Genomic DNA, 72,089 nt, shown 5'->3' on the forward strand with positions numbered 1-72,089 from the left:
AATTATTTTTACTTCTATTCTATCCTAATTATTTTTACTTCTATAAAGATATTGTTTGTGTTTTATAATTATTTCATCATTATTACAGCCTATACAGTCCACTGCTGGACATAGGCCTCCACAAGTTGACGCCAAAAATAACGTGAACTCATGTGTTTTGCCCATAGTCACCACGCTGGGCAGGCGGGTTGGTGACCGCAGTACTGGCTTTGTCGCACCGAAGACGCTGCTGCCCGTCTTCGGCCTGTGTATTTCAAAGCCAGCAGTTGGATGGTTATCCCGCCATCGGTCGGCTTCTTAAGTTCCAAGGTGGTTGTCGAACCTTGTTATCCCTTAGTCGCCTCTTACGACACCCACGGGAAGAGAGGGGGTGGCTAAATTCTTTAGTGCCGTAGCCACACAGTTTTATAATTATTTACTTAGATGTATGTAGAGAGTGTTCCGGTTGTTAATTTGTGCTTTCAGCTGTTGATGATCGTCTACTGTTGCACTAGGCTGTAGGCATTAGCTACACATGGCCGTGGCGCTTACACATTTTCAAACACGAAGGTACATATACACACACATAGATACGTTTAAGAGATTCATTTTTATTTATAAAGATGTTCATACACATCGAGTCTAGTTTTTTCCGAGTATTTGCGTGAGTTTTAATTTCAGTAACAGTCTTATTTAAGGGACAATACCATTATCATTTAATACTATTAAAAAATTTGTATTAAATATTGTATTATACATTATGTATATAAAGTAATTTTACGACTTGTATAAGTTTTAATCTAAGCCAGTCCCGTCGTAAAAGAAACAATTAGAAAGCAAACTGTTGTAGTTCGCGACGTAAAGTAACCTCAAGAGTGAGCAGGAACGTGACCGAGTCGTAGAACGTAGAGAAATATAATTACCGTTTATTATCTTTCTTAATGTTGCACTTGCAACTTAATAATAGAGTTGTTATGTTCTGGATTACGGTAATGACTTCATGTATGTGCTTACTTAGATGATCTTTAAAACTTTGAAATTTTATCAAAATTTTAATATAAATAATTTGATATGATTTTATATGACATTTTCGATAGTATTATATAAACTCGTTTAATGACACTTTCGGTTTTCCCCTAGACTATGGGGAAATTTTTAATTTTAAATCTTCAACAGATAAAAAAGCACCATAGGTGGAATGTAATGAGTGTCGATGTATATTTTATGGTTATTTTAAATCTATTTGACTGATTAAGACATTTCCAATCCTGATTCAAAATTCCTATCATATTGCTTAACTTTTTTAGTCTTGCTGCGATTAAAAATCTTTATTTACAAGCAATAATTAATTCATCAGACTAGAAATTCCACTACCACCTTGTAACTTAAAAAGTCGACCGATGGCGGGATAGCCGTCCAACTGCTGGCTTTGAAATACATAGGCTGAAGACGGGAAACAGAGTCTGCAGTGCGACAAAGCCAGCCCTGCGGTCACCACATATGAGTTCACGTCATTTTTGGCGCGAACTTGTGGAGGCCTATGTCCAGCAGTGGACTGCGATAGGCTGAAGTGATGATGATTAGTGATGGACTAGAAATATAAAAAAAAAATCTCATGTAGTCATAACAAGATACCTACCTATATGCATTCATTATCATAAGTAAATATATTTATTTGCTGATTAATATTAGACAGTTAAAAATAGTAATGTGGAAATCCGCAGCAAATAAAAAAAAAAAGTGAAAACAAGTTATTTGTTCGATTTTTAAATGACTACCTCAAACATTTTTATTATTATTTAGCTTTAGAATCCACGTGACAGAGTGTTCACGTTGAGAGCCACGGACTTGGTTCTAAGTAGAAAAGCTCTTCGTTAGTAAGTTTCAACCTTGACCCCTTTTAGTTCGCACTTTTATTTAATTCGGACCGTAGAAGACATTCTGAAGAAAAAAAAATTAGGAAATTTACATTTGTGCATTGGAGACATTCTTAAAATATTTGTTCTAGTGGGCCTTTAGTGCGACTTTCTGAGGATAGACTTGTGTCTATTATATACTCTATAGTAGATACACTTTCGCGCAAAAACTATGGGATTGTAATGAAACTTGTTATGTAGGAAACTGGAAATCGAGAATAATATGGGCCCAATTTTTATCCCGATATTCCCACAAAAATAAAAATTACGCGGGTGAAATCGCGATGAGCAGCTCTTCGGTACTAAAGTCCAAACTATTAAGTAGTTTGTCAGTCTATCTGTGTCTAGACGGGGCATTATATACAAGCTTTTGAAGGAGTTTCAATAAATCTTACTGGTTTAAGTTCTAACTACAATGAAAGTGAATTTAACTTAAATGTAATTGGAATGAAATCGCACTCGTATAATGTTCCATTAATCCAGTATTCGTATTTTATTTTTCATAAATTATACCTAATTATATACAAATCATTACACCACACGATTGAAAAATCATCTTACATTTTCTTACATCAGATATTGTATTATATTATTTGTACTCATACATCATATATGTATTCGCTAGGAATAGCTTATACCAATATTCGATTAAAACTATAAAGCTTCCCTAAAATTTTAATAAAGATTGAAGCTTTTCATTTTACCGAACTCAGTATCCTCTCACTTCCGTATTGATCTTTAATTTTCTTCAGCGTTGACGTTTCCAATGATATATAGGTAACTCCACGAAATGGTAGAAATGGCTCTTAGCTTTTTCAAATAACAAGTGAAACCCCATCAATCGTCCCTGTCACTCATTTTCACTGTCCGTTCGGTGAAATATTAGACTTATCTGTCGGGAAAATCACGCCTTCGGAAACTATTTCGACGTCAGAACAATATTTCACTTTGATTATTTTTCTATTGTAAATAATAGAGGACGGTTATGAGATGTTTTTGTTTGCTCCTCGTCGGATCGCGTGGCGAGCCTCGGGGACTTTTGATTTTTTGAAGTGCGCCAATATTATCGTTTGACCGATGACTCAATCACGGATTACAATAGTACAATACTGGGATTTTGTTACGATTCTTTGTATTAAATTTTTTATTATTATTATTTTTTTTAGATTATCTCAAAATTATGAGCAAGGGATATTTCACGCACGGCGTTAGTAATGATAGAGATATTTAACGTTCTTACTACAATATGAAACGTTACTAAAACAGTTTGTTAAATTAAAATACTTAATACATTTATTTGTACATTAAGATTTCGTATTTTAGTTACGAACAATATAATCACAATTAAAAATAAAGATTAATACAAGAACATGAGTGTGGCCATCACGAAATGATTAAAAATTAAAAAACGGATTCCGGATATCTTATGGAGGCGTATAATTGTAACTTTGTTAAGGCTGGAGGGATGTTGTGGATTCAAAGAGATCCCCTATTAAGCGAAGCATGCATGCCTTTGTAAGTGGTATTGATGCGAGCTATACATCGGATTGTACCCTTTAACTAATGTAATAAGATTACAAAGGGCTGCAGCCAGACTAGACAGATACGTATTTGTATCTGGTTAATTTTCTTGCATTTGCTTTATTATTTATGACGTACAAAATATTTTAACATTAGGTATATACTACCACATAAAATGTTTCATCTATTTTAAAACTAAAAAGTAATTTGTAAAATTATTGCAATTGTATGTTACAAAATTTAAAATTTGCAAATAAACATATTTTAAAGATATGACGTCATGATTGTAGAATACACTTTTACATTAAATTATAAAATTTCAAATTAAAATTTTCACGTAATTTTTTAATCGTCTTCAAAAAAGGAGGAGGTTTCTCAATTCGACTGTATACATATTATAAATTTTTTTTTTATCTTTGTTCGCAGATTATGAGCTGATTTTGCTGATCCTTTTTTTTGTTGGAAAGGAGCAACCAGAATTTAATGATAGTATCCTGAAGAAATCGAGGAGAACCTTCGACAATCGTATTGGCGACTAATTATGTTATATTACTTGTTGATGTAGGTAATCTATAGTAATAAATACAAAGGGAGTGTCTGTTTATAATATTAAAATAACCGCATTTTACTAAATGCATACGGATGTAAACACGGTACATATACCAAAATAACGTTTTTTACAATTTTTGTCTGACGGTCTGTCTGTCTGTTTGTTTCGGCTAATCTCTGAAACGGCTGGACCGATTTTGACGGGACTTTCAATGGCAGGTAGATAAGATGATATAAGAAGAAGTAACTTAGGCTACTTTTATTTTAGAACTTTATCTATTTTATAACTCTGCAAACTGAACAATAACTGTTTGTTAAATTTCACGCGGGCACAGCTAGTTAATAATAATAATTATTATTATTTATTTATAATCCATACAAATGCTACTAACATTTAATAACTTATAAACGAATGTTAGTACGACACTTTGATTTAATATAATTATATGCAGAAATAAACTGATTTCATTTGATTCTCGATATTGACATTTAATATCAGACCATACTAAAATTCAATTAAAATAAAAATAACAATAAAAATCCAATCTCTATTAATTGAATTCGGTTTTTTTTTTGTTTGCTCGCAAACACAATTATTAAACAATGTTTTTTTTTATGATTAACGTTTTCTAATAAAAAATGATAAAAATCAGCATCCATAAGTAGTGGTACAGAAGCAGCTTACATACAACTATTTTTTTAAACTACTTCAAGGATTTCCTAGATTTCTTTTTACTATCGGTACTATTGGGCAAAATAATCATTAGGTATACTCGAAATAAGAAAAAAACAAGCATTCTTTACAATACTATATTTTGATCTGCGTTAGTTGTCAGATACATCGCTCGATAAACATATCTATTAAAAATAATAATAAATGTTAAAAGTCAAGTACGTGTCTGTCGCCCATAACGAATCACCATTGACGTATTCGCGAGGCGTTAACTGGCAGCCCCAAAGGGTGGGCTATATGATAGCCATTACGGACAATCGTTTAGTCGCCTAACAAAACATTTCCTGACAAAAGCCATATCATTTTTGATTTAATATATTTCACTTAAACCATATACCTAATGGGCAAGTTTAAATATGAAACTAAAGTAGGCATTTAAAGTTTTTTGGAGTTACTACTGTTATCCCAATTTTAAGAAAAAGTTTGAGTTTTTGAAGTGAAAATTCTTTAAAATCGTTGTGATTTGAAACTCGATGAAACGAAAATGCGTCACGATAAAAAAAAAACAAGCACATAATGTATAGGAGTAATCTGGTTTTGGTTACATCAATGTTTAAAGTAATGAATAATACACGATAAAGAACTAATCTTTATAATTCATTTTAAGTTGTGTGCGAAACATTTACAACGAAAATAAGTAAAAAAATAAATATCTACAACATACGAGAACTGAGGTAGGGCACAGCAGGAATTTCCTGCTCAAAACATGGTGCAGCCCGACTGGGGTAGTACCTCGACCTTACAGAAGATCACAGCAAAATAATTCTGTTTTCAAGCAGTATTGTGTTCCTGTTGGTGAGTAAGGTGACCAGAGCTCCTGGGGGGATTGGGGATTGGGTCGGCAACGCGCTTGCGATGCTTCTGGTGTTGCAGGTGTCTATAAGCTACCGTAATCGCTTACCATCAGGTGAGCCGTACGCTTGTTTGCCGACCTAGTGACATAAAAAAAAAAAAAAACAACAACATACGAACACGATTGTCTGTTCCAAAAGTAATAACAGCCGACTGGTATGTATAGCTACATACCTATATTTTTTCGATAAACACACATATAAATAATACATAAATATATAAATAAAAATATATATTACGCTCAGACTCGGGTCGGGAATCAAACCCACAACCCCAAGAGCAGAACAAACTGCACCAAAGGGCTTCTATGGCTTAATGGCTTTCAGTTGTGCCAGGGGGCACTGTCAATTTCATCAATGTCACGTGGCTTAGAAAAGACACGAAGGAGAATGATCAGTGTTTGAGATTGTAAACTATACAATCATTAATTATTACAGAAAAAAAAAAATAGTCAGGCTTTCGTTGTTAAACCACAACCTAAAACAACAGACCATAACATTAAATAAAAGTATTTTTAAAATTTTTAGCTTTGTTTTTTAAAAATATTCGTATTTTACTTTCTTAGTGCGTGATGTTATATACTACTGTCCTCTATTAATTTTATCCAGAACTTCTAAGAAACACTTGTGCTAAGTACGCCATCTTGTAAAAAACACTAGTAGTATTGTGCATTCAAATATAACAATGACATCTAGCGGTAAATAAATTACTTACATAGTTCAAGACATTATCACTAGATGGTATTTATTAAGTAATTTATTATTATAATGATACACAAAAAGAACTATTTTCATAATTTAATGTTTGTTTATAATATGTATTTACAAGAAAAAAAAATTATATTTCGAAAATAACAAATAAAGATGTTTTGTTTTTTAAAAGTGTTTCGAATTAATTTTTATTAGATACTACTGCCATCTATTAAATCATTTTAAAACTTTAAAAATTCAATGCGCTTAGAACACCATCTTGTGATTAATTGTAGTAGCACGTTGTGCTGTTAACTACAGTTGCGACATCTAGCAGAAAATATAGTATTTACATAATTGTCAGTCTCCTCAGGCATGTACGTAGTACATAGTTTATATAAAATTTCATAGGTGGCGCTAATATTAGAATAAAATAATACTTGTGTTATAACAAACAGGAAAACTTTCCATAGGGGTTTTTTCAGTGATCCCAAACGTACAATAATTATCGTACATGTACGATAATTCAAGCCTACGTACGATATACGATCTGTATACCCTAGGATCATACGCGATTTGTACGATAAATCTGTTTGTCCTACCGAAATACTGAAACGCAACGATTTCTCCAGAAATTATGAATTTGGAGCAACGATTTTTTTTTTTTTTTTAATTTAAAGCAAAGACGACCTATTTTTTTGGGTGTACGATAATTGTTCTGAAAGTACGATAATTTCACAGCACTTTGTCGATCACACGGGCAAAAATTTCTGTTAGCACAGGGTTTTTAATATTTAGTCAGTCAGTCAGTTCAGCTCATTGCAGTCCACAGCTGGACATAGGCTTCCCCAAGTTTATATATGTATTGGATAAAGCCACTGAACAAAATTTAAAATTTTTGTTTTACTGATATAAAGCTACGTTGTCACTGAAAGAATGTGCTATATTTTCATTTAAGAAAGAGGAACAGCCAAAATCATGTGGTCCAAAGCCGGGGGCGAAAAGCTAGATATAATATTATAGATTATAGAGGTATTATTAAGTGAACAATAAAGACAAAACATTACCTTGTGATACATTATAAAGTCGTGGGTAGTGATAAGTTATAAGTAGTAACGTACATTATATTTTTAACCGACTTCAAAAAAGGAGGAGGTTACTCAACTCAACCGTATATAATTTTTAACCGACTTCCAAAAAAGGAGGAGCTTCTCAATTCGACTGTTTTTTTTTTTTTTTTTTTTTTAATGTATGTTACATCAAAACTTTTGACCGGGTGGACCGATTTCGACAAATTTTGTTTTAATCGAAAGGTGGTGTGTGCCAATTGGTCCCATTTAAATTTATTTGAGATCTAACAACTACTTTTCGAGTTATATCTAATAATGCGTTTTTACTTGACGCTTTTTTCGTCGACCTACGTTGTATTATACCGCATAACTTTCTACTGGATGTACCGATTTTGATAATTCTTTTTTTGTTGAAAAGAGGATATCCCTAGTTTGGTACCATGATAAGGAAAACAGTATCTGATGATGGGATCTCAGAGAAATCGAGGGAAACTCGAAAATCCACATAACTTTTTTTGTGGATACACTGATTTTAATCATTTTTAATTTAATCGAAAGCCGATGTTTATTATGTGGACACATTTAAATTTTATCGAGATCTGATTACAACTTTTGGAGTAATCTTTGATAATGCGTATTTACTTGACTATTTTTTCGTCTACCTACGTTGTATTACTTGTCGATATAATTGAAGTCGGATTTTTTTTCGTTTGCCTGAAAATCCTATACGTACGTTTTATACTATAATACATTCACCAAACTTCTAAATCTTTAATCTTATCCCGAACAGTGCTCTAACTTGATGTACCCACAATGTTTATCTTCCCGCAAAACAGTCCCCATTTAATTAACAACAATGTAAACAACATTAGGTCAACCACAAGAGACCCCAGGGTGCTTAAGTATCATCGAATACCAACCAAAGTTTTATGTAGATATTTTGTTTTATTCCATATAAAAACATATGAAAAGGGTATTCACTTTTAGTGATTAGTAGATGTAGGCTCTAATTTAAATATGAAAAATGCTTTATGTTTGTTTGTATTAATTTTGTGTAATACACGACACATAAAATATATACACACGAGGAAATTATAAACATTTTTAATATCATATCAAACCGACACGGTTAGTTGGAGGTGCGGGTTTGTTCCCCGCTGGAACGGTCAGTATTATTGATATGATAATAAAAATGTTTATAAATACTTTACGATTAAATATAAAAGCTATCTATGAATAAATATTGTTCACGGATCTTTGGTTTCGTCAACTATTCAATAGTTTACTATGTTATCCGTATAAAATTTGCAACGACTGTTAACAATCTGTATGTATGTTATCAGATAGTTTTAAATTACACAACTAATAAAATTATATCCAATACACTGGAGGTGGAGATAATCATTGTAAAGTTACTTGCAGGAAAAGAGTTCCTGAGATGCCTCTGCGCAACTCACAGTTTACTTGCGCGGTTTTTGTTACGAGTCTTTTACAGAAGACTCTTCATCGAGAAAATTAAATATTAATTATTGTTTCACAATTTTAACCGATAAAAAACGTAACGCCATCACGATTTAAACATTATTATTAACTACTAGAAAGCCCGCGTTAAACGTATCCTTATTGAGTTGAGTACATTCGTGAGAAGTATTGATACTAAGCCTAAGCGCGCACTGGCGGCCTGGCCGCAGCGGCCGGGCCGCGGCGGCCAGCGAAATGTATGTACATCGTATCATAGAGCGCGCACTTGGCCGCGAGCGGCCAGCGGCCGCCGCGGCCAACGAGATCATTGCGGCGTACCTGCGGCCAGCCGGCCGCCGCGGCCATCGAGATTCAAAGAATTGTACGATCGTGCGCTAGTGTGCGCGCACTGGTCGCCGCGGATAGATGTTTTACTGTTTACGGAGTGTTCAAATTATATCGTGATGGGCTATGGCTTGGGAGCGACGCTTGCGGCTGGTCGCGACACTCGCGGCCTGGCCGCCAGTGCGCGCTTAGCCTAACTGTAATTTAGAGAAAATAGGGTCATCAATAGTTTTTTTTTTTTTTTGGTATTGGTTAGTGCAAGTCAAGCATGCAATAAATAGACTAATACGTATACGCTTATTAATGGTCCTATACATATCTCATCTCTATAGCACTGCAATAATGAAATAATTTTGTAACCGGTTATATACATATATACATTCGAAGATTACCTCAAACAATTGATTAAACCAACCAAGTTCAGCGCTTTGGAAATTCATCACTCATCACTCATCACTTCAGCCTAATACAGTCCACTGCTGGACATAGGCCTCCACAAATTTACGCCAAAAATAACGTGAACTCATGTGTTTTGCCCATAGTCACCACGCTGGGCAGGCGGGTTGGTGACCGCAGTACTGGCTTTGTCGCACCGAAGACGCTGCTGCCCGTCTTCGGCCTGTGTATTTCAAAGCCAGCAGTTGGATGGTTATCCCGCCATCGATCGGCTTTTTAAGTTCCAAGGTGGTAGTGGAACTGTGTTACCCTTAGTCGCCTCTTACGACACCCACGGGAAAAGAGGGGGTAGCTATATTCTTACTGCCGAAGCCACACAACTTTGGAAATTACAAATTGACAAAAAAAAATTTGAATTTTATTATTTAACTGTTTATATGTGTTTAAGTATGGTGTACAACAACGTCAGGAATTCAGGATCAACAAATATAAGCCACATTCCATAATAATTTAGCTTAATATCAATTTTGCTTAGAGATGGGCTGTTACCTAATTATAAATTATCAAGATATTCTCAAGCGTACCATATTACTGAATATGGTTCTATATAGCAATTAGTATATTCATGTAGGTGAATATTACAAAGTTTTGCCTTAGAAACAAGTTACAGAGCGCCTCTTGAGAATCCACTACTTAGAGCGTGTTGTGTTGCTTCTTGTAATGTTTAATTATAGAATATATTGTCAGTAGATAGTCATGATACTGGTGATTTTTAGATAATCTATTGTTAGGTTTCTGATCTATCTAGTCTCATATGTTGCATTCTGTCGCATTTAGCGATAGTGTATCATTAAATAGTATAAAATAAAGTCGCTTTCCTTCCCGTCTGTATGCTTAGATCTTTAAAACTACGAAACGCATTTTGATGCGGTTTTCTTTAGTATATAGACTGATTCTAGAGTAAAGTTTCTATGTATAATACATGCGTAATATAGTAGAGGAAAACTAATAGTTTTAGAGCTTTCTAATGTGAAGTAGTAAATAAACAAATTGTTTTGCGCTTACATTGCAAATATTTATTTTAGGTTTAGGTTTAAAGAACTTTATTTTTCTCAAGAACATTACAGTTCACTTATGAGTATTGTACATATAGATACTTTATTAAATATGTAACAAACAGTTCGACCGTATTTGTTTAAATAGGTAATGACTCAAAAAAGGGAAAGGTAGCAATAAAGAATCATGTTTATTTATTTGTTTACTACGAGTATTATGAATCATATTGTGAACACGGTTTAGTTTGTCTTTTTGTTTGATTGAAGGTAGTTGATAAATTAATGTGAATGTTTATGAGGGATTTTTTTTGTTGTGATTGTATATGTATATATATATTTTTGTTTATTTGTTATATTTATTCATTTGTGTTTTATGTTTATTTATCCATTACATTTTAAGTATAATTTTTTTTTATTATTTTTTATTTTTTTTTATTTTCTATATTTATTCATTTATGCTTTATGTTTATTTATACACATTATGTTTCAAGTATATATTTTTTTAATTTACTTTTGTATGTAGAAAGGTTTTCACATATTTTTATTTCATTTGGTAGTTTATAGTACCTCATGACACCATCATATAAAATGTTTCTTTTACCGTACCCTGTTCTTGGTGTAATGAGTTTCAGTTTGTGTGTATTTCTTAAGTTGTGTGTATACTCGCGTTTGATAAAAGCTGTCTGCATGCGGATGTGTCCAGATAAAATTTTTTTTATTAACATGCATATGTTTACAGTGTAAATTTGCTCAAGGTTAAGTATTTTAGTGGTTTTGTATAGCATAGAAGTAGGTGTTAGCTTGGGATATTGGAATAACACTTTAATAGCTTTATTTTGTGCACGTTGTAATGGCATGATATTCGTTTTAGCGGCGCTGCCCCAGACCTCTATTAAATATGTAAGTTTAGATTTTATAAGCGCATTGTACAGCATATATCGTATTTTGGGTGGTATACAAGAAGACATCCTCCGTAGCGCGCCAATGAATTGTGTAAGTTTACTTTTCAGGTGTTCTATGTGGGGTCGCCATGTCAATTTATCGTCCAAAATTAAGCCAAGGTACTTTTCTTGGTGTGATCTACGAAGAATTTCGTCGTTAATACGTAATGATATATCGTCCGGTATTTTTTTATTTTTTGCACTGAAAATCATGTAAGAACTTTTCTTTTCGTTAACTGTTAGTAGATTACATTGACACCAAATGCTGTATTGGCGTAGATCTTGCTGTGCTTGTTTGACCAATTCTGTTAGGTTCTTTCCGAAGTAAAAAAGACATGTATCGTCAGCATATAGTGTAATATGTCCAGTTAGATTGATATTAGTTACATTATTGACGTAAATTAGAAATAATAATGGTCCTATTACGGATCCCTGGGGAATACCGCAGGTTAAACGTTGGGGATTGCTTGTGTAGCCTGGTGTACCGATTTTAACAACTTGTGTTCGAGTTTCTAAGTATGATTGAAATATGTCGTAAGCAGGTCCGGATAACCCTAAATTTTTTAACTTAGCTAACAGTAAGGAATGACTAACGGTATCGAAAGCTTTCTGAAGGTCGATGAAGATACCCAGACAAAAGTTTTTTTTATCAATCTCTGTATTTATTTTCGTTATTAAATCAATTACTGCTGATACCGTTCCGGATTTTTGACGGAAACCGTATTGTTGCGTAGAAAGGAAACTTAAACTCTCCAAGTGTGCCATCAGGCGCCTATATATGACACTTTCAAAAACTTTTGAAATCACAGGCAGCACAGAAATCGGACGATAGTTACCCGGATCAGTTTTTGGTCCGGATTTGTATATCGGAGTTATTTTTGCTATTTTCAAACTATTAGGAAAAGTTCCTGTAGCCAAACATTTATTTATACAATCTGTTAAATTTTTTACTATAAGGTCACATATGCAGATAAGTGATTTTGTGCTGATGCCGTCGATACCTGTACTACACGATTTGTCTAAACTTTTAATGATATTTTTTACTTCTTTAATGGTGCAAGGTTCAAAATGTGTTATTATATGTTCGGGTTCTTCATTTAGGTAAGTCATAGTGTTAATAAATTCATTTGGATGATATTTTGGTATTTTTTGAGCCAGTTCAGAGCCAATTGATGAAAAAAATATATTAAATTTTTCGCATATATCATTGCCATTGTTAATTGTTTTACCTGATACAATTAAGGTAGGAAGATATGAGTAATTTTTAATTTTATTGTTAGCTAACGTATTAATTAAACTCCAAAGCTTTTTTGAGTCATTATTACAATTTTTAAAGGAATTATAATAAAATTCTTGTTTTGTGTTTCTAATTAATTTGTGTAAGTTATTTCTTTCGGTTAAAAATTGACGTTTTAATGTTTCGTTTGTAGGATTGCCTTTAAGTTTCTTCCATAGATGATTTCTTCTGTATATTCCATTAGTAATATTTCTGTTAATCCAATCCTTCTGGGGTAAATTTAATATTTTTACTTTTTTTATTTTATTTGTTTTTATTTTTTCCAATATATAAGATTCTAAAGTAGTGTAGTTGTGCTCTTCATTATTTAGTATATTTTTCTTCATACTTTCATATAATGATATGTAGTTTATTGCTTCATATGATGTCCGTTGTAAGGGATTGTGTCCATGCTTAAGTAGTTCCACATATATTTGTTTGTGATCAGATAGCGGCGAGTCAATAATTGATAGATGAAATTTCTCATTATGGATATTTGAGCAAATATGATCTAATATAGTTTTGGTTGTTGTTGTCTCTCGAGTACAATATTTGATGTCTATTTTATTCAGTATGTCATAGCCAGTTGTTTGTAACATCTCTTTGTAGTATAAAGTTTCGCTGGTTTCGCTTAATAAATCAATATTAAAATCTCCAAAGACGATACTTCGTTTCTTATTTTCCAATTGCATGGTATATTTATCAAGGAAAGTATACAAATGTTTTCTTCCTGGATTGTAAATAGCACCAATATTAATAGAATATTTTCTCAGGTAAATCCATAGATAATGTACGTCGTCGTCGCAAATATCTTCCAGGATGTCATATTGTAGGCTGTTATGGATAAAAATAGAAACACCTCCACCTCTCTTGTCCAAGCGATAATTGTAAATATGTTTATAATTAGGTAAGCTAAAAGATTTGGCATCTGATTCGTTTCTTATCCATGTTTCTGTTAATATTATTAAATGAATTACATTCTGTACAGCACTCAAAATACATTTCAATTCATCAAACTTTCCAGATTTGCACAAACTGCGTATATTTGTATAATAAAAAGTTAAACTTGACTTCTGTGTGGGTAGGTCTTTATAATCATTACATAGAAAGTGTGTATTTTCTTGAGATTTTATTGGTTGAATATCTACAACTGAGCTCCGTTTTTTGACTGCTTTTTCACAATTTTAGGGACATTTTTAATATATTTTATGGTTAAATCTAAATCTCCGTTTTTTTCACGGCGATCTAATTCCTCTTTAAGATGGTTCATATAATTTCTTTGAGCGGGTGTCTGATCAGAGTATAAACGTATGTTACGCGAATTTTTCGGTTGATTTAGCAGTAGGTATTTAGCAGTTTCCGCTGTTGTGAAGCATACTTTAAGTAAGCGGCTTTTTTCAGGCTTATTTTTGCCTAATCTAAAGATTTTAACTGGATCTGGGCATTCGCTAAAAATAGATTTAATCAATTTTACTACTTCATCACGGTCTTAACTTTGTCTTTGTTCTAAGTTGTTATTTTTTAATTCATGTATACCCGCAATTATAATATTTTTTTGTCGCTCAATTCGTTGTTGTATTTCTAACACAGTGTCTTCATTACATGAGAGTAGCGATTTTTCAGCTGGTTTGTCGGTTTTGCTAGATTTTAATGCGTGTAAATCTGTTTCCAGAAAATTAATTTGTTCTTGCATAGTTTTATGAGAGCTTTTAATTTCAGATAGTTCATTGCGTAGTTTTAAATTTTCTTGAATCAAATTTTCGTTCATAATTTTAATGCATCTAATTTCTTTTTTAATGTCAGCTAGCTCCTCCCGTATCAGCTGTGCAATTTTTATATTTTGGTTTTCGGTAGATTTTTCCAACAAAGAAACCATGTCATAGCGATATTTTTGGAGTTCACTATCTATGTCTACTTCCATATCGGGCAACTTTCGTTTTCTTTGACCGACAAACGCATCATACCGGGACATAGCTGACAAGTCCGGCTCCGAACCGCTTCCGCTACCGCGTATCGGTGATCGTTGTACACTCATCCTTATTAAACATATATTGTAACGTACCTGCACTTTGTTTGCGGCTGGGTACTTCTTTTGTTGAATAATAGTTTGATAATTTATTGCAAATAGATCTTTCACAATATAAACTTAAGTTTGACTTTACGTTGTTTGTATATTTTATTTTATAGAATAAATTTTACACACGTCTGTTCTGATCGACTATTCATTACGAACTTTTACAACATTTTTAACATTTTATATTTAGTATCAGCGTTGCATCCCTGCGAAGCCGGGTCGGGTCGCTAGTTTAATGATAATTAAATAAGACAACAATATGAATACTAGCAAGAAGCGTTATAAGTACTAAACCGCAAACAAAACAAAGTTCAATTGTAAAACCATCGTGTGCTTAATCTACTGCTTTTACTTGACGTGTTCAAAGCTTAGAAACTGTATGAACTCGCAATAGGTAGGTTAGTGTCACTTAATTTTTCTACCTTGTATCCATTCTATATATAATATGTAGGTATTTCTAGAAACAAAATAAATAAAGAAAAATTATGAAGCGGAAGTGATGTTATAATTGATTTTTGAGTGTCTATTCTCATTTATTAATAACCGACTTCAAGAAAGGAGTTCCTCAATTCAACTGTACATACTCGTATTTTTTTTATAAGTATCTCAAAACTTTTTACTGGATGTAACGATTTTGAGTAGTTTGAATGCAAGTTTATTTGCGACTGATTAGATCATCATAGTAGACTGTACAAATGCACGTATAGATAGTTTCTGTTTAAACATGTCTATAGGTGTAAAACACAAAACTTCAATCTGTTTGAATAACTTTTTTTCAACATTTTCATATCAGATTTTTAGAATAAAATAAAAAGCAATTCGCTCAGTAATAAACGAATGCAGATAAATTTCAAAAAGATATTTTCTTAAAAGCCTTTGTTTCGCGTCTACATTTTCAGAAATAAACTGGCGTAAAATTTTCCTTGAAGTGATAAGGCGCGAGGTAATTTTTACGAGCACATTTACTGTAACAATAATAACAACTCGCAACTAATTAAAAGTAGGGCGCGGACTCACGGGAGTTGGGCTCCTTACCTTGATAATGTAGGGACAGAGAAAACATAGTTATTTCATCACAATCTCATCACATGTCTGTTTATTTATTATCTGGTGATCTGCGAAATGTGACCACGATTTTGTTTAAAAAAAATTAAAAAATATTGATGACACATCTTAGCCGCGTTAAAAACTAGTTTTTGAAGTAAAACTTTTTTGCGCACCATTACTTAGGGAGTAAACTGGTAGATGCGTGACGAGAGCGTTACGAAAAGTGTGATAGGGTGAGGTGAACGGATGTTGAGAAGAAGATATAAGTTAGTGAAGATAGAATGAAAGAAAAAAAATATGATGAGTAAGGTCTACTGAATGAAAGACCTTACTCATCATCTGTCCTTATCTGTCCGAAAGATAAACTACTAAAAAAACGTCGTCGTCTATCGGAAACCTATTGAGTTTCGATTGATACGACGTTTTCTAATAACGCCATCGATCGATCGATAGATGGCGTTATTTGATTCGTTCATTTACCATTTGATATGGTATTAATCTTTTTCTTAGACTAGTGAGCCTTTTTTGTGTCTACTTAGACAATGCATCTGAAAGGAGTAAACTCCAGTCGTGCGTTGGAGCAGACAGACACACTTTTTTTATAAATGCATACATTTCAACGATTTATTTTCATTTAAGTATATAAATAATTAAATCCATTTTTAAACAGTTTAAAGAGGGCAGAAAAAGTTGATAGAAACAATCCTATAATATATTTGCTTCATTTTTGTCATCGGAATCGGAATCGCTGTATTGACAGTAAAATAATAGATTTGTATTGGTAATAATATCACCAAAAGACAACTTTTAGTTTGGGAAAACATATAGGTAAATAATAATATGACTATATTACAGTATATAAGTATGTGTGCATAATCCTGTTCCACTGATGAGGAAATGCTACTCTATCTATTGAGGAGAAGAGGCCACGCTTCTCCAATTTGTACAGCCGGATATATTCATCTCATTTTTTTTCTAAAACATGCGGGTTTTCTTTGATCGTGGTATTTAATATAATTTTAATGAAAACGACACTCGGCATTATACGAGTACATATACAGTAAACCTAATTTGCTTTAATCTATACATCTATACAAATAAATAAAATTGGAGTGTCTGTTTAGAATATTAAAATAAACGCTTTTAACTTTCTTAGTCTCGTCGTGACCACGGGCCATGTAACTGGTCCGAAATATCGTCAAAAAACTATATCGTGGTATGTACTCGTTAACCGCTTTTAGTTAAATGTATATGTATGACATACACGGTACATATACCAAAATAACATTTTTTTACAATTTTTGTCTGTCTGTCTGTCTACATGTTTCTCTGAGATGGCTGGACCGATTTTTTACGGGACTTTCACTGGCAGATAGCTGAGGAGTAACTAAGGCTATTTTTATTTTAGAAATTTATTTATTTTATAACTCTGCGAACTGAACAATAACTTTTTTGTAAATTCCACGCGGACTATGGCGCGGGCATAGCTAGTTTTATAATTATTTATTTATTTATTATTTATTTATTTATTTATTTACAAGGGATGGTACACAGCACAGAAAAAATTATAAAACAAACTAGAATGAAATATAATCAAAAAGGCCAATTACGACCATCCATCCGTTTAAAATTTAAAATAACAAACGTGAAAAAATAAAATAAAAGGAAAAACACAAGAAAAAAAAAAACAAACTTTTTTATACTTTTTTTTACTTTTTTTATACAGTATTTACTTATAATTATGTATTTCTCAGAGAGTGAAATATAAATTAATTAAATATATGTCCTAAAATAAAAATTTAATTTTTTGTACGAAAATTCTGTTGACGTTACAAGAAGACGACTTCTAATTAGCAAGTTGAAAGCTAAATATTACATTTATGATATGTAAATTTAGCTCGGAAAGCTAGCACTCTTAATCTGAACTTTATTAGATATATTTAAAGTGTATATTATTCAGAAGCACTAACAGTTTCTTGTAGGACTTACGTTGGAAATTGTTTGTTTATTTTTATTTGAGCAGGCGTTTTCGTATTACACTGAGAGCAGTGTAGAGTACATTTGAATACTTAAGTAGCAGAATACCTTTGCTGAGTATTACAGCAGGTGGAACTAAACTTAAAGTTAGCGATAACAAAAATTTAATCTCGAGGTCGGCGTTGAGAGTACACATAGTGGGGTAAGGGACCATTTATTAATTACGTAAGGATGATTTTGACCATTTTTGACCCCCGCCCACTACTCCCAAGAGATTTTTAAAATTCCTCGCCCCTATTCTTACGTAAGATCTCAATTCTGACGACGCATTGGCGCAACGGTCACAGTACTGACTGTTGTGCTGGCGGTCGCGGTTTCGATCCCCGCTCACGACAGATTTGTATTGGCCATATAGATGTTTGTCTTTGTCTGGGCATTTATGCTTTTGTATTGTGTGTGTTTCCGGACCCCAACACGGGAGAAAGTCCTACTGGGGGCCGTTCAGTGTGAAGTATTTATTTATTTAATTATTTAGTTAATTTTTCAAAATAAAACAATGCTGTTAGAGAAGTTTAGTTACACTTAACATAATCCCAATAGAGTTATTTGTCTAATGTACGAAAATCTTCTCTACCTCACTGGAATCGTTACTATAATTTATTCACTACCAGCTTCCCGCCCCGGCTTCGCATGGTTGCTAAAACTATCAGTGTTCCTCTACTATATTACGCATGTATTATACATATATACCCTCCTCTGGAATCCCCTCTATTTACTAAAGAAAAGTACACAAAAATCCGTTGCGTAGTTTTAAAGATCTAAGCATACAGACAGCGGTAAGAGACTTTGTTTTATACTAAATAATAATTAAGTATAATGAAACATTTTTTTTCGGATTTTATCGCGATTTATCCAGGGCTGTCTTCCTGTGAGCATGGTTTCTGTAAATTATCCAAAACATCGGGAATTTAAAAAACTTAATAAGCCGTGATAAAATCCGAAATAGTTGTTTCATTAGTTTAGTGTTCAAAGTTGAGTGAAATTCGCGTAAATATTAGAAAACAATTAATATTCATCACTCATTACTTCAGCCTATTGCAGTCCACTGCTGGACGTATAGGCCTCCAAAGGTTTGCGTCAAAAATGGCGTGAACTCATGTGTGTTGTCCATAGTCACCACGCTGAGCAGGCGGGTTGGTGACCGCAGGGCTGGCTTTGTCGCACCGACGACGCTGCTGCCCGTCTTCGGCCTGTGTATTTCAAAGCCTCCAGTTGGATGGTTATCCCGCCATCGGTCGGCTTTATAAGTTCCAAGGGGATAGTGGAACTATGTTATCCCTTAGCCGTCTTTTACGACACCCACGGGAAGAGAGGGGTGGCTATATATTTTAATGCCATAGTAACACAGCTCATTTTTTTATTCACTATTATATTATATTACATTATAAATTATTTTTAAAACCGTCTTGTGTAAAGGAATCGCTTCATCGCTTCAGCCTGTAATATCCCACTACTGGGCATAGGCCTCTTTCCCCATGTAGTAGAAGGATCAGAGCTTAATCCACCACACTGCTTCAATACGGGTTGGCGGATATATTCCTATGAGTAACGATCTCTATCAGAAATGCTGATATGTTGATGATAAAATGATCGCTATGTGTAAAGAAATATTTACTGAAAAATTGGAAAATAGACTGAATGTTTTTTCAATTTGTTTTGTGTAAGATGCTATACTTATTAAGAATAAAACATGCCATACATAGTGCGTTTCCTTTATTACACTATTCATTATTTGTAAAACGAGTAATAAACAGCCCATCCTAATACGTTTTTCACGTTCGAGACGGCACCACGCGAGTTCTAAAATAAAATATCAACTTGGAAAATATTACGTAAAAATCAGTTTGAGGCTCGGTAAATCTGAAATTAAAAAAAAAAATCTCTCTCCCCTTACCCCGTTCATCAACCTCAACAAGTCAGCCACTTTTTCTTTTATTATTGAATATTATTAAATATTATTCCACCCTAACAAACAAACCTCCATAGGGACATTATTAAAGCTCTTAAAAATATTTAATATAGTTAGGCAATGCATATTATGATTTTTAACCGACTTCCAAAAAAGGAGGAGGTTCTCAATTCGACTGTTTTTTTTTTTTTTTTTTTTTATGTATGTTACAATATCAGAACTTTTGACCGGGTAGACCGATTTCGACAAATTTTGTTTTAATCGAAAGGTGGTGTGTGCCAATTGGGCCCATTTAAATTTATTTGAGATCTAATAACTACTTTTCGAGTTATATCTAATAATGCGTTTTTACTTGACGTTTTTTTCGTCGACCTACGTTGTATTATACCGCATAACTTTCTACTGGATGTACCGATTTTGATAATTATTTTTTTGTTGAAAAGGAGATATCCCTAGTTTGGTATAGTGATAAGGAAACCAGGATCTGATGATGGGATCCCAGAGAAATCGAGGGAAACTCTCGAAAATCCGTAATAACTTTTTACTGGGTGTACCGATTTTGATAATTTTTAATTTAATCGAAAGCTGATGTTTATCATGTGGTCACATATAAATTTTATCGAGATCTGATAATTACTTGTTGAGTAATCTTTGATAACGCGTAGTTGCTTGACTATATTTTCGTCAATCTACGTTGTATTACTTGTCGATGTAATTGAAGTCGGTTTTTTTTTTCGTTTGCGAGCAAACACAATTATATTTTCATTGCACTGATAGGCACGAGTTTGTATTTTCCAAAATATTATATATCACAATTACCTGAAAATTGTTTAAAATACTCAAAATATTCACACTAAACTTATCAATATATTTTGAATCTTATAGTGACTTCTCACAGATAATATAATAATAATTATACAGACAATGCTCAAAAATCAGTATGGTAATTTACTTTTGACTGACTAATAGATGTTATTCAACACAATACATGGACAATAAATATGGTCTGTTCAGACGTGCAGTATTTATTTTCTAAACCGAGGTAGGTAAGTGGTGTTCATTGATCCTTTAAAACGTGTAATGAGTGCAATCATTTAGAAGCAACTGCATTAATATATTATGCGCAATCAGATCGAATTGAAAGGAACTGCACTTACTGCATATATTTTTAATACAATGAAATATTTAAATAATAAAAAATGATTTATTTATATACTGTCGTAGAATAGCAGTACAAGGTTAATTTTATTTCGAAGAAAAAAAATATTTAAAGTAAATAAAACTTGTTCGGGCACGATAGGTTTATCAAAACTTCTCTTTTAAATTATCTAATATATAAAATTCTCGTGTCGCGCTGTTTGTGGTTAAATTCTTTCGAAACGGCTTCACCGATTCTCATGAAATTTTGTTTTCATATTGGGTAGGTCTGAGAATCGAACAACATCTATTTTTCATCCCCCTAATTTATGAGGGGTGGTGGCGGGGGATAAAGGGGGTTTAATAACATATATGGCAATGGAAATTGTGTTGTCATGGAAACCAAATCTCTACTATAAATGTCTTATTGAGCAATAATTAGATCAAGTAATTCAACCACAAGTAGGGCAACTAGTCGAACTATTCAGTGCCGACGTTAGCGAGTGGGGCGACAGCCCAGGGTGCTGGATATAAAAGGCCGCCACAGTCTATCTGATTTTTTGACCCAATCATTTTTTTATTATAAAAGATTGCACCTTACAAGTAGAACTGTATCCACATGTATGAATTGAGTTGTGAATATTATTAACTATACCTGCAACGGATGCTAGCGGGGTTAAGAGTACTTCTAAGCTTAGGTTTTGTAAAAACCTATTTGCAATCTAACAGTTAATGTAATTAAATCTATTGCTTTTTTTTAAATATGGGATTGAATTGCAATCAGAGAGCGCCCTTGAAATCTTGCCCAGGGCGTTGATAATACTACTACTATAGCACTGGAACTAATAGTAGCCCCTACAAACCAGCAAACTATCGTACCAATTATTTCACTTTATAATAAAAATAGACCAAGAAATGAAATATTCATTATTACAATTTTACTCGTATGCCCAGATGCATATGATAAGGCAGTGAGCTCAGGTGATAAGAGGATATAACAATCGATTGAGCTGTCTGGAAGCCTTCTGAACTTTTGTAATGCAGCGCATTTGGTAAACTTGACTCAAAACTTGGAGTGCTTCTTAACATAAAAATGAATATTTAATTTTTTTTTATGGCTAAAAGCATAGTCTAGCTTTTAAAGCATCTATACATACCTTCGCATGCTTTTCGTTTATTTGTTTTTTATTTCTATGAGTTTTATTTTTTACATCAGAAAGTTTTATACGAGATGAAAAACGTTTAAACTGTAAATTGGAAATGATATTTGATATTTTATGTTTGTAAATAAGTAACACTTTTACGTTTAAATATTATTTCCAATAAAAATACGGTTTGTTCCTAACGGTTTTTAGTGTCAACTAACTTACAAGTACATGTTTGCTATTTATTATTTGTAGGAGCTTTTTATTTATTTTTGTTTACATCCATTATTAAAAAAGAAAAAACCATAGCAAAAGGTGACTTTAATAGCTACAACTAATTATATTTTTAACTGACTTCAAAAAAAAAGGAAGTTCTCAATTCGACTGTACTTTTTTATTTATGTATGTTGCATCAGAACTTTTTACTAGGTAGAGGTATTTAGATTTCGATGATTCTTTTTTTAATCGAAAGGTGATGCTTGTCATGTGGTCCCATTTAAATTTAATTGAGATTTGACTAGTCCTTTTTGAGTCACATCTAATATGGCGTATTTACTTGACGGCTTTTTCGTCACTCTACGTTGTATTATACCTCATAACGTTTTACTGGGTGCGCCGATTTTAACGTTTCTTATATAAATTAAAAGCTACTAATCGTCATGTGGTCCCATTTAAATTTAATTGAGATTTGACTCGTCCTTTTTGAGTTATACCTAATACGAATACGCCATACTTGACTGCTTTTGAAGTTCGCTTTTACGTATAAGGCCCCCCGAATGAAAGAAATGTGAACAGTAAAATCTACTGAACGAATGATCTCGTTACATTGTTAACGTCATCATCGAGATGGCGTTCAGACGTTTTCTAATAACGCCATCCGGTTCCGATAGATGGCGATATTGGATTCATTTATTTACCATTTGATATGGTATTAATTTTTTTTAAACTAGTAAGCATTTTTCTGCCTATTTAGACAGTCGATCTGAGTAAAGTCCAGTCGTCCGTCGGGACCGTCGGAGCTGACACACACACTTCTTTTTCGTCACCTTACGTTGTATTACACTATATAACTTTTTACTGGGTACCGATTATGATCTTTTGTAGTTTACTCCTTAATAATCAATTTTCATAAAAGGTATGTAAAAAATATGAGGAGTAAAATCTATTCAACGAATGACCTCATTATGTTGCTCGTAATGCCGTCTATCGAAATTAAATAGGGATCCGATTGATTGCGTAACGACGTTTTCTAATAATGCCATATTGGATAGATGGCATTATTTCAATAGTTTATTTACTATTTGATATGGTATTCTTTTTCTTAGACTAGTAAGCCTTTTTAACCGACTTCAAAAAAGGAGGAGTCAATTCGACTGTATATGTTTCTTTTTTCTCTTTCTTTTTTTTTAATGTATGTTCGAGGATAACTTCGTCGTTTATGAATCGATTTTGGTAATTATTTTTTTGTTAGAAATGAGATATCCCAAGTGTGGTACCATGATAAGGAAATCAGGCTCAGATGATGGCATCCTAAAGAAATCGAGGAGAACCTTCGAAAATCGTAGTGGCGACTACTTATGTCATATAATATGTAGGTAATTGAAGTCGGTTTTTTTCGTTTGCGAGCAAATACAATTATAACTATAATGAGATATGAGTCTTGAAGAAATGGTTACATAGCCATACATATCTCCACCAATTGTACAACACAGTCAGTTTGTATATCTTTGAATTTTGCTTACAATTTACCACGATATATGAAATCGACTAAATCATATCTTTTTATTCTCATGCTGTGATTTAATTTATGTTTTTTATTACATAGCAAGTTCCTGGTTAACTATGACAACGATTATGTATTATTTTAGACACAGACTTTTATACGTCTTAACTAATTTTGAACTGTATTAAGTCCACTTGAATACGTCCCCGTAACGTAAACAAGCCTCTTTTATGAAGTGGTAGAATCGGACTAACAACTAACTAACGTCTGACAACGTCTGACACGTTGTTTTAATACAGCTTGACGGATATACATGCCGATTATTTTCAGCAAAGTGCAAGGTCTTGTGTTTTTTTTTAATGTATTACTTCAGCGTAATTTTAAAGACAAAATTATTTAAAAACACAGCGATATCTTGATCTGAGTTCCTGAATTCCTCGCCGTATTGTGTCAACTCTCAACTTTGACTACCCATTCTGCCCATTCGATGACGATTTAGATTTTAGTATTTACTTTACTATAAAAATAAAAAAAAAGTAAATGATAGATAAAATAAATATTTAATTCTTAATGGTCGAATTTTTAGTGAGTCAAAAGAGTTGCTAATGGATATCGAAATACCTTTTCAATGATTCGATAAAGAACAATAAATCTATATGATCATTTTTGTTGTAGCCTTTTAAGGATTTTTGTCCAATTAAAAGTTCTGGTGAAGTTGTAGTTATGCAGGCTGCGAATGACTAATTTTTAAATTCCAAAATTTCTGAGAAAATATTGAGTAATTTTAAATAAAGCTTGAAACAGTATTAAAACTAGTAGATTCTATACGAACAACAACTAATCTATAATATAAAAATGAGCCGCTGAATGTGTTGCTAAGCGCAAAACTCGAGAACGGTTGGACCGATTTCGCTAATTCTTTTTTAAAAAAATTCCTTGAAGTACGAGGATGGTTCTTACGGAGAGAAAAATTCAAAAAAAAAAAATTTAAATTTCCTGAAAAAGTCTAAAAACAACACTTTTCTATACTCCCATACCAAAGATTTGTGATAATACTTAAAAGTCAATTTGAACTTTAATACCATACGATAAAGTTTGTGTTAGGCGATACGAAGTTCGCCGGGTCAGCTAGTACTTAATAATTAAAATTTTGATAATATTAAAGAATTCTCTAGTTAAATTTTTTAGATATCACGGGATAATTTATTTATAAAAAAGCAGAAAAAATCTGATTTTTCGTAGCTATGTGGTCTCTTTTTGGTGTTATAATAAAACTGTCAAGTCAACTGTCAACTCTAAGTTCGCGGCGATCTGTGCCGTTAAACTTTTAAGCAAAGAATAGTTTTAGAGAATGTGGTGTATGACATATTTATTGCTTAAAAAGTTTAGAACAAAATACCAAAGTATGACTTTTATCATCATTACCCTGATCATATTATACATAAAGCGACTTTATTAGTAACTTTATGATTTTTGTTTTGCTTAACTCTCATTTAACGTAACGATAACTTTTTTCGAAAAAAAAATCGTATTTTATTAATCTTTAACTACCGTCATGCGGTCACACAGACCGTTGCGGTCTTCAAACCTGGTAGACTACACTGTTCCCCAGATCCCCCCGTACTGACTCTCTCATAATGATCAGTACCTTCGAGTTTAGTAGCACCAATGTTATAATGCAATATTAATACTTGTAATGTAATAAGGACTAGTAGTTTATGTGAGTTGTTTGGGTTCCAAGTCGAACAGTGATCTCTGAGTGTCTCTGTGATCGGACGTCGGAGAATACGTAGCTTTTTTGAAGTGAAATGATGATATGGTATTTTGTTTTATACGTTCGAACACCTTTGAAAATGTCCCACACTGGTCATATTTATATAATAAAAAAAAAAAAAATAGGGAAGTAAATCCGAAGCTTTCACTCAAAAAATATGGATAGTAAAAACAAACATAAATAATGTTGATTCATAATTTTTACTATTTATATGTTCAAAAATAGTTTTTATTTGCAAAAAAAATAATATTAAAATCAATATTATATAAACAATATTATTAATTCTATTAACAAAATAGATTTGATAAGTATAAAAACGAAAGTATGCTATGAGGGACGTTTCGTTATATTATTGAAAGGAAATAAAACATTAGATGTATTTATTGTATTATATAATTTGTTTCATGTTTTATTATAACTGTTCCACATATTTTAAGCGTAGCTACCTTGAAAATGAATGTAAATATTATTTATTTTTCGTTTTTATTTCAAATTATTTTTAAAATAAACTTGGCTTTAATATCGTGACTTTATTAAATGTGTAGGTATGAAAGAAAAACTATACAAATTTGCTGTCGATTAAATTGTCGTTAAACTTACTATATTTTTACTATGATACAGTAGTTACGTCTACAGAGGAGGAAAATCAATATGACGTATTGCAAAACAATTATTAAAAATCGGCCACGATTCACACGTGGCATTTTAACAATATTTCCGCTCGTGTAAAGTATTCAAAGAAACAAACGCAAGCGTTCACACATTATCGTTACTTATACGAAATACCTTCATTAAAATATTTCGTCTATTACGAGGAATTCCACAAAACTACTTTTTACGGCGACTGAATTTTGTTGACTAAAAAAACTTTACCAATCACTTTACATTATCGTCAAGCGATTATCGATCTTATGACACAGCTATAGATTTGATTTTGAAAAAAGAGTCGAAATAAAATTGATGGAACAGAAATAGGTTACACTCATCACACGACGTGGTTTAAAAAACGTACCTTTAAGGATATAATCTTTAGTTGAGATCAAAGTACAAGTAGAGGCATTCGAAACAATTAAAATTACCAAGTCAGGACTGTTCATTAATAATCTTTCGAGAGAAAAAAAGTGGATACTTTGTTTACATTTATTAGTGAAGTGGTGAGGGCTCATAAATTAACTTGGGTAAGATGAATTGCGTTCGTGTTAGAAGTCGACATTTTGCGAGTTGACGTCATTCGTTTCTGAGAATTGGTTTGATTAGAACGAAAGACAAAAAATAATTCTTTCGAATACTTTTTTTAAGATTTACCTAGTTTTTTTTCTCTAGGCTTAACGTTGTAATAGATATTGGTTCATGTCTTTTTTTTAACAAATTAACAATCGAAAAAAAATGAGTGTGCTTTAGACCACACGACTGAAAAACTTACGAAACGTAACTCTCTCTCTTTCTATCTTCACTAACTTATTTTCCTCTCAACTTCCGGTCACCTCGTCCGATCACACTTTTCGTAACGCTCTCGTTACGCATTCGCCAAGCTTATTTACCAAGTCAAGCGTACGTAAAGAAGTTTTACTTCAATATAAATTGTTTTTAATTTTTGGTATCGGAAACCGCCGATTGATCGATTTTATAATAACCGAACATATTAAATAATTAGTCTCTCATGTGGCTTTTTAAAAAAAACAGGGTCAACAAAACAGATTTTCTTATTAAATTCGCACACAGCAGCTGCACAGCTGAATTGCGCTGGCACAATCACTACTTTTACCAATCCTTGACTATGCAGATACGTGTTTTCTGGATCTCAAAGAGGAGCAACTAAATAAGCTTGAGCGTCTTCAAAATCTCTGTATAAGTTTCATATTTGGTCTTCGCAAATATGACCACGTCTCTGATTTTCGAAGTAAGCTCAAGTGGCTCCCAATTCGCCTTCGCAGGAATACCCACGTACTTACTCTACTCTACTGTGTTCTTTTTAATCCTAATGCCCCTCATTACCTTAAAGAACGGTTTACGTTTCTTTGCATTTCCCATGAACGCTCCCTTAGATCTGAATCCAATTTGCTTCTGGAAATTCCTTCCTATTCTACCTCCTTCTACTCCAATTCATTCACTGTTAATGTTGTCCGTCTGTGGAACTTTCTTCCGCTCATTTCATAACTGTCGTGATTTGTAGTTTACTTTATGTGTTATTTGTTGTTATAGTTATATATATGTGTGTGTATATATATGTGCATTATATATGTCGGCATTAGCGCTGTCTTACGCAATTAGAAAGGAATTATTAAACAACAGATGCAACAATCGCGCCACCTAGCACATCGTTCGATAGTCACCTACCCTCATTTATTATATTACTCGAATTGTTCTGACGTGTATAAAACGAACGGCGTTACCTCGGCTAAGGCAGTCTTGGCTCTGGCTTGGCACGATACACTTGTTGTATCCTGCTAGTAGCTTAACCTAGACTCATTCAATAATTAATTTGTGCAAACGAATTAATTGTTATCTATTACGATTAATTTGGCTAGGCGAGGCGTATAACTCGAGCAGTGAAGGTGAGCGTTGATACGTATCCCAAAGGAGATCTCCTTAAACCTACACCTGGGTCGCAAGTCCCAGGCACTGCTCTGAGTTACTCCCTCCGCCACACGATAGACTCGATCGGAACTCTGAAGAGCGTGCACGCATACAGGTGTTCGGTGTACGTTACAATTTTGTTATAATCTTTGTAAGTACTACCTACATAATATTGTAAAGAGTGCGAGTATAACCTACGCCCGCGCCCTGCGAATATAGAAAAGGAGCTTCCAATTCAGTCGAAAGACTACATATATTATATACTAAAATAATAACTTATTTATACGTTTTTTTCTCAATTTTAGTAATTATGTAAGTCTATCATATCGTAGTTTTTATCTATTTATTATTGATTTTTTCCTCCTTAATTTTTGCATACTTCTAACCGCTGCTACTGTATCGTGTCCAGTACCCAACGGTTATCTGGAAGAAATCGCTATTTAGCGATAAGATCGCCTTTGTACATTTTTTATTATAATTATTTCTTTATGTGTGTCTGTATTTCGGTGTACATAAAGAATAAATAAATAACAATAAATAAAATAAAAAAGCTCAATACATACATAATGAGACAAGTTTATTTTTAACTTGTAATCTACAAAACTGAAACTACAGAATCTATTTTTAATAACCTCTTTATCATAAGCTACATTTTCCAGGAGTAAATATTATAGGCTACATAACGTTGATAAATTAATTGTAATTAAATATTATTACTATGTGTAAACGCATGTTGTTGTTGTTTGTGTGAGTAAATTATACTTCATATGACAATATTTGTTATAAAGAACCGTATGGGTAATGATTCAGACTTTACTCATTTTACATTTTCTTATGGGGGTTGCGGGTTCGATTCTCGCATATGACAAACATTTGTATTGGCCATACAGATGTTTGTCGTGGTCTGGATGTTTGTACTTATGTATTGTGTGTTTCCGGACCCCCAACACAGAAGTTAATCACAGGTGTTTATTTATTTATTTATTGATAAGTTATGTGATTTAATTGATTTCATTATACATCAAATTTGATTTTCATCAAATGTGCAATTCGCTTAAACATTACAAAACAATATATCAAATTTCAACAAACTACAATGTTGTTAAAATTATTTTCGTAGTATTTTGGTAGCAAAGACATAAAACAACAAAAACCTAGTTGTCTTTAATTTTTTATTCAAATGAATTTATAATGACTTCATATTTTCTTTTATTAATTATGAAAACAAACACACTAAGTATGAGCTAATCAAAATTTTTGTTAATGATTTATTAATGTTATCGCCGAAATAAAAGGTCATAATTAAAGTTGGAACGCCATTCATACCACCATAATCATTAATCTCCTCAACCTAAAAACTACTTTCCGGAGGGAAGTTTGGTAAGAATTTTTATAATAAATACTCTGTTCCCCAACTTTCAGCTATGCGAATGTTCGTTCTTTGTTTAGTTAATTGCCCATTAAAACGCTCAAGTTAATTTTAGTTCAAGTATAAAGGGTAAGATTTAGTTTAGATTTCAGATGCTTTGAGGTATTTTGAGGTACCAAATGCGCCACAATATGCTCGACTACATACTTATAATGCCTGTAACACATTTTTTATTAAACTATTATCAACATATTCACGTCCATCACTTCTTTTTTGCTGTATTTTTATCAGATGCCCTAATTTCCTTTAAATAAGTATCTTTGTATGTAATATATCACGATAAAAAACTGTTCCCATATCGAGGAACAAGAGTCAAATTTCTGTCGTATCTCACTAACGTTTCATTATAAGGGGCACATGCCTCGGTCGAACTTTAAAAAAAATTTCACTTTTTGTATCAAAAAAGTGCCAAATTAACTTTTTAAAGGAAACGATCTGTTTTTGGTTGTGCCACGTGTGACAGCACCGTTGGCGTCGAATTCTATTTCGGCGGGGTTACCACATGGTGTTCTGTTGATACTTACTTTGTCGTCGATGTCCCACATCATTGGGGATTTATATTTTTAGCGCCAGACGGATTGATGACGCCAAGTTTGTGAGCTTAACTTGACTTTAATAATCTCGTGATATATTGAACGTCGTTACGATCCTGACATACAGAAATGTATCTTTTATGAATTATTCCTTCTTTAACGCTTCTAATATTTCACGTTCAGTTTGATGTTGCAAAGAGAAATACAAAGCAAGCATTTGAATGTGAACATACATATACCCCCCTTGATCGTTTCGTAGCAAAATATATTCAATAGTCAGAATACAAAAAGACAAAACATTATTATTTTGTTTTTATAAGAAGACCTTAAGGAAATAGAGATAATATTATTCCTACAGAAATAGATAAAGACAAAACTTACACAGGGGTGCGTGTATACTTGGATAAAATATAAAAGGAACATCCTTAACTGGTTCCGACATTATATTCGCGTTTGAAAAGATCAAAGAGTCTGTTGTGACATACGGCTGAGAAAAACTTCGGTAGGCACCACGAGGTGAACATCGCTCGAGGGTACTCGAGAAACACCATCCCTGAGGGAGCTAGGCTTTGAAACAAAATGCGTTTGCATACATTAAGCTGTAGGAATGTTGGAGATAGGGAGGGTAATACCGTCGGGTCCCTAGGGTAGTGTGTTTCGGCGATTACGCGAATAGAATTTTCTAACACTGAGTTGCCTTCTTGGAGGAATAGTTTCCACGTAACACTAGCCTCATTGTGTATTTTCGTAGTCGAAGTGCTCTTGAACATTTAATTCTATGTTTCAGAGTATTTGAAAGGCAAATTAGGTCGGAAGTTTCAGAGCTCGATACAGTAATGTAAATAGTTTGAGCAATTAGCCAGCTACATTTAAAATGTGCAACGGTAAAGTTTGTACATGAATTTTATCTACGATACTTTTATTATTCGAATATTTTTGTAACAAGTTTAATATTGCATTGTAATTTGTTTCTTTATGTTCTGTAAGTACACGGATTCAGGATTTAAGACGTTGCTCTATTATATACCTGTTATAAAAAACTTTAAAGTTATTTATCGCGGTTTTATTCTTTGACCATTAAAAGAACACGCTAGATAAAGTTACCTCATATTCCTTCACGGATAAATGAAACTCGTATGGTATTTTCTCGTACGTCTCAAGTCAAAACTTAAACAAATAAAGTTAAAGGTAGACTGAATTAATCCCGTGTACAAACAACAGCATAGGTGCTCGTATAATGTAACAAATAGGAAACTTGGGGAACAATCTCGGAGCAAAATCGAGGCCCACGGGAAAACTGTCTGACGTAATGCACACGTGCGAAATGTTTGCGATTATCCGTTCTGCCAACAGATAATCAAATATTTGGTTACATTAAAACATTGCAATAGTAATTAAGGATATTCAAATATATTTTTTTTATTATAAAAATAGTTTTCGTATTAATTAAACTTGAATATTTTAACTCTATTTTTTTTTTTGTATTTTTTCTTTTTCTACACATCATGTTGTAAGCTAATGTGAATAAAAGTCAAAATTAATAATTAAACAAAAATCGTAAAGAATTTATGATGACGTCATTGAATTTGTGTTTAAAGATTGTTATATCGCGCACGTCTGGACATTTAATTTCTGAGATGACCGTTATTACTAGGGTGACTTTATGTCGCATCTTGCAATACGCAATAACTGCTAAGAGACGCAGCGGTGATAAACTTACCCAGCGCTGTCAGGACAAAGGATTTCTGCTGGCCAATGATGGTTCAGGGTTGTTACTTTTCATTTTATAATTTTACAGAAATGTCAAAAAAAAAAAAAAAACGTAAGAAAAATGTACAAATATATATTTATATTTAAATTTTCGATTTTTACTGCTTTTAAAAAGAATGAGATTTATTATAAAATTAAATTTAAGCATTTATTTTAGATATTAAACTTACAGATATTAATTTGTAAGTTTGTAGTGTGTATCTAAAGTTTTTTTGTATTATTTCGGTGTTTTAAAAATCAAGAAACTGCATTTCTAAAGAAACGGCTAATCTTCTAAAAGTTTACCTACTCGACAGCCCTACTTGAACCAATTTAATGTTGTAAATCCATAGGGTACACTTACCTCCCTACAAACTCATGCGATATTGCGTTTTTTCTAAACCGCAGAGCTCCCCTCGTGTTGCTCGTTTTATGTAGTCACGCCAATATTTTACCGTTAAAAGTATGCAATGAAGTATAAGTCAATTTAAATAAGCTTATTAATTTCTAGACATTACGGACGTTTCTCTTTGAGTAGGTGTTTATTATTGTATAAAAAATAAATAAAATTTATTGTTAATTTTCAGTGCACAAAAAAGGAAAAAAAATGAACGCACGATATCCGACAGTAAATAAATAAAATTTTACTTTTATGCAAAAAGTAAAAAATAATTCATTTGCCCCCAAATTTTATTAATTTTTTTAGGTCTGTCCTTGAGATGAACTTTATAGAAATGAAGCGATTTTTAAAATCAGTTTTATCCATTATATCGTGAAGTTTTTAGTTTATATTTTAATAGCCATCCTTTTGAACAAAGTTTAATAATAATGTGCTGACACGAAAATGTTTTTAAAGTGTCGTGTTACGCGTGCAAGTATTGTTTGCGGGACTATTTGGAATTGTATTCGTCCCATGAGAGTTTCTTCGATTACTATAATTTTTTTCTAAAACCTTAGCAAATTTCTGAATTGAACATAGCAAGGCCCCTATATCTCACTTTTTTTTATTTATGGCACTCAACCCTCGGCTAAGTTATCGAAAATATAATCCCTCCTTACAGAAACTTCCAGAGCTGATTACTAGTTGGCTTGATAAGATCCGACTAGCATTGTATGGACGCGATTGTTGATAAAAGCAAAAAATCTACAAATCTATTTCTTTTAATAAGTATTTATAGATATAAGATAAGTAGTAAGTATTTATAGATATGTGATTGAATATAGGCTTAACATAAAATAATATAAAAAACGTGTTCTGACGAATATCCCACTAAAATACTTTGCGTCTAAATCTTTGCTTTTGTTAAAAAGCTATACGACACAATGTCAGTTTTAATAAATCCACATACACAAATAAGCCTTCAATTTTTAGAAACACAAAAATGAATTTTCACCTTAATTTTTTTTTTATAGGTAACATTTACACACATTTGGTAAAACTTTATTTAAAGTAACAGCAAAAAAACAATCTGGTATAAGCATTTATCCATTAACTGAGTTCGAAAAGGATATACAAAATATAAAGAAACAAGTATTTTTTCGTAAGTTTCCCATTTTCACCTCGTTACCCAACCATCAAACAAGTCCCCGATTGAAGCAAAAATGCGTGATAGGATGGCATTTTATTTCTGCAGACCCTAATGAATGATCGCCGTAAAACAATCGTTACTTTTTTCGCTGGCTTGCTTATCCCGTATCCGTACTATGCTCAACGGAGACAATAATCAAGGGCTCCGCCAATGTACCGAGTTGCGGCAAAGAATAAAATCCCGACCTAATCCCCATGAGATTAATATTATTTTATCGCTAACTATAAATAACCGGAGAATTCAATAGCCAACCGGTAAGCGAAATTACAAGTTTTTTGACAAACTGTTCGCTATTAAACTGGGGTCACTAGCGACTTACCGATCTCCGTTGCAACACGTGAGCTGGCTCGGTCCGGGCAGATCAGCGACTCGGCAGTTCACTAATAGTTCCAATTCATATGGCGAACACCACCATAGGGACACACCAGTTCGGATCTCCAGCGAAAGATATATGTTTTAATCCTCGATCGAGTTAAACGGTAGGTAACAGTATCGTATGCGCTTGCGGCAACGGTTCTCTCGGGACTGTCCATGCGCCCTTACTAGAGGGCGCGCAACACGGTGCGTTCGGATACAGTAATATATCGCTAAGCAACCCATTAACAATTAAAGAAAAAATAATAATATGAAATTGAAATTGTCCAATTTATGTTATCCTGTAAATGTACGTAAATACGAAGATCTTGTTCCGGTACGGAACATGCCGCTCACCTTAAAAGCACGTAGTGTCTTTTAAAGAAAAGAGTAAAGAGTTGAAGAAAATTCTATGTAATTTAAAACTAAGCTTAACTATGAAATATGCAAATTAAAACTAAACCTTACTATTAAATATTGTTTGTAGTTATTTTGACTATTGTAATGGTAGAGGACAAATCTTGACAACAGGACGTTTGAAAAGCGTATTGCCAATTCTTAGTGTTACGACTCGAACAACCTGGTCAGAGCCGGGATGAAGCGCGTGAATGCGTGCGAGCTTCCACTGGAGAGGTGGAAGATTCTCGTCACATACCACAACAACAGTGCCCTCACGGAGAGTGGAGCCGCGGTCTTGGAACCATTTATTAGTCTGTTGGAGTTCGTGAAGATACTCCTTACTCCAACGTTTCCAAAAATGTTGAACCGACTGTTGAATCCAGCGCCAACGAGTTAGGCGATTAGGATTTTCGTCTACCAAGGAGACATCAGGGACCGCCGTCAAGGGTTCTCCTACCAGGAAGTGCGCTGGGGTCAATGGGAGAGGATCCGAAGCATCCGAGCTCAATACGCAAAGAGGTCGTGAATTTAAAATAGCTTCTATCTGACACGTTAGTGTGTGCATCTCATCGTACGTTTGAATTCGTGTCCCTACCACGCGGTAAAGATGATGTTTAAAGCTCTTTACGGAGGCTTCAAACAAGCCGCCGAAATGACTAGCGTAAGGAGGTTGAAAATGCCACGTAAGGCCCTGCTTCAAAGTTTGTTTATTTAAAACATTTAGAACTGGATCGCTACGTAAAAACGCGTATAAATCCTTTAAATAATTATTACAACCGACAAAATTCCTTCCACAATCTGAATAAATGTCTGTACAATAGCCACGCCGAGACGTAAAGCGTCGTAGGGCGGCCAGAAAGGCTTCTGCAGACAACTCGGATACGAGCTCAAGATGTACGGCCTTTACCGCCATACATACAAAAACTGCAACGTAACACTTTATTACTTTAGCATTCCTAACTTTATTAGCGCGAACGTACAAAGGACCCGCAAAATCTACAGACGTCCTTCTGAAGGCACGAGTTGGACGTAGTCTAGATTCAGGGAGCTGTCCCATACGCGGTTGCATACGCACGGGGCGCGCGCGGAAGCACCGTACGCAGCGATGTATGCGCTGGCGCACGATATCGCGACTCGACAAAATCCAATATCGCTGTAAAAGTGAGTAACGCACTAATTGAGATCCCGCGTGTAAATTGACCAGGTGAGCGTCATCGATTATAAGATCCGTTAAGGGATGTCGTTTAGGTAAAATCAATTGATGCTTAGAATTAAATGGTAAAAGAGATTTGTCAATGCGTCCTCCCACGCGTAAATATCCGTCACTATCCAGAAATGGCGTAAGACGTCGTAAGCTCATCGAAACTAATTTATTGTTAGAAATATTTTTTATATCCTCACTAAAAACAGACCGCTGAGTCAAAAGTATAAGGCGATTAAGTGAAAAGTTATATTCAGGGACGGTAATGTAATTAGGAAGCGATTGTTTAATATGTTTCTTTTTACATTTGTTATAAAAACGAAATATGAAAGCAGTTACACACACAAGTTTATTTAACGACGAATATCGTGAAATAAAACTATCCGTATCGCTAAAAGTATACGTCATAGCTGTGTATGAATACCTATCAAGATGTTCTTTATTGTTGCGCTTTTCTTCGCTTGTATTTACGATCGTTTTTTGTATAGGCCAAGAGTCGGAACTTTGTTGGAGCCATGCGGGACCATGGTACCACAAGTCACTCTTAACTAATGCTGCCGGCAATAGACCGCGAGAGGCCGCGTCTGCGGGATTGTCAGCAGACGGAAAGTGACGCCAGCAGCTTGCGGGTACGCGGGTCAAGATCTCACTGACGCGTTTAGAAACAAAAGTCTTCCATTCATGCGGAGAAGAACGAAGCCATGCCAATACGACCGAAGAGTCGGACCAAGCTGTAATGTGGCCGGAACGGATCTTGTCTCCGTATACGTGGTTTACCTTTTCAATTAATTTTGATAGCAAAAGCGCAGCCATCAGTTCAAGGCGAGGGATAGTAAGACATACACGCAACGGTGCGACACGAGTTTTTGCCATTATTAAATGTGTCTCACAATCACCGCTCTTGCCTACATGACGTATATAAACACATGCGGCGTAACCGACTTGAGACGCGTCAGCAAAACCATGTATTTGAATAGAGTCTAAGTCGTCAGTATTAAAAATATAACGGGGAAAAGAAATCGATGCTAAAAGCGGTAGCTCTCTAGTAAAATAAGTCCATGAATTTAATATATCAATAGGTGGGGGCTCGTCCCAACCAATGTTCGCCAACCACATCAACTGAATTAAATGCTTAGCAAATAATGTTATCGGCGACAATAACCCGAGAGGGTCGTATATTTTTGCTATTTCAGATAATATAGCACGCTTAGTGCAATCGCGCGAAGTAACATGAACCTTGAAGCTAAATGAGTCTGCTCGGGGGTTCCACTGCAATCCGAGGACATTCACACCTTTATCACCCTCCATCTCTGAAAAAAGAACACTCTCACACCGCTCACCATGAAACTCTGAGGGCTGGACTGCGGCGAGAACCGCTTGCGAGTTGCTATGCCATTTGCGTAGCTCGAACCCAGCCGTTGCGCAAATAGCAATCAGCTCCTGCTGAAGTAGAAGAGCCTGGGCTTCGCTGTCGGCGCCCGTAATGACGTCATCAACAAAGACATTATTTAGTAAAACAGCTGCAGCCAGTTTGAAACGCTCGCCTTCATCGCAAGCTAGTTGTCGGATGGTACGAAGTGCGAGATAGGGAGAACAATTGACGCCGAAGGTGACTGTACGAAGTCTATAGTCACGTAAAGGTTCCTCTGGTGATCGACGCCAGAGAATACGCTGAAAATCTCTATCACTTTCACGTAACAATATATTACGAAACATCTGTTTTATATCTGAACAGAAACCAACACGATAAACACGAAATTTTAAAAGAACGTCAACGATATCTAGGTGAAGTTTAGGTCCAGAGAACAGCACATCATTTAATGAGTACCCACTGGTCGTACGACAGCCGGCATCAAAAACAACTCGGGTGCGTGTTGTCTGGCTTGAGGGCTTAATCACACAATGGTGTGGGATATAGTAACTCGCACCAACTGAAGGCTTATCATCAACGAGCTCCATATGATTGAGGTCAATGTACTCCTGAAGGCAAGCGTGATAGTCAATCTTCAGCTGGGGATTACGTTCTAACCTATATTCCAATTTATGAAAACGTGCTACTGCGATTTGTCTAGATTCGCCGAGGGGCGGGGCGTTGACCTTGAAGGGCAGAGCGACCACGTATCGCCCTGTGAGGTCTCGATTATGCGTTCTTCGAAAAAAGGATTCGCATAATTCCTCATCGGGAGTGTAACTCCGCTTTTCTGGTACTGACTCCAGCTCCCAAAATCTTTGTAGGTTGTCGTTGTCAAACGAGCTATAACAAACTTGGAGTGGAGTCGAAATGTTTGTATTGAAAGTAAGTTTCCCTAACAGTAAATAACCGAACACACTATTCATAGCGATAGGTGTACCCGGTGGACCCGTAATAGTGTTATTTAATAAAATGTGGGATAGTATATCCGCTCCTAATAACATTTCAACCGGTTGGGGTGTATGAAAATGAGGATCAGCCAAGGTAAGTCCCTTTAAGTGAGGCCACTTAGTATAAGGCAAAGACAAATTAGGCATTTTTGACATTAACTTAGGCAAGATTAATGCGTCAACCGGAATAACGGGATGATGTTTATTTTTAGGCGTAATCGCGCACGTAACCATACCCCTGGGCATCAATGGTTCCGTATCTCCTATGCCTAATACTGGAATGTGAACGTTAGTGCGCGGCAAACCAAGACGCTGTACGCATGCTTCACTTATAAACGAAGCCTGACTTCCACTGTCAACTATACACCGAACGGATGAAATCTTATTATTTCCTAAATATAAATCAATTAAAGCCGTAGATAATAATACCGTAACCATGGAATGCGACGAATGCATTTTTGTTGCGTAATTATTATGTACGCGATCGTCCTGTTTATCCTCCGTAAGAGGAAGCGAAACGGCGCTAGCCGTGGCAGTTTTGTTTACAACTGCTAAAGACTGCGGTGAAATTAAATGAATAAAGCTATGATGTTTCTTTTGACACGTACGACACACAAATTTCGACTTACAATTTTTAACATCGTGTCCTACGTTTAAACAATTGTAACAAATATTTTTGTTTTTAATAAAATTGTACCTATCCTGCGGAGAAAGATTTAAAAACTCTGTACATTTAGATATTAAATGCTGACCGGAGCACTTCAAGCAAGATCGATCCCTATTACTATTGACATAAGGTCCAGTTTGTTCTGTGATTGAAGCGACACCTGCATTGAATGAGTTTCGATGTATCGCGTTTGACTTCCCACCAATCTTCGTACGGTGATTATTTATATGTTGTGGGTAGTTTTTAGTGGACTGTGTATAAGAAGCTATAGCGATTTCGTCAGCTGATATTTCACGTTCTAGAAATTCAATTAAAGTATTAACATCTGGTATGTCGGACGGTCTTGACAATGAACGTTCGTAATTTTTTCTTAAACTTATAGGTATTTTACGCAGTAATATGTTAAGTAATATAAAACTCCATTGGTCTACAGGAAAATCCATGACTTCAAGCGCCCTGATGTTTTCTTGGTAGACATTTAATAAATTACGTACACTATGATATGATCGCTCGGAACATGTTTCAAGGTCAAGTATACGATCTAAATGTTTCGATGCAATAATTCGCCTATTTTCATATCTATATTTTAAAATTTTTAACGCAATAATATAATTATCTCCTGTTATAGGGAGTGATTTAATCAAATTATATGGTTCATTTTTAACCGAAAGTAGTAGGTATCGTAATTTTTCCGTCTCCGTGTAGGCTCTGTTGTCATGGACTAATGAACAAAATAAATCAAAAAACGATTGCCAATCGGTAGGATCACCGTTAAACTCGGGTAAAGGCAAGACGGGTAAATTTCTTTTATGACAAATATCGTCCTGATGAAGTGACCGACGCCGATTGAGATCGTCATTTTTGAAACTATTTACGTACGAAATAATGGCATAATATACATCGTTAAAGTCATTACGTATTTTAATATGCTCGTCTTTATCAAATAGCTTGTGTTTAATGAGCGTTTTCTCAATTTTACTTTGAATTTTGTTAAACTTTCTTTGATGTGAATTTAAATCACTAGCTCGCGAACGAAATTGTTGATCATTTGTGGTTGCAAGCTGTAAAATGCGTTTAAGCTCGTCGAGAATCAAATCTCTTTCGAAAATATCCTGTTCACATAATATTTCTAACTTTATTCCGTCCGGCATTTTGCGTAACAAAGATGGCGGCGAAAGAAAATACGAAAAGAAATACGTTGGTTGAAATATGAGTTCGTAGAACTGCAATTGAATAGGATAACATAAGCTGGACAATAATCCTGGTTCGAAGGAACAAAAATTTATGTTCGCTATTAAACTGGGGTCACTAGCGACTTACCGATCTCCGTTGCAACACGTGAGCTGGCTCGGTCCGGGCAGATCAGCGACTCGGCAGTTCACTAATAGTTCCAATTCATATGGCGAACACCACCATAGGGACACACCAGTTCGGATCTCCAGCGAAAGATATATGTTTTAATCCTCGATCGAGTTAAACGGTAGGTAACAGTATCGTATGCGCTTGCGGCAACGGTTCTCTCGGGACTGTCCATGCGCCCTTACTAGAGGGCGCGCAACACGGTGCGTTCGGATACAGTAATATATCGCTAAGCAACCCATTAACAATTAAAGAAAAAATAATAATATGAAATTGAAATTGTCCAATTTATGTTATCCTGTAAATGTACGTAAATACGAAGATCTTGTTCCGGTACGGAACACAAACTAGTCGAAAACTTTTACCAAATTCAATCTTCCGAGGATTTGCTTCAATCGCTTTATATTTCTGCCCTCTGGAGGTCCGGGATAAAGAAGGTTCGTGCGGCTAGTGTTTCGAAACTTTGTATTTACAAGTAAGGTAAGTTTAGAATCGAACAAAGATACACTTAGAAGTTTTTAAGGAGGTACAATAGTCTTTTGCGACTTATGCTTTTGGTAGCGCTTCGACTTTTAACTACTTCAATGTGTATTTTGATGTAGGTATTGTATGTGAATAGATTTTTAATCAAATTGTTTTATGGTGATTTCTACGATTTTTAACAAAAGCAGTAATAAATTATGCATTTTCAGTTACAGATAGAAAAGATACATTGTATGCTAGATTACGCTTCAATCTGTAATATTCCACTGCTGGGCATAGGCCTCTTTCCCCATATAGGAGAAGGATCAGAGCTTAATCCACCGCGATACTCCAATGTGGGTTGGCGGATACATTCCCTACTATGAGTAACAATCGCAATCAGGTTTACATGATAACAACCGGGACCGATGGCTTAACGTGCTCTTCGAGGCACGGTAGGGAGACCTACAAGGACTGCACAAGCACTCAGACTACGGCAAACATCTGTATGGCCAATACAAATGTTTGTCAAGTGCGGGGATTGAACCCGCAACAGCAATCGCAACAGTCACAGTGCTGTCACCGTTGCGCCAACGCGTCGTATGCTAGATATTGTACCTATATTTATTAAGCTTATAGCTATTTAGTTAATTTGTCCATCTGAGCGTGGCACTACTACAACAAAATTAAAAGCTTAAGTAAAATTTAAACCATCTAATAAAAAATCAATTTCATTAATTTTTCCTCATTTTTATTTATTTATTTTTAATTTATGTACCAAATCTCAAAAAGATTGCCTGCGAGAATCGTAGCATCATTTGTAGAAGACTTTATTATGAAGAATTGGCAATTTTCACGTATGTCTTATTTTATGTAACAGTAAGATTGCGTCATTATTCACACCCTACGTTTCATTTGTACGCATTTTCTATGCGGAAACGGTGCCATATTAGCTCCAATTTCAGCAAATTTACGAGTAATATACAAATTATACCATTTATAATATGTCATTATAATTATTGTGTGAGATGGAGGCTTTTGTTTGTTTTGACTGTCCTATTTATATACATACATTAACGGAATTAAATTTCAGTATTGCGAAAACGTATTCAGGTACTATGCAATTTTTGATTTCCTTAAGTGAAGTTTTTTTTTACTGTTGTATAACAAGTTATATCATTTTAACCGACTCCAGAAAAGGAGGAGGTTCTCAATACGAATGTATTTTTTATGTATGTTATTTAAGAAAATTTTAGTGGGTAGATCGATTTCAATTATTCTTTTTTCAATCAAAAGCTGGTGCTATTCATATGGTTTCATTTATATTTAATTGAGATCTGACGAGTACTTTTGAATTATATAAATAATATAAAAATAATAAATAAATCGCATAATAAATAAATCGTCTATTTTTTCGTTGTATTACTGGTCGATGCCACTGAAGTCGGTTTTTTTTTGTTAGCGAGCAAATTATCTAAATACCGTTCTAGTACTATCATATGCTTATCGGTTACATAAATTTACAAGATTAACAATTAGCGACATAATTTCTTTTTTTAAATTAATTAAAGTTAAATTAATAAAAGTTTGACCTTTAGATTCATTTTTGATACCTGACCTCGTTTACGAAATACATATATATGACACCTATTATACGAAAATTACGATTTATTATATATTCCTCAGTTCTAAGTATGAAAATATGTGGATATAGTATTAGTCCATTGTAATTTTATAAAGCCAGCATAAAATAAAAATTTAAAAGTTATTTTCCAGCATAAAATATAATATTTAAAAATTATTTCCAATGTCTCGTTTTATATTTTAAGTAATAACTAAAAAACGTTGATAAATCCAAGTGAGTTCCCTTGAGTAAACCTTAGGTTTTCACATTGACCTCCTTGTGACTTTATAGCTTCAGCAAAAACATTGGTACTAGTGGAATTTTTAAAGTATAAAACATTATATTGATGAATAAGGTATCTTAACCAAAATAAAGTATCTTAACCAAATACATAATAAACAAAAGAGTACATGTGTATGTGTGTGTGTGTGTGTGTATGTGTGTGAGTGTGTGTGTCAAATAGATGGTAGTGTGTGTATTGTTTTTTTGTTTTAAAATTATTTACTGTATTTTTATGCACAGTTAAAAAAAAAACCTAAGCATTCTGCACTCCTTCTCTATATAAACTATAAGTGTAAGTAATATCATACTCTTCCGTCCGCGCAATTTACGTGAAAAGTGGTAAAAAGTTTTTGCTTCACGTATTAATATATATAAGATACTTTCATATATTGGAAAAAAGAAACAATTCTATACTCAGTTTTACTTTTCTTTGATAAAGTTGTAGTAGTAGGGAATTTTAGCGTGTAAGTAATATTCAAATAAGGTGAAACTTTTAGGCACCAGGTTAAATATTAAACATACTACATCTTTGTTCTCTTCATCTGTCTTACCCTTATATTTTATTCACAAAGATATTATACAATCCGCTTCGAATAGATTTCTTTTACGTATTCTTGAAACCTTTTTACACTACCTTTGATGTGTGGAAAGAAACATTCAAGATTACTTTATGATGAAGTATTTTTAACACGTATAAAAGTTAATTAGAACATTAATTGACCTAAAATTATATGTCTGTATGTCTGCCGCAACAAGTCAAGTGGGTGATGGAGTCAGAGTGCACGAATTATTAGAAAAATATATCATACACGATTGAGTGAAAACCTAATTTTTTAGTTTTTCAGTCAATCGTGTATCATAACTAGATTGAGTAAAACCTAAACCTAAAACCTAAAAAACCTAACCTAATAAGTAGAGAACAAATAAAAAAAATCGCGAGTCTAAAAATACAGATTTCCTTTTTCATTCCGCGACAGAATCACTGAGATTTTCCATCACAAAATAATGATTATAACTTACACTTACAAGAAGAAAACTGCACGTGCGGAGAAAATTATAACGTACTATGTTATATGCTAATGCGTAGTTGAACAGAAAGGTTAATTAGTTTGCCTATTTATTTTATAAGTTTTTTTAACAAGAAAAAATTTACCTCTTCTACGAAACCTTCGAGACTTTTCCATTTACATTTTTCGATATTTTTGATACAATTGAGAGCACAATTGAATGGGTACAAATGAATGAAATAGTTAATTGGTATACTTTTTATATAATATATAATATTAGTACTGGAACAATAAAACCTTTTACAATTTTGATCTGCATCTTAAAATTCCACTAAATATATTTATTGCTAAATTTTGTTCCATATTTATAAAACATTTTGAATTTACTGTATTTGTTATATTTTGGTACAGTTTCCATTGAAAATAATTTCTCAAGTAGTTTTACTTACAAAATTATTATTAAAATTTAGTTATTGTAGTGTTGTTGTTGTACTATTGTTTCAAAGATCTATTTAGATAGCTAAATATACAAAACAATTTTGGTCAAATATTTAAGTTAAATAATATAAAATAAAGCAATAGTTTTATATTGGTTTTATTTTTTAAGAGACTTGTTATTATTGTACTAATTATGTATTTGTAAGAATATTGCTTTTCACAAAAATGTATTTTCGATGTATTGGAGTGGAGCGTTGGCGCAGTGATTACAATAATTGATTGGTTGACACGCTAGCGATCGTGAGTTCACGTGAATGCCAATTATTTTTCTAGATCATACAGATATTTATCCTGGTCTAAGCGTTTATGCATTAATGTTGTGTTTTTGCATCCCAATACAGGAACCACAGGAACACGTTTGAGGTGTTATAAAAACTAATGTATCCAAACCATGTAGCTCTATTACATGCATGATGAGCTTCACCATGTCGAATGCAATTTATCAAAGTAAAATACAAAAATAGTTCACGTTTGAATAAATAAAGTTTGTTCACCCCATCGCATAAATATGACATGCACCCTTCAGTAAGACAAATTATTTCATTTCCCTCCAAAGGGACCATACGTGACTCCCGACGATCATCAATTCTATGACTTGGATATTACTGAGATGAGAGAATTCATCGCCAGCATAGTTATAGTTATTAAACGTTTATATTAATTTGAAACAACAAGTTGATTAAGTTGCCAAAACTTTATGAACTTAATTAATTGGCTTAATTTGCTTAAGGCATAGTTTCACAAACTTTTCGGCCTACCGCCTATTTTGCAAGAAGTGAATTTTGTAATAAAACTAAAATATGAGTTTTAATATAGCTAACATTTGCTAGATTTTTTCTTCGGTGCAAAGTTTTGAAAATGCACGTATTATAGTAATCAAATTGTGCGTTTGTTTGGGTAAGATATGGCTAGAATTTATAAGTTATAATTGTGTTTGCTTGCAAACGAAAAAAAACCGACTTCAATTACATCGACAAGTAATACAACGTAAGTAGACGAAAAAAAAAATAACAAACGCACTAATCATCAATACGATTTTCAAGGGAGATTCCATCATCAGATACTGGTTTCATTACCATATCCCAATGTCTCCTTTCCAACAAAAACAAAAAAGAATTATCAAAATCGGTTCATAAACGACGAAGTTATCCCCGAACATACATAAAAAATATATATATTTATATTATTATATATTTATATATTATATTTCTGATCCTTCTCCTACAAGGGGAAAAAGGCCTATGCCCAGTAGTGGGATATTACAGGCTGAAGCGATATACGGTCGAATTGAGTAACCTTCTCCTTTTTTGAAGTCGGTTAAAAATAATTCTCTTATTCTCTGTAGAAAATTAATTCTATATACCTAAACGTCATCGTTTGAAGTTAATAAATTACACCAACATTAACAATCTTCACGTGCTCAAAATGTAATTAAACTTCCATTGCGGTTAAATGTGGTTTAATGAATTCTATAATAGTTATGTGCACATAATATAATGCAGACGAGACGTGTGCTTACCGGCGGCTAAATTTCATATAACCTAATTTCACTCCCCTAATAAGCTGTCTTCATGAAAATGTTCTCTCCGCCCTTTGTCATAGTCAACTTGAACGTCCAGGGTAATTGTGCTCGAGAGGTAAGGTCTATAATTAGGGCCGGCTAATGTCCCGGAAAAACAATTTCATAAAACATCTCCTTGCGACGTCCGCATAAAAAGAAATAAGACACTAAATAAACGTCTACTTTCATGGCCCGCTTCACCTTTTCGTGAAGCGACGCGACGCGGCGAAAACTGCACAGTTATCCCTTTGTCACTATGACGTCGAGCTTACATTCCATTTTGCGTGAAAGAACAATTTGCTTAAAGCCTGGACGGAATTAAAATTGCTAGAGGGTGCCAGAACGATATTGCAATCGAGAAATTTCACACATTAGCGCGACACCGACCAGAATCTTATTACGGCGCGGTAGGGGCGATAATGAAATAATTGGTCCAAAGTTTTAAAATTGTACCGCTTCCACTACACATATTTCGAATCATAGCACGGCTTTTGTGGCAAATCGCTTGTCGAGTGCCTCTCTGGAAAATTGCTACAGTCTAGTGGGCATTAATTTGTTTTAGTCACATGTAAAATGGACGGCATTTCTCATTTGTCACGTGGTCCCAGTCTTCTGCTGTTCAACTGTTTGGAAATAATGTGCGATTTCAGCGATATTAAACATCGTTGTGTTGACATGATACAGTTTATAGTTAGTATTGCAGTCAATTTTGCAATTATCTCTATGTGTAAATATTATTTTCGAATAATTAGTAACTCATTTTATTTTAAGTAACTATGTAATTTTTGTACAGTTTAGTCTTATTAGTAGAAGTAGTAGTAGTGTGCTGTAACCGCAGCTGCTGTGTGGTTACGGTAGTAAAGAATATAGCCACCCCCTATATTCCCGTGGGGGTCGTAAGAGGCGACTAAGGGATAACAAAGTTCCACTATCACTTTGGAATTTAAAAAGCCAACCGGTGACTTTGAAATACAAAGGTCGAAGATGGGCAGCAGCGACAAAGCCAGCCCTGCGGTCACCAACCCGCCTGCCAAGCGTGGTGACTATGAGCAACGCACATAAAGTTCATACCATTTTTGGCGCGAACTTGTGGAAACCTATGTCCAGCAGTGGACTGCGATAGGATCAAGTGATAATCAGCATATCTTCATATAAATAGTACTTACTTAATAAAGATAACGTCCGTCCACATTATTCTTTTTCTGATATTGGATTTTTTTTATTATATAATGGGCTTACTCTTGACCTCAGTCTAGCTCTAGAGCAGAGATGAAGTCGAAGATGGAGCGAGCTCGCCCAGAAAAAGCCTGTTCACTCGCGCTTTAAACATGATCGGTTGTATGAACTCGGAAATACAGACGAAAAAAAAATTGTTACAAGATAGATGAATGATACGAATGTATAAATATAACTCACCAGAAATTATATATGATATTCGATTTCACACGGATATGACTCAACGTATAAACGGAAACAGCCAATCGATACATAACAATTATTACACTAATTGAATATACCTACAAGCAATGCTCACTCCGCGCTATCTGCGGAAACTTATTAACCCATATGTGCTCACCGCCCCATTTTTAAAACGGCAGGTTTTTAATTTTCTGTGTCGAACTAAAACTGTGGTTTGATTATTGAATGGTACTGTTCGCTTTGTTTACATTTTGGCATTATAAAAAAAAAAAACGAAAAGTTGCTGGCGCCATTTTTTCTGATTTTTGGAAGAATAGAAAGTGCAAGTGTGGTGTTCACGATGGCGGGAATAAAAAGTAAGTTTATTTTTTATTTATTTATAAGTAAAACCGTGTAAAGCAGTTTTTTTATATGTATTATTTTATATTTGATTAGTTTTGTGATAAAAATCGATTCTTTCGGTTGAGATTTAGTTTTTTAGAGGCATTATTTATAGCGCCCCATTATTGGGGCGCTGGGCACGTACTTGCATGTTGACTTCAAACTTCATAGTATATGTGTTATATTTTATTTACATTGTTTATAGCAACTTTCAGTTATATTGGTACTTTATATGTTATGCTTTTATATTTATTATGTTGTTTTAGGTTGAGTTTGGCAGAAATTATCGACTTATTGGAGACGGAAGATGAGGACACTATCTACACATAGCCCAGCAACCAAATGTTGACGAGAGACTGCGATAGTGACGAAGTAAATGCGCTTGTAGGTAATATCAATCACTTGACAGGCAATCAACTACGAGCCGAGGCGCTGCTTGTATGTGTGCGCAATCTCAAAAAATCGGGTTCACTTTTACAAAGATAAGTTATAGAAGTGGACTCGATTGATGACGACAAGATATCCCTATCGGGAGATACATCCACTTCTGCGCCAAAAAGAGGTAGCACAGGTAATACTAATCCCGATCTAGGTGTTGGAGGATCTGTCATTACGAACTTGGCGGCCAAATTGCCTACAGATTTTCGAGTTCATGTTTACATAGACAATTTCTTTACATCGTTTAGATTGCTTATCGCTTTGAAGGATTTTGGTCACCAGGTGACACGAACAATACGGACGAAAGGGTCGAAAATGCGCTTCTGGAGTCAATCGACGACATAAAGAAAAAACAGCGTGGGAGCTATGATCAACACGCCTGATTTTTCATCAAACCATTGATGAAACATCAGGCGTGTCCCTAGTGCGATACAACGTCAGTAACGTCGTTACCGTAGCTTCGACCTGTGAAGGTGTTTCTCCAGTTGGATCCGCAAGCGATGGTCAAGTGCTGAAAAAAAAACCCTCGATTCAACAGCCCTTTTGTGTTCAAATGTATAATCAATATATGGGCGGAGTAGATCGTCTAGATCAAAATATAGGCTGCTACCGCAATAGCATAAATAAAAAAGTGGTATTATTCTGATGTGGGGATGTGTATAAATGTTCTTAGATGTAATAAAAATTTATTTACAACCTCTATAACAGTTATTTTATTCATATTACCCTTTAAAATAAATGCAATTGAAAAAATTAAGGAGTGGTTATAGACGTGATCTGCCGTGCTCAGCGCCCCAAAATTGGGGCGGTGAAAATGTCCAAAACGGCATATTTTTTTTATTTAATTTTCAGAATACCTTTATTTTTATGCTTATTGGACTTAGAATAAAACGAAAAAATATCAGTTTTTACGAAAAAAAAAAGTTGAGCACATATGGGTTAAGATAAGCCGTCACAGATAAGGGTCGTTTGTCTTATTGGTCGGAATGGATAAAACAGATAAATTAGGTACTCACCCCCATTATCGATATCCTGATGGACAGTTCTAGATTATAAATAATCCTAATGGAATTAAATATCGATTCATTCGAATAGTTTTACCGATTAGGTAACTCGATGATACATAGATTATGTCTGTTGGTACAAACGTATTATGTATGTTTGGTAAGTATCAAAATAAACGAGAATGGCATAAGTACCCAGTGATTAGTATCCTGTTTTCTTCTTAAGGTTCTTGTTGAAATTTTGAACTAGATATTAAATATTGGATTGACGAATCAGTACAAAGATGCGGAATTAGATCCAACTAACGTAACTATGGATATTATTATTAAAATTTTTAGAACAATGTGCACGTGCATTTTGTTCTAAAGTGTGTACTTTAAAATACACGTTTACTCTCAATTTCTATTGAATCGTATTATATCGAATTAATTTCAATTATTTCGAGAACCTGTAATTACCATTAATCTTCTTATTAATTTAATTATGTTCTAAGCGTGATAATGAATGAATGTAAGTTTAATCCAATTATTCATAGTCAATACAATTTAAAATGTTAAATGTATGCATCCGTGACTAACATTGAAATATGCAAGTGTCAGATTGAGCACGGTGCATGTGATGGCAGTCGAAATTGCTGGCGACGTTTAGTCATGCCCAGTGCCCTCTGGTTGTGCTTGTAAATGTTGTGTATTGAACGTTGATATTCAGCTACTGGAATGTCCAAAATTTAATGAAAAAAGTAACATTTTCATGATTTAAGTTAATTTGAAATTTCCTGGGTTATGATATACCGTTACATTTATGTAGGTATGTTGTTACAAAAATTAAGTAAGGTTTTGTAAAGCATCAACCGTTTAGAAGTTTTTGTTAAACTGACACGGTTCCGTGCTTCCTTGTTCAGATGAGTAACATGTTTAAATCTATGTAAATAAAAGTGAACCGTGTTACGATGAAATTCATTATGAGTTTTTTTTTTTGTGTTCCTCATTATCAGGACGATCTAAAAAAAGAGATTCCACGAAATAAAATATTGCGGTACGAAGTGTACCGTGTAACTAAGCGATTATTATATATGTTATGTAAAATATATTTTGATACACATGTATTTAATTCGAAACTTTTTTAATATGAAAGTAAATTACTAGAAATTAAAATGTTTATTTTATATTATAATATAAATCCGAAATTTAAAAATATCCACTTCACAAATATTCTATCTAGTCCTATGTTATGAAAGTTTTATGGTACCCGGTCCCCGGCAGGGAAATAAATTACGCAAACAATTAAATATCGGCAATAATGCGAACGTGGGGTGCGACAATTTGTCTAGACCGGTCCATTGGGGTAGACCTGAATGATATAGAGTGCTCTAAATAGTTTACTAAGAGTATTTTAAACAATTTATTGCGACTGTAATTTTTTTTGTGATACCTTAGAACTATCTACTGGGTGAACCGATTTTGATGATTCTTTTTTCAATCAAAAGATGGTACTTGTCAAAGGTCACATTTAAATTTAATTTAGATCTGACAAATATTCATCGAGTAATATCTAATAATGCGTATTTACTGGACTATTTTATTCGTTGACCTAAAAAATATATGGTACATTTTGTAGGTGTAAATAAATGCAATTTTAAGATAGATTGAGTAATATTCACAAAAGAAACAACAAAATTAATGTAATGAGAAAAAGTAATGTAATTTGTTGTACTTTATGACAGCTACAATATTTTTAATGCAAATCGTAGCTTGTAAAGATATCACGCTGTATAAGTATTGTATAAGAGTAGGTTCTGTTAATGTAATTATGAGGCCGTTACGTAAACGGTCCTGACTTGTTGCGATTAAGGAATTGTTGTCGTTCCAGATGTAACTTATGTTGATGTTACTTTCACACAAATTAAAATAAAAAGCAATAAATTGTTTTAACAAGAATTTCAAATTCTAAGTATCATATAATTAACTTTTGCGTTTTGATATAAAAACTTAAAGAACTTCAGGAAAACGCAAACTAAAGTTTACAATGAAAATTTATAAATTTCTATATTTGTTGAAAAAGTAAGATTTTACGTATTTTGTCAAAAAAAAGCTATACCAAACTAAATAAATGCTTCAATATTCGAGGGCATTACCAACGACATTTGAAGAGTTCCAGTGTCCAACTTCTGTCTCCATTATCCAAATCTTAGTCACATTGAAACGAATTAACGTAATATATTTTTTTTTTGTACAAACGGAATAAATTAATATAATCGTCGGTCGTTAAGGCATAAGTAAGTTTACGTATATTTAACAATTTCATAAAAGCTGAGGTGATTATAAAATTAACTTTTTAAATAATTTATAATCAACTAGAGTTTGCATATAAATCAACAACATAGTACTTAATGTCCGTTTAATTAAAAGAACAGCTTTAAAAGAATCGGCAACTTTTGTGAAACATTTTTGTCATTAGTAAGTTACTAAAAACCGGTAACCATTTATGTAAGTATTTAATTATCACTAATATTTCTTTTTTAATTTCATTACATAATACAGTAAACCTAATAAATCATAAATAGGCTATTAGAACATAAATGATCACCTGAATTAAAGCAATTTTAAGCACAGTTAGGCATTATACCACAAGGTAATAGTCAATGCAGTAGGCAATTACTTACAGAAATAGACCAATTAATCGTCTCAGTAGGAGCATACTCGACGAATGTGATACTGAGAGATGGAGTTACTAAATTACTTTATATACCTCAGCCTAACATTATAGTGTTTTCTTGAGCTCTTATATTAATGAAGTCTAAACTTTACCAACAAAGCACCTATGTTGATAATGTCTTAAGTACATAAAACTATTATTGAAAATTATACCCCTTGTAGTTACTTTAAAGTTGATATTATAGTGAATGTGTATTATCGACGAGTCCTATGTACGAGTATACTAAAATAGATCGTTGACAGAATTTCACTAAAAATCTTAAAATCACCTAAATTTTGTTTCCTATAAAAATATTTCTAAATAATGAGTTTTAGTAGTGATTATTTTTAAATCACGATGTACGGATTTTATTTTTAAAATGTACCGATACTAGAATACAAATCAATAACGTGCACGTATTTTAAAATATAAATTTGAAATGTAATAAAAAAATTACCATTATCATGTTTCATTTTTACAGTATATAGAATTAATTTTATGTATTGTAACTTTCTTTGTCATACCTTATCTATCTAGTCATTTATCGCCGCACATATGACTTAGATAATATGTGGAATTTAAATTCTAGATATATTACTTACTTGTATTGCTTATTAGTATTAATAAAATAATAAGATTTATTTACTTTCTCATCACAATACGTATTGTAAACATGACATTTGGTAGGTACATAACAATATGAGCATTAATATTGTGAAAGGCAAAGCTAGGCTCAAGGCCTGTGTTTCAGGACACCAGGTCTCCATTCCTCAATAAAATACATTTCAATTATCATTAATACGGGCCTTAACAATTTTGTTGTAAACAATATAATACGAGATAGAAAATTGATGTATTACTATTTTTAAGCTGTTAAAATTGTTTTGACAAACTTCCTAATTATATTATATAAGTACAGTATTTATAAATTAAAGTATTTCTGGTGTATGGTTGATATAACAACAAAAGCATTAAATTCATTAAAGTCAATCTATAAGGTTGTTTTTCTCGTCCCAGTAATATACGTAGGACATGCCGTTGTGTAGAAGTCAGGTATGTCGCGAGCTTCAAATTTTAGCCTTATCTTAATATCTATTTGAGACATTAAAATAATATATGGAACGCTATATGTATTTTTAAAGGAAATGCCGCTAACTTAAATAATTGGAGATCATTCTAGTTTCTAAATATCCGCTGCGATTCTATCTTTGAAGATTTATGGTGTGCGTAAAATGTTATCAGTAAAACATTTTTTTTTCTAAATTTAAAATTTCAATAATATTTAAATAATATTACAGATTTTATTTAATTTCGTAAGGCTTTGTAATTTTTTATGATTGAAAATTATAATAATAATTTAGTCATGACCAAATACTATTAAACTATACTTTTTTCAATTTGCGTTTTTAAAGAAATAACTTTTTTCTATATAGAGAAAGAGGTTTAAGCCCAGAAGTAGGGTGTTATAGGCTGAATAAATTAAACAATCAATCAATAAAAATAAATTTATTTATTTATTTATTTATTTAAACTTTATTACACAACTCCAAAAAAAAAAAACAACATAACAACACATCAAGATAACACGTTACGCAAAAAAAATAGTAAAAGTAAGTGTTGAGGTAAGACTATAAAACAATACAAGCAAAATAAACATACGCATATAAATACATAAATATACTTATATATATATACATATATACATACTACAAACAAAATATATATAAAAAAAGAGAAAAAAAAATACGTTCAAACAAAAGTAAACACACGAAGAAATGTCATGACATGAAGTTATATTTAGTGTAAGCCTAAGATGAGGAGAGTAAAAAGATAAATAAGAAGGGGCTATTGACAGAGTTTTTTTAGGTACCACTTTTTAACCTGGGTTTTAAAAGAAAGTTGAGAAGGAGAGTTCCTGATGTTGACCGGTAACTCATATAAATAAAGAATTACTTAGATTTTTCCACCTATTCTATAAGGAATAGAATAAATTCTATTTAAAAATTGTGGCTGTACTTTAAGCGGCTAATTATTCTCAGGTACAGTTTGATTTTTATGTGGTGAAACTTTATATTATGATTTTTTTAATGTTTAGGATGACACTTTAGAACACAAATATACAATCATTATTTATGTAAACAGTTTTCAAAAAATAGTACAGCTCAAATAAGGCAAGGGAATTATTTAATTTATAATTGAAATTCGGTAGAGCATTAGCGTGTCGCACACTCGCCTGAGGCGAAGCACGCGTCGCCCTGAGTGCGACAGCAGACCGCTTTCATCTGTAACTTTACTTTTGAACAAATTGATTAAGTTTGGACAAAAAAAGCATTTATTTGATTTGAAATGGTGTTAGAGTTCTTAAGTGATTATTTCTGAACGTGTTAAAACTAAATAGTTTTTATAGCGAAAAGATAATTTTTGTTTAAATTGGGCGGAATTTTATGCTAATTGAGTTTTTAAAAACAAACTTTTATATTTTATCCTGATATAGATATAGAATGTATTTAAATTGAAACAATTACGTGGTGTCTTGTGATTATGTACATTTTTTTATTGAAATACATGACTATTGATTTAATGAGATGAGCATTTGTATATTCCCGATTTGAAGCCCATTACATTTGAGAGAAAGATAATAAATTATAATAATATGCAATGCTGATCGAAGATAGAATTTCAAGGAGGGTGCTAGGACTTAGATAACCGCCTTATTTTAATGCAAACCAACAACAAATAACGAATAAATGTTCCCTTTTTATTGTTGACTTGTGATGCGACGAATACTATGATTTAGGGTGAGGGGTTCCGCGCGACGAATTGTGGTTGAGATTATTTGAAATGGGACAGAGATTTCTATCATTGCTAGAATTTCCAGCGTCAAGTTTCATCAATATTTGTATTAACCAAGCCACTCTGAGGATTTATTATTTGTATGGCTATGTTATTATGAATGTTGTAACGTAAATAAGTAGGTACTGTTACATTTGAGCCAACTGAGCCCAGATTATGAATTAATATGCGATGAAGGGATTACCGAAATAAATCTCATATATCAGTATTTATTCAAACTGGATTGTAAATAAAACAGCAGCATTGTCACTGACGGATTTGCCGAATTTTTCTCGTTTCCTCCCCAATATTTTTCAAACGAAATTTTCTACACGTGTTCGAAATAGATTCAAAGTTTAAGTACACCGCTCCCCGATTCGGGTGACTATAAAAACAATCAACTTCAATTCTTAGCCCTGGTAAGGAAATAAGAAACAGACGCTCGCTGCATTGTGCGATACGATAAACTTTACTTTTTATAGGGGACGAAAAAAATTATGGCTGGGTGATGTATGGCGACATTTTTGCTCACAGAATTTAAACGTCTCGTTTTAGAAACGGTGAAACGGTTACTTACGGGATAGGGTGTGAGAGTGACCCTTAATAAATTTAGCATGAAGTATAGGGATTACTGAAAAATTATGACCCGAAACGACTATATTTTTACTGTAGCATATTTTTAAGACATAAGTATTTAATTTTCGGATTTTCTTTCTTTTACAGAAATTGATCACTTTAGTTATTCGGAAAGAATGTAATTGGTACGGATATATTCCATTCCAGTTACGATCACAAATTAGTCCAATAAATATGAACTGTTTAAAAAAATATATGTTCTGTCACAGACATAAGTTAAAACAAGTTTTTTCAGATTTCTATACTATGATTTACTCAAAATCCATGTATACTTTGTTTTTATTTTAAAATAAACAATAACCGACTATTTACAGATGTTTTGTTATAGATATGAAATTTAAGCTGTTATTTAAATACAATTCGCTCGTGTAATACGTAAAAAAAGTTTTTATTACCTTGAGCAGCGTTATAGTAGCCAAGTTTGATTACAAAAATGAACAACACGATAGTATAAATAAATAGCCATAATGGTAAATGTAGCGCGCAAAGTATAATGGCAAAGTTTATCTTATTGATTCTCATCTCATTCTAAGTTAGTAGCAGATATAGTAGTATAGTAGGCGATAAGGACTGCATGACTGATTCAATACCTGGTTTGAATCTGGCTGTACGTGTAGGTGCATCGTGATAATTTAACAATAATTAATAAGAGTACTGTAAATAGTTGCATAATAAAGACACTTCTTTTATTAACCGACTTCAAAAAAAGGAGAAGCTTACTCAATTCGACCTTATATAAAAAAAGTTATATGTATGTTCGGGGATAACTCCGTCGCTTATGAACCGATTTTGATAATTCTTTTTTTGTTGGAAAGAAGATATCCCTAGTTTGGTACCATGATAAGGAAACCAGTATCTGATGATGGAATCCCCCTTGAAAATCGTAGTGATGACTAGTGCGCTTGTTGTATTCCTTGTCGATGTAATTGAAGTCGGTTTTTTTCGTTTGCGAGCAAACACAATTATAACTTATAAATTCTAGCCATATCTTACCCAAACAAACGCACAATTTAGGATTATAGCCATATCTTAACAAACTCACAATTTAGGATTGTGTTGTGCACTGTTACTCATAGTAGGGAATATATCCGCCAACCCGCATTGGAGCAGCGTGATGGATTAAGCTCTGATCCTTCTCCTACATGGTGAAAGGGCCTATGCCCAGCAGTGGGATATTACAGGCTGAAGCGATATCGTAAGAATAATAACTAGGATTATTTCCTTGCATAACAAAACTAAACAAAAAATATGAAGACTTAATAAATTAATTAAATAACAGCATCATTACATAGTATAAAACAAAGTCGCTTCCTGCTGTCTGTATGCTTAGATCTTTAAAACTACGCAACGGATTTTGATGCGGTTTTCTTCAGTAAATAGAGTGATTCCAGAGGAAGGTTTATATGTATAATACTGATAGTTTTGTGCAACCGTGCGAAGCTTGGGCGGGTCGCTAGTATGTAATTCATATTTTGCTTTTTGTAAACTTTGAAACATATTAAGACATGTAATCGTCACCTGTTTTAATTAATTATGTGACAAATATGTTAATAAGCATAATAAATTTCAATAACCAAAACTCTCTCCTAATTGGTATTACCATTAAAAAATAAATAAAAATGTCTTACAATTAAACGTAATTAAGAGATAAAAACTAATCACAAAACTAATATCAATTTCACTTCAACAACACGCGTTAATCTAAGTTCGATTTATTTATAATGTTAATGATTCATATTTATTTTAATGTTTCTACCGAATAACTATTACACGATCGCACGTGGACCCGCAGGCGATGCTATACGAGACCGCTAATGCAAAACTCGGTCTGTCCATTTGTCGCATGTCTTAACTAATAGAGAAATTCCATTTAAAACTTAACGTACATACGCAGGGGTTGTGTAACTATTTATTTTTTTAATGTCGATTTTAAATTGCGTTCGCTAGAGCGAAGCTAGAGATTTATAACGTTTGTTCGATCATTATTTTTATAGCTATTGGTCTTTGAATTTATAGCTAAAGTATTTTAATTTATAGACTGTTAAGGTTTAAAATATTTTAACCAAACATCCACTCGATAGTGTAAAGCCCAACAATAACTATGTACATGGTTTATGTTCTACTTTTCTATTGCAAAATATGTGTAAATATTTATTACATAGTATATAATATGTTTTTATACCCACATATTAACGACCGAGTTGATATTCTGATTCGACTGTCTCGAAATTGATTAAAATTTAATTCTAGACAGGTTGATGGAAGAAAATAAATTGTATTGAAAAATAGGAAGAACCTTCTCGTTGCTTAGAAAACTAATTAAAGTTCATTTCTTACTTTTACGATTTATGTAACAGATTTAAAAATATAAGAAAATTAACAGACGTATTTTAACCGCTAAGCAATATGAGTTCTAGTACATTAATACGAACATTAAAAAAATTTAGACACGTCCATAACTTATTTAATTTCTAACTCCGATGCACCCTCTTGCACCCTCTTAAATCCCTAACGACTCTTAACTCTGAAGACGTGTCGTGTCTTCAAATGTATGTAAACTGGTAAATGTTATAAATTGCACATATTTATTCAGTAATGGTGCAGGGACGAGCGTGAGGGTGTAAGCCATTGGAAGTGTTCAAAGAATACTTAAAACTATTATTAGTTTAATTATCGCCCTTAAGACGAATCTTTACATTTATCTCTATAATAAACTTTAAAAATAACTAATTTTTTTTAAATTATATAGTAGAAGTTGTCTGTTTGTAATATTGAAAATAAAGGCTTTTTACTAAATGCATATTGATGTATACACGGTACATATATCAAAATAACATTTTTAGAAATTTTGTCTGTTAGTCTCTCTGTCTGTTTGTTCCGGCTAATCTCTAATACGGTTAAACTGACCTTGACGGGACTTTCACTGGCAGATAGCTGATGTAGTAAAGAGTAACATATGCAACTACTATTTTAGAAATTTATTTATTTTATCACTTTGCGAAGTGAGCAATAACTTTTTGTTGAATTCCATGCGGACGAAGTCTCGGGCTCAACTAGCTATAAATATAATGACAGCTACAAAATTTCGAAATTTACTTTTAAAATGTCTCGATTAAATAATATAAAACTTCATATGCAATAAAAAGTTTTACGAGTAATTTGTGATCGCACATTTACTACTATAAATATAAATTGAACATAAAAATCACAGACAGACAAATAAATCAGGATTCACATCGACTTAAGATCAAAGTTCATCTAACATAAACACTCAATATACAATGAAAATATTACTGGTATGTATTTCTATATAAATCGTAAAATTTAACAATTTAAGAAGTTTTTTTTTTATAAATAAAATTTAAATTTTTTACACAAACTTCGTACATGTTCACTACGTACTAATACGTATACTTACGTATGTAAAAATGTATGAGAGCAAGTACTACTAACTTTTTTTCTTTACTACTAACTTTGATATATTTATGTAGCATACATTGAATGACAAAAATATATTTGTTATATTATAAATAAATAAATAAATAAAAATAGAATTAAAGATATTGAGTATTCATTGTACTTGTTCATAATAAAAACTAAACTATAAAATTATAAACCTTTGAGAGAGAAACAAGTTGACGATAAAATAGTTTAGTTTAGAGGTTTTTACAATAAAGTTGTTAATTATGAAGGTTTGATACTTGATTTTATTGGCGGCAATTATTTTGTTGCTGTAAAAAGGTGAAAAAAATTTCTATAGCTTATTCCTTATCAGTGAATACTGTGGCTTTCAAATTAATTCTTTTAGTACTGTTAATGTTTGAATTTGAAAATATTGAAAAATATCTCAATCTGACTGGGACACACTGGACAGACTGGGTGGTTTTAGTATTATTTATATCTAAAATCAATTGTAAAAATTGGAGGGTAGTTGTGTAAAAATGTTAATCGTATTGTTACTGTTAAGTTGTTATAATAATATGCTTTTGACTTATTTTTGATATTGTGAGCGTTCGATGTCGAATCAACAATGATTTTTTTTTCACACCGTTGAATTCTAATGTTTTTAGTTGGGATTCTTTGTATTTTAAATAAGTCAATAAATAAAATAAAAAATTATTATTATTTGTAGTACTATCATCACTCTTAATAAAACTGAATCTAAGCCATTTTCTAATAATTTCAATAAGACCCAATAATGATAACAGCAATAATACTAAATTAACTGCGATTCAGTTTTTAGCAGTCAGTTACTTTCTGTTTTTCGTGCATTTTTATGTCACTAGCTGACCTAACAAACGTTGTTTTGCCATACATATTATTAGCCCCCTCAATCCCCTCCCACCCTTATAACTTAGGAGTATGAAAAATAGATGTTGGCCGATTCTCAGATCTGCCCGATATGCACACAAAATTTCATAAAAAATCCGAATTATTTGGATCGAGTTTATATATTAGATGTAAGATTAATTTTTATTTCTTGACAAATTGTTTGTTTTAATAGTCCTCGTACAAAGCAGTTGTGTCATTAGTGTATAACACGTTTTATTAAATTTTTCTTAACTACGTGTATAAATAAATCTGAAATGGGATAAGGATTTTTATCAAATTTTAAGATACAGAAATCTTGCTGTCAAAGAAAGTAGAATTACTCCCTGTGAGGGTGCCAATTTAGGCCGCGACATGTCAACAATATAAAACGGGCCCCATAATTTGAGTCCCCTTTGAAGAATTGTCAGCGCTGATTTGATTAGAAATTTAGGTATATTATATTTTTGTATGTAAATTTTTTATTCGCCATGCGATAAATAACTGCTTATGTAAAAAAAAAAAACATGTTCAAACAGAGATGATGCAAACGATAATAGTAAGAGACTAATTTCTATGTTTAAAGGAAAAGTATATTTCCAAAGAACACAATTTCTGGTTAGCACTAATGGTAAAGACATCGACAGCTTAATAACAGCTTTTATAAAGCCATCACGCAAAAGGGAAGCATGTAGACGGAAAGCGGTCAACGTTTTCATTCATGGGACAGTAATAATAATGATCATTCTTCCTGTCGCCGTTTCGCCGCATCTATCGGAAGCATTTCAACGTTGATTTTTCCGCAAATAATACACTGTCGTCGAATTCGTATTATTTAACTGCATTGTTTCATCTGGCACCCTATTCGCCCCTCGCTTGATACAATGTCGCATGGTTTTGAGTGCATTAGATTCGCTCAGATACATACGCCACGCCGCTCCGTCGGTTTCCTGGACGTTGGTTGACACGTGACTCTCAGTATAAGTCTTTACGCCTGATCGATTCGGCTTGATGTGAATAGAATTGCCCGTATTGTATAATTTTGTGTTGGGGTGCGTCAATTCATTTACGAAGTTAAAAAAGGTAATTTCAGTGATGACTGAATTTGTTATGTATAAGATTATTTAAATAACAAAACATTAATCTCATATTCTATTGTTTTATTATAGTATAATTTGTCTGGCCCTATTATTTTTAAATAATACATAATTACTAAAAATATTAGTTTTCATAGATGCTGAGGTAATACGTTAATAAATAGCTTAGCAAAATATTAAATAATCTGCATAATATATATGAACCAGTATTAATACAATACGAATTTGTATTAATATATTAAATACTTTCTATTTTTTACCATTTCTTAAATGTTATATCTAATATTTTCGTTCTCTTCAAAAAAAAATTACAATTACTATTACAATTACATGATTAATATTAGATTTACCAAAAGTTTTATGGGAATATATAGATTTAGAGTAAATGTTATTTCTAATCTGCTTTCACGTTTCATGCAAATCTGTTGCGCCCTTTTTATCTCCAGTTCTTTCATTGTACATAACGTGATTAGCCGAGGCCCAGAAAGAACCCTCTTTCATGAGGGCGATAAATAAGATGCGACGTTTTCCGCCTAAGGCACCTTTGATAGTACTTTTTAAAGCTGTGTCTCGAATTCTGAACCTCTCTTTTATTGGTCGCCATTATGATAATTACATTAAGGACCGTCCGTTCTCGATACTTCGTCTTTTCGAATTTGTTCTGTTGTTACGGTAAGACGTCTGTCTTTTGAATATTGATCAGCTCATTTGCGAAAATCGCACTTATTGTCTACGTGACAGTTTTATTTTACGTAGTCCTTCGCCCACATTAAATTACTTAGATCACAAATCGAATTATGGAAAATTAAAAATGTGTTCAACAATTTTATTGACATTTTTTTAATGTAAACAAATTGTTATTGACAGTGTACAATGTTATCTAATTTTGTTGATTGAATTACATTAAATGCGTTCCGTCCACAATTTGACAGCTTTGCTCTTAATCACATCATCATCATCACATTAGTCTTTCGCAGTTACTACTGGACATAGGCCTCCACAAGTTTACGCCAAAAATAACGTGAACTCATGTGTTTTGCTCATAATCACCACGCTGGGCAGGCGGTTTGTGACCGCAGGGCTGACTTTGTCGCACCGAAGACGCTGCTGCCCGTCTTCGGCCTGTGTATTTCAAAGCCAGCAATTGGTTATTGGATGGTTATCCCGCCATCGGTCGGCTTTTTAAGTTCCAAGGTAGTAGTGAAACTGTGTTATCCTTCGTCGCCTCTTACGATACCCACGGGAAGAGAGGAACTGGCTATATTCTTTAATGCCGTAACCACACAGCATATCAGCGATCTTAATCATTCAGTAAAAAAAAATCAGAATTAGTGTTGTTAGTTTGTTAATATAGTTACTTAACTAAAACTAAAAATTCATCAACAAACGTATGGATGAATTGTTATGGTATACTTTTTCGACTGTAACAGCATTGAAAACGACTTTGTTTAAATTAAATTCCGTTTGCTTGTTCGCTTTTTCAACATTTTTCAGTCGTAGAATAAACAGAGTTTATTTGTTTTAAACGTCAAAAATGTTGCTTTTTTAAGAGCCGTTTTTACAATTGTCAGTCGTTACAAAGTTGTTCGTGTCTGGCAAGTACTTTATTGGATTTTTAGCATATTTTTTTAACGAAAACAAATATATGTACGGCATAATTTTACGAAGCAAAATGTTTGTATGTGTTATGCATGTTTGTTGTATTCACAAATATTTGATGTATTGTTTATACTAGCATACTGCACACTCAACTGCTCCCAGTAGGATATTCTTCTTTTTTGCTTTTGTGTCGGGGGTCCGGAAACACACACAATTTACAAGCACAATGCCCAGACCACTACAAACATCTACGAGTATATGGCCAATACAAATGTATGTCGTGAACGGGGATCGAACCCGCGACCGCCAGCGCAACAGCCAGTGCTATAACCACTGCGCCAACGCGATAAGTAATATAACTTTTCTTTTTAGCCGTATTGACGAAAACTTCTAGAAAGTTTATTATTTTTACTAGAGACACATTTTAAAACTCAACTAGCCCTGCTTTCTGCTCCTAGGGTTGTGGGTTTGATTTCCACCCCGAGGTGTAATATAGATATTTATTTATATATTTATATATGTATTGTTTATAAGTATATTCACCGAAAAATACCAGTCGGCTGTTACAAAGCACACAAGCATTAAGTTGCTTACTTTAGGAACAGACGATCGTGTCTGTCTATTGTGTAGATATTTATTATTATATATTACTGTTAAAACTAGCCACAAAATATAAAAAAATCTAATCTCGTAAGTGTATAATATTTCACATTAAAATATGTGTCTAGGGTGATACATTTTTTAAGTATGAAGATCTACAGAATTAAGGTAGATGTGGCAATATTTGAGAAATTTCTAAAAACAAGAATTATGTGCGCATTTTTAGGCCGAATTATTTCAATATTCTGAAACTGATTGATTGTTAACTTATATTAGTAGCCACGCTAAAAATTTAACAATTGTTAATGAACTTTTTAAGAAAAAGGAACGAAATAAATGATGGTGTGACCTAAATATTGTAAGTTATTTACTACATATACGTCTTAAAGTTTGTAATGACAAACCAATTTAATTAAAATGATTTCATTTATATGCTTTGTTTATTAAAAAACAGAAACAAATTATTACAAAGAAAATATTTATCCGTACAATGATTACAAAAGCTTTAATGTAGAGAAACCCAACACTTCAGCCTATCGCAGTCCACTGCTGGACATAGGCCTCCCCCAGTTCGCGCCACACATCCCGGTCTTCCGCAATCCTCATCCAGCCTACACCGGCAATTTTACGTAGATCGTCGGTCCAACGGGCCGGAGGACGTCCCACACTGCGTTTGCCAAGACGCGGTCTCCACTCTAGGACCCGTCTACTCCAACGGCCATCGGTCCTGCGACACAGATGACCAGCCCACTGCCACTTCAACTTGCTAATTCTGTGGGCAATGTCGGTTACCTTCGTTCTCTCGCGGCTAGTCTCATTTCTAATCCTGTCTTTGAGAGAGACCCCAAGCATAGCCCGTTCCATTGCACGTTGAGCGACTTTAAACTTGTGGACCAGTCCCTTGGTCAGTGTCCACGTCTCGGCTCCGTATGTTAACACAGGCAGGACGCATTGCTCGAAAACTTTTGTCTTCAAGCATTGCGGAATCTTCGAAGTGAAGACTCGACGAAGTCTGCCAAACGCCGCCCAGCCCAACCGAATCCTCCTATCGGCCTCCTTCTCGAAGTTGTTGCGGCCTATATATGGATAGTATGGCCTAGGTAAATATAATCCTGAACAACTTCGAGAAGGGTACCATCGACCGATACCGGTATCGGTATGACTTGGTTGTTAAACATAACTTTCGTCTTATCCAAGTTCATACAGAGACCGACACGTCGGGAGGACTCGTTTAGGCCGGCCAGCATTTGGCCTAACTCATCCAGCGTCTCCGCAAAGATGACAATATCGTCGGCGAAACGAAGGTGAGAGATGAATTCACCGTTGACGTTGATGCCCCGTTCCCCCCAATCCAAGGTCTTAAAAACATCCTCTAGCGCAGTGGTAAACAGTTTCGGTGATATTACATCACCCTGTCTTACCCCGCGCCGGAGGGAAATAGGTCTTGTTCTTTGGTCATTGACATGAACGGTCATCGTCGCCGCGTCGTACATAGATTTTAGTACTTCGATATATCGCCAGTCGATATGACATCTCTGCAGAGAGTCCAGGACAGCCCAGGTCTCGACGGAGTCGAAGGCTTTCTCGTAGTCCACAAATGCCATACACAGCGGTTGATTATATTCTTCCGTCTTTTGGATAATCTGCCGAACAGTATGGATGTGGTCCACGGTGCTGTAGCCATTTCGAAACCCAGCCTGCTCTGGTGGTTGGAATTCGTCGAGTCTTCTGGCGAGACGATTCGTAACAACCCTCGAAAACAGCTTATAGACGTGGCTCAGAAGTGAGATCGGTCTGTAATTCTTTAACAGAGACTTATCGCCTCTCTTAAAGAACAGCACCACCACACTCCTGGACCACGCCTCCGGCGTGGTACCTCGGTGGATGACGGCGTTAAATAGTCTTGCCAAGGCTTTCAGGACAGGTCGCCCTGCGGCTTTAAGGAGTTCAGTGGTAACTCCGTCATCCCCCGGGGCCCTTCCGTTTTTAAGCTGCCCGAGCGCTGCACCAATCTCATCCTCTTCGAAGTCCGGGATACACTCCGAATAATGGCGCAACAATGGTGCCCGTGGATCTTCGGTGTCCCAAGTCGCAGGCTTGCGTGCGCTCGACGAGTACAGCTGTCCATAAAAATTCTCAACCTCTTCTCGGACCTGAGGGCGAGAGCAGACGGTTCTGCCATCTGCTGTTTTAAGCTTCGCAAGAAGGCTTCTCCCCAATGGTCTTTGGAAAACTTTGGACCCCCTATTCTGCTCAATCAGAGTAGCAACCTCTCTCGTATTTGAGCAGCGGAGGTCTCGGCGAATAATTTTCCGTACCCTCTTGGAAAGAGCCCTCTGTTCTGGCGAAGCAGCCGGCAACTCGCGCCTCTGCCGCATCAGATCCAAGGCTTCGGGAGAAAGTTTGGACTGCTTCGTTGGCTTTGTTGGTGGAAAGTGCCTGCGACCCAGTGTACACACCGTCTTCACCACGTTGTCGGTTATCTCGTCCACGTCGCTAGTAGTTTCCAGCGAATCGAATCGGTTTTGGAGTTCCAACTGAAACTGCTCGGAGCCACATAGTATTTGGGGCAGCGTAGGTCGGAGAGTAGATTTCATCAAGCGGGTCCGCTCCTTTCGGAGACATATATTCAGAGTGCCCCGTACTAGCCGGTGGTCGCTGCCGGTGTTAAACCTGTTAACCACTGAGACATCTCTGAATATATGCCTTTTATCCGCTATGATGAAATCTATCTCGTTCCTCGTCACAGTATCGGGGCTTTGCCATGTCCACCTCCTTTGGGGCTTCTTCTCAAAAAATGAGTTCATCAAGAAGAGCCCCTCCGATTCGAGGAAGTTGACAAGCGTCTGCCCCCTGTGATTCCTGTGCCCCAATCCGTGTGGTCCGATGCTCGATCCGTCGCGGCCTTGTACTCCCACTTTAGCGTTGAAGTCTCCCATAACAACGCTGTAGAAGGTCGAAGTAGTGCCATGTATGGCCCTTGTAATATCTTCATACAAGGCTTCGACTTCATCGTCAGAGTGTGCCGAGGTCGGCGCATATACCTGTATCACTTTCAGGGAGTACCTGTCGGTGAGCTTAAGTACAAGGTACGCTACCCGGGTCGACACACTACTGACTTCCACAACGTTGTTAGTGAGAGTCTTGTGAACCAGAAAACCGACGCCACCTTGGGAAAGCCCATCACCTTCACGGAAGTAGAACAAGTGCCCGGAGTCCAGGATCATCGTGTCCTCTCCCTCTCTTCGGACTTCAGACAACCCCAGTATGCTCCACTTAATGTGACTAAGTTCTACCTCAAGTTCGGTGAGGTGATGGTCCAACCGTAGCGTGCGTCCATTATACGTAGCCAGGAATATTTTTCTATGGCAGCCTCCCGTACCCCGGTGATTCTTAGCACCCTCTACCCCACCGTTACCACGGCCGCTGCCGTAGCCGGGAATAGTGGGGCTGCCGGGAACTGAGGGCCTTATTTTTAGGTTCGAACTCATGGGGGTTTTTGCCCATAGTCACCACGCTGGGCAGGCGGGTTGGTGACCGCAGGGCTGACTTTGTCGCACCGAAGACGCTGCTGCCCGTCCTCGGTCTGTGAATTTAAAAAGCCAGCAGTTGGATGGTTATCCCGCCATCGGTCGGCTTCTTAAGTTCCAAGGTGGTAGTGGAACTGTGCTATCCCTTAGTCGCCTCTTACGACACCCACGGGAAGAGATGGGGTGGCTAAATTCTTTAGTGCCGTAACCACACAGCACCCACATCATCAAAATTAAAAATCTATTACAATTTCAGTAATAGTTAGCTGTATCTGTGAGTTCGTCTGCGTGGAATTTAACAAAATACCTACCACGCTATCTACCACACTGCTCCATTGAAGGTAGATCGATATATTTTCTACTATAAGTAACGATCGCTATCAGGTGTATATGATAACCACCAGGACCGACAGCTTAACGAGTTCTCCGAAGCACGTTGGGGAGACCCACAAGGACAGAAATACAAAACGGAAAGAAATATTTGTTCAAACACCCGAGCGGGAATCGAACCTGCAAACCACCGGAGCACGCACCACTTCACCAGAGCGGTTGTTCGCGTAGTGAAATATTAATTTAATTTCATTTAATGTATTATTCAATTAACTTGTTTCATGAATCGTTCGATCCTTGTTTGTTGAATCACGCTCGGACACGGAACAGCAACGTCTCAGACAAAAAAAAAATCACTAAAAGGGCTGCTCAGTCCCTTTTAAAGCGTTATTTTCTTTTTATATACATTGAACCGTGAAAATGCGGGCGAGTATAGGTCCAGATTGAGTTAGCGCCATACTGAACACAAAACTTAAATATTTTTGCTTTGAAAGTAGAATGTACAATGGAAAAGGAGGTTTGCGTTTGATCTTTGGTAGTGATCGTTAAATTTTATGACCATATTCTAAAGAAACGGTAACTTATGAAAGTGCAAATGGACTGTATGAGAAAACTGCATTTTATTCCATTCCGTCGTATACAATTTTCAGAATGAATTTTTTTCTGTTCTATATTATTAATAATAAATAATTATAATAATATCAATAATCATAATAATATCAATCGATCGATCGATTTGTACATTACAAATATATGTATAGCTGTTTGTTACATTGTTGTAATAGTAAAACTTTTTCAGTAAAAACAATGATTTATAAAAAAAAGAAATTTAGTTGTTTTATTATATTACGTGAGATTAAAACTTACATATTATTATCTCAATGCGGTCGGGCCTCTGGAAATCTTTGCACAAAAGTAGCGTTGCCAATTTAAGGGGCGACGCGAACTTATTATTCCTACCTATTTTCCTCAACAAGAGAAACTAATCTAAAGAAAATTTTCGAGACTCTGAGAATAAAATAAGCTTATAAGGAAGTGCAGTTTACTTGCACGAATACCGCCTCGAAATACTGGTTGGCAACAAACTTTAAATTAAACTTTTTAAAGAGAAATAAGAGTTCTTGTTTAAGTCTAAAGCAAAATAGTATTCATCTGACTAATATACTAAATAATACACTTGTATGTTATACGTTTTAATTTTTAAACTTGTTTTGTAAATTCCAAAGAAAATTCGTCTATTTATTATTCTTTCACGATTAAACCACTAAGCCACTATTAAGGTAACTTTTTGAATATATCTTTACCTTAGCCAGAAATTGTAGGAAATTTTCTGGGAATGAAACTTAAGAGAAGAGTTACAATTGATACAAGTGATCATTACTATAAATCATTACTAACATAGTAGTAGGTTTTCTTAGAATATGCAATATGTAAATAAAGTATGGAAGTTAAGCTGCGCGGGAAATAAGTCAAAATCGCTTACATTTTTATTTATAAATTTTGGATAAATTAAACCCAAATCTAAATGAACTTCGCCAGTCTGTTTAATTTATTTTATCATCCAATAAAAAGAGATAAAAGATGACCCAGTTCATATTGAGGTTGAAATTTTATCCATCATTTTTCTCGTTGAAATTTTTTATGCGTTTCTTTGTCTAATGAGCTCCAGTGCATAAGTTTGCGTTTCAACCATTATGCTTTACTCGTTTTCTGATTCCATATTATATTTCAATCTGGTGCACGTTTCATAATCTTTTTTAATTATAAAGTTTAAAAATGAAAATCGTTTCAACAACTTTCATATAAAACTTTCAGTTGTTAATGTTACAGAGGAAATTGAACTGGACCAAACAATATGTATTTGTTCATCGTAGTATTTTGTTTGATTGAATTTATGTACGTACGTTTGTTTCTAAATAATTTGTTTACGAAAAATTGCATACATATAAAAATGATAAGTTAAAAAAATAATTATAAGAATTTGTTACAGAATGCTATACGCGATTTTTGAAAAAGTTATATTTTTCAATCAATGTAGTCTGTTCTAATTCTTGTTGTTATTACACTTATTACACCTTTTAATAACATCTGTTTCTCAGTTGACTAAAATAAATTTGAATTAAACATAATTCGCTGGATTCATATTATTTTGCACTATCTTAAATTAACAAGATAACAGACATATTATTAGAGAGAAGATTCTCAAGATAGATTTCGTGACTCCAATCGATTAAAAATATATTGTAATGTGCTTTTTGAGTGCATATATATTTTATTATTTAAAACATTCAATAATATGATATACTTCACCAAAGCTACGTCTGGTTGCTAGCTTAATAAATATAGAGGGAGGCTAATATCGCAAATGCATATTGCGTTTATCTCACGCACCGTTGCTCGTTGTCTGTATCCCTTTCTACATTTGATATCATACGAGTACATTAGCTTTAATGGATTGACCTTTTATGCGATTGCAGTTTCATAAATTATTCCTTAAATTCACATGCAACATACGGACGCCTAGATTCATTCGTTTTGCGGTAAAGATGGAGACTGGAAACATAATTACGAAATTTTCGGATACTCAAATATGTTCTTTAGATAAATATTTTTAGATAGTTTACGCTAAGTCTAAGATGTTTGCCCCCGTTTTTAGAAAAACTTCACAATTACTACACATAACTTATATGTATATCATTTTATAGATAAATGCTTGCTCTACCGGCATCCAAAACGAAATAATTTATCATTGCTTTTGTTTTTGTAAATTAATTAAGTAATTATTAAAATTATATACGAGTATATGCGGGCTTTAATTTTGAAACAACGTCAACATGATTGACTGTCGGTAATTTTTTACTTATTTAGTGCGAATTATTCGCACGGGTATTGCTAGTTTTGTATTATGGGGTTAGTCTGCTGTACTGAGGTTAAATAAAACTAAACAAAATTTTATACATTTTTTTCAGATTTCTATTTTATACGCTAATGTTCGATTAATAGAAAAAAAAATTATACTAGTTATATAATTTTAAGTTTAGGCATTAATGATTTTAAAACACAAATTAATCAGTCTAATGCATCTTATTTACATAAAACAGAATATCTCTACAAATGTATCTTATTTTCTAGAGAGAGTATGTAAACTTGTATTAAATTCGTGTAGTTAAAGTTAATATACGCGTTTCAGTGTGACACGCTAGAATATAATTCAAATTAGTTTGAATAATCACAAATATTAATATTAATAGTACTAAGTAAAAGTTGAACTAAATTGTTGTTATACTCATCAATTTTTAAATAATTTATCTTTGGTGATTTTTACTATTTATATATTTTTAATATTTAAAACGAAAAAAAATAAGACTTGATTGATTAAATTTAAATTCACAAACCTAACACAATTATTTATTTTTACAATATTGTATTAATTTTGATTTATAGTATTATTATATCAAAAGAGACCAGATAAATCATTATTTATCATAATTAAAGCTGTATGATATATCTTTATAAAATACTTTCACTCTTTCTGATATTGAAAACATTTTTTGATCTTATAATCGAAAATCTACTGCTCAATTTCGTAATAAGTACAAAGGAATTTTAAATAACGTTTTGATGTTATGCTTATTCCTCTATATTGTTATTGTCTCTCGGGAAATTATGTAAAGAATTGCTAAGTTACCAATATAAATATCATCTTCTATTTATCAATGTACCAATCCCGAGGTAGCGATATTCAATACTTGACATATTTTTTTAATAAATGTTATGTATTTATGTATTAAAATTATGTTTGTAATGATGATGTCGGAAACAAGATTAAGAATATTTTTTTAATTTCTAACTCCTTGTGAATTTACATTTACTACATTAATAATCTATGGATATAATGAGGCTGATCTTCTAATTGTGTTTTCAGATTCCTGATAGAGGATTCACAACCTAATAGGGGTTGTGAAGGTTATACCTGTTTCCATTTTGGTTACCGCTATATTTTCCAACCACGAAATGTAGTATGAATCTGGGTAACGGTGATCTTTCGTTTTAAAGATACGACGTACTGTATCATAGACATTTTCATCAACGTTTTATGGATTTGAAGCGCTCGTGCCTGCAACATACGCTTGCAACAGTGCGGTTCTTTTAAACACATTGTTCACATATAGAAGCACGTAGTAACACTAAATTCTTCCTTTGGCCCATTTAGCATGGGCGTCGCACTCACTGCGACGTTTTATTGCCAGCTTGCATTATTGAAGTACACTCCCGCACGGAATCTTTATACATTCGCAAAATTATTTATGGACTTTGCATTTCAGAGGCTCGCTCGGAGGATTCCTAGTATTATTCCGGAGCGCTTGTCCGAGATGAGTGCTGACGAGAATTCTAAAGATTCTTAAGTACCTATATAACAGTATTTGGTTATGTAACAATCTAAATTTTGTAGTTTCACATTCACTAAGAACTGCTTAAAATTTTTACTGTTAAAAGGAAAAATGAGTAAGCAAGGTTAGATCTCAACAGATTATTCATTAAAATATTTTTATTTACTAAAAACATTATTATGTATTATAGTTTGAGTTGATAATATTAACATTTTGTCAGTATTTATGTAGAAGGTATATTCCGAAGAAATATGTAACACGTGGTTCAATAAGTCCCGAGACTAAGTACTAAAAAAAGGTCTTTTTTATAAAATTAATTTTTATTCATCAACATTGTCTCCTCCAAGAGCGATACAGTCCCTCCAACGCTTTTCTAACTTTTCTATCCCATTTGTGTAGAACGATTTGTCTTTGGCTTCAAAATAAGCCTCCGTTGCTGCAATAACTTCACTATTTGAGTCAAATTTCTTACCCTGAAGCATTTTTTTGAGGTCTGCAAACAGCCAGTAATCGCTGGGGGCCAAGTCTGGCTAATAAGGGGGATGAGGAAGCAATACGAAGCCCAATTCGTTAATTTTGGCCATCGTTCTCACGGACTTGTGACAAGGCGCGTTGTCCTGGTGAAACACCACTTTCTTTTTGTTCATGTGAGCCCTTTAACTGCAATTTCGTACTTCAATCGCTCCAATAAGCACATGTAATAGTCACTATTTATATTTTGCCCCTTTTCAAGGTAGTCGATGAAAAGTATACCATGCGTATCCCAAAATATAGACGCCATAACCTTACCGGCCGATTTCTGAGTCTTTGGACGCTTCGGGCGGCTTTCACCAGCAGCTCTCCACTCCGCTGCCTACCGATTGGATTCCGGAGTGAAATGGTATATCCAGGTTTCATCCATTGTTACGTACCGATGTAAAAAATCCTTTTTATTATGATTCATCAGCGCCAAACATCGCTCTGAATCATTGATACGTTGTTCCTTTTGATTAGTTGTAAGCAAACGCGGCACCCACTTAGAAAAAAGCTTTTTCATGGCCAAATTTTTATGTAAAATAGTGAAAACACTACCAAGCTGAAATCTTCACTATCTCGGCTATCTCTCGCACTTTTACCTTCCGATCTTCCAATACGATTTTGAGGACTTGGTTAATATTTTGTTGAGTCACTGCTTCATTTGGACGACCTGAGCGTTCCCCATCATTGGTGTCCATGCGACCGCGTTTGAAGTCGGCATACCACCGAAAAATGGTTGCTTTAGAGGGAGCTGATCCTGCATAACATTTTATAAGCCATTGCTGTGCTTCAACGGTATTTTTTCCCATTAAAAAACAATGTTTTATCAACACGCGAAACTCGTTTTTTTCCATTGTATCGAAATTACAACCGTAGCGTCACTTAGTTAAATATTTCAAAATCAATAATTTTATCGTTCCATTTTTAAAAATTTGACACATATTCTTGTATTGATAGCCAGTACTTTTTAAAAATCAAAAGAGTTTTTTAATATATGCGCCATTTCCAGGTTAGTCTCGGGACTTATTGAAC

The 72,089-nt window shown here is 33.9% G+C and overlaps 1 long non-coding RNA gene across 1 annotated transcript; it reads right to left on the minus strand.

Moving 5' to 3' along the window:
- Positions 1-23,582: 23,582 nt before the first annotated feature.
- Positions 23,583-46,314, minus strand: LOC123658523. The gene is made up of 4 exons (XR_006743899.1): positions 46,305-46,314; positions 42,847-42,849; positions 27,417-27,423; positions 23,583-23,706 (listed from the first exon to the last, which is right to left on the minus strand). It is a non-coding gene; the product is annotated as an uncharacterized LOC123658523 (long non-coding RNA).
- Between the last annotated feature and the right edge of the window lie 25,775 nt (positions 46,315-72,089).

Source organism: Melitaea cinxia, chromosome 12 (assembly GCF_905220565.1).
Source record: "Melitaea cinxia chromosome 12, ilMelCinx1.1, whole genome shotgun sequence".
In the NCBI taxonomy this organism is placed as follows: domain Eukaryota; kingdom Metazoa; phylum Arthropoda; class Insecta; order Lepidoptera; family Nymphalidae; genus Melitaea; species Melitaea cinxia.